General features: G+C 40.9%; 3 protein-coding genes across 7 annotated transcripts; 2 read left to right on the top strand and 1 right to left on the bottom strand.

Moving 5' to 3' along the window:
- Positions 1-36,312: 36,312 nt before the first annotated feature.
- LOC308499267 (uncharacterized protein) lies at positions 36,313-36,702 on the bottom strand (the record flags this gene model as incomplete). The annotated part of the gene is made up of 1 exon (XM_081052368.1): positions 36,313-36,702. The coding sequence occupies one exon, from the start codon at positions 36,700-36,702 to the stop codon at positions 36,313-36,315; it is 390 nt and encodes a 129-aa protein (XP_080908494.1).
- Positions 36,703-40,946: 4,244 nt separating this feature from the next.
- On the top strand, positions 40,947-41,300 carry LOC308499269 (small cysteine and glycine repeat-containing protein 8-like; the record flags this gene model as incomplete). The annotated part of the gene is made up of 1 exon (XM_081052369.1): positions 40,947-41,300. The coding sequence occupies one exon, from the start codon at positions 40,947-40,949 to the stop codon at positions 41,298-41,300; it is 354 nt and encodes a 117-aa protein (XP_080908495.1).
- Positions 41,301-45,672: 4,372 nt separating this feature from the next.
- SLC19A3 (solute carrier family 19 member 3) lies at positions 45,673-65,131 on the top strand. Of its 5 annotated transcripts, none has more exons than XM_081052367.1 (6): positions 45,673-45,808; positions 57,765-57,916; positions 59,112-59,940; positions 61,549-61,741; positions 63,041-63,182; positions 63,963-65,131. In XM_081052367.1, the coding sequence occupies exons 2-6, from the start codon at positions 57,767-57,769 to the stop codon at positions 64,086-64,088; spliced, it is 1,440 nt and encodes a 479-aa protein (XP_080908493.1). In that variant the 5' UTR covers positions 45,673-45,808; positions 57,765-57,766; the 3' UTR covers positions 64,089-65,131. The 5 variants fall into 5 exon arrangements, with proteins under 5 accessions (XP_080908493.1, XP_080908492.1, XP_080908490.1 ...); XM_081052366.1 differs by having other exon boundaries at positions 45,673-45,897; XM_081052364.1 differs by having other exon boundaries at positions 45,738-46,319.
- The last annotated feature ends 6,958 nt before the right edge of the window (positions 65,132-72,089 follow it).

The following is a 72,089-nucleotide window of genomic DNA, read 5'->3' as shown; positions in this document are numbered from 1 at the left end:
GACTTTAAGATACTTATCCAACCTCAGAAATTGTATATAAATATTGGTCCTAGCCAACACAACATTGGAAAAGAACCAAGTCGGAGAACTGATACCACTCAACTTCAAGGCCAACTGAAAAGCTACAGCAATCAAAACAGTATAGCATTGGTGAAAGAATAGACAAATAGATCAGTAGAACAGAACGACAGACTAGAAATAGACCCACACACATATAGTCCACTGATCTTTGACAAAGGACAAAGGCAATACAATGGAGCAGATAGTCTATTCAACAAACAGTGCTCCAAAAATTAGACGTCCATGTGCAAAAAAAAAACACCCACAAATCTAGGCTCAGAACTTAAACCCTCACAAAAGTTAACTCAAAATGGATTATGAACTTAAATGTAAAATGCAAACTGTAAAAGTCCTACAAGACAAAATAGGAGAAAATTTAAATGACCTTGGTTATGGTGATGACTTTTAGACACAACACCAAAGGCACAATCCATGAAATAAATCATTAATAAACTGGATTTTATTGAAATTAAAACTTCTGCTCTGTGAAAAAAAATTGGAATTTTCCTGATGACATATAATGTGGAGCAGCTTTTCATATGCTTATTTGCTGTCTGGGTATCTTTTTTAGTGACGTATCTGCTAAGGTCTTTGGCCCATTTTTAATTGGGTTGTTTGTTTTCTTATTGTTGAGTTTTAAGAGTTCTTTGTATTGTTTGGATAACAGTTATTTATCAGCTTTGTCTTTTGCAAACATTTTCTCCCAGCCTATGTCTTGTCTTCTCATTCTCTTGACGTTGTCTTTAGCAGAGCATTTTTAATTGTAATGCCAGAGACAATGTACGAGTAGAATACCAGGAACGCTCATCCATTGCTGCTGGGGCAAGACAGTACAGCCACTTTAAAAGACAACTTGGCAGTTTCTTACAAAACTAGACATACTTTTATCACAAGCTCCAGCAATTGCCCTCATTGGTATCTACCCAAAGGAGGTGAAAACTTATGTCCACACTAAAACATGCACGTAGATGTTTATAGCATCTTTTTCCTTAATTGTCAAAACGTGGAAGCAACCAAGATGTCCTTCAGTGGGTGATGGATAAATAAATTGTGGTCCATCCAGACAGTGGAATATTATTCCATGCTAAAACAAAATGAGCTATGAAGCCATGGAAAAGACATAGAAGAAACTTAAATGCCTGTTACTAAGTAAAAGAAACCATAATGAAAGGCCTATAGACTGTATGATTCCAAATACATGACATTCTGGAAAAGGCAAAATTGTGGACACAGGAAAATGATCAGTGGCTGCCAGGTGTTATAGGTGGTAAAGAGGGAGGAAGAGGTGGAGCACAGAGGATTTTAGGGCAGTGGAAATACTCTGTGTGATACTACAGTGGTGGAAACATGTCATTATACATTTGTCAAAACCCATAGAAGATACAACACCAACAGTGAATCCTGAAGGAAACTATGGGCTTTGGGTGATAACAATATGTCCATGTAGGTTCATCGACTGTAACAAATGTCACTTTCTGATGGGGATGTTTGTGGTGGGGGAGGCTATGCATAAGGGGGGCAGAGAGTATATGGGAAATCTCTGTATTTTCCTCTCAATTTTGCTGCGAACCTAAAATGGCTCTAAAATAAGTAAGTCTTTAAAAAAATATGTTGTGTCTATATGTGTAGGTGCATTTTTCTGAGAAGGCAGGTTACAGTTTTTATCAAAGTCTTTGAGGATTTTATAACTCCAAAAAGTTGAAGAATCACTGCCTTGGAGCGTTTCTGGAAATGCTTGGATTTACTCTGGGGAAAAAAAAAAAAAAATCCGTGCTTATTCCTTTCAATTCATTTTCCTGAGTCCATTATGCAAAGGACTTTCAACTGCCCAGAGTCATTTCTGTAAAGCAAAGTGGGTTCTGAATTACCCGCAGTTTTTTCCTTATGGGCAAAATTCCAGGATTCCTATTATTCAAAATGGTAATTTCCCAGCCTTGGCACTGCTCTCCTTTCCTTTATCCTCATTCAGATAATCAATCATGCTGTGCTGTTTGAGTGTTAATTGCCCCTCCTTAGAAAATCTAAGTGATACACAGTTCCCAGGCCCTTTACCTCCAGGCTTCTCCACTCTGCCTGGCTGAGCAGGTAGTTTTCTGGTACTGGGACCAGATCCAATCAACTCGGGTGGTTTTTGTTAATTCCCCAAAAGAAAAACCCAGGCCGATTGAGAAATGTGAAGAATGGGAACCATTTTATTCCCATCATCTATTTTTATCAATTCAGAACTCCAAGTTAAAAATGTAAAACGGGTCTGGAGGGAAGAGGGTTGTGTGTTTAAATCCACACTAAAATTTCCGTGTTGTGAGTGATTTTAAAATTCACTCCCCTGACTCAACAAGTAAGTCAACCAACCATACACAGAAGGGTTTTGTCAAAGTCTTAAAACTGGTTAGCTGCAGATCAAGATAATTTTTTCCCAAACCACTCTGTACCACCATCTCCAAGATACACACATGCTCTTTTCTTCCTTGAATCAGCTTTTTCTGAATCTATGTACCACAAAGCTTCTTAGCCATAAAACCAAGAACATGTGAATATATTGCATGGGAACGATTTTCCCGGCTAGATGCCAAGGCTAAATAATACAGATACAGATTAGATATGCAGACTCTATAGCACCCAGTCTGAAGGTTTTATGCTTATACAAAAAAGAAAAACAGTAAATAAACACCAAAGTTGTGGACACATCTAAACAGCACACAACAGAAGATTTGCCAACTGACTTCGTAGTTCCAGGTCTAGGAACTATTTCTTAAGCTCAGCAATAGGATCCCAGCTCGTCCCCAACCCCCGCTAAAATAGTACATCTGCAAAGAGAGTTCTATTTCAGAAGGCTGACTGTGTGGCCCAGCAGCCCTCCAAAGACAGGGTGGAAGCTCTTTATTCATTCAGCAACTCACTGCTGTCATTCTCTTTCCAATAGGAAATGATCCATCCCAAAAGTTCTATGGGCTCTACGGAATTTTCTGCCTCCCAGCTGCAGCTCCCCCAGGAGAGAGACGAAAAAGAAAAACTGCTGACTAGTTTTCACTTTACTCTTTAGAGGCCACCATGAAGGCCATGTTCAGGAAAACACGCTGTCCTTAGGTGATGGGGATTATCTCCCCTGGTGCCATGTGGATCTGGGGAACAGGAAATGGGGGACAGGAGGCAGGTTAAGAGGGAAAGGTTGTGATAATGGGTTTGAAGTTGAATGGATGAAAGAGGGCAAGAGGGATATTCTAGCCAGAAAGGCAGGGGTCTTGAAGGCAGTACTTGAGGTTGGTGCAGGGGCATTGCTACATGGTTTGAGGGTCAGAAGTATGCTTGATAATCTACTTAGTTTTTCTTTCCTTTGGACGAGAAGATTTCTTTAAAAGTATAATTAAATTTCACCTCTCAGCTAGCACAGTTCCTAGTTCTTCCGGACTGTTTGCAGTTCTGGTTATCATGGTGGAACCCAAACAACGTAGGGCATTGCCCCCAAGTCTCAGTGTGACTAGCAGCCCCATACAAGTGATTTTCTAATTTCCTCTCCGAGCTAGTGGGTCATAGATTCTTACTATCTAGAAGGAAGAAGAAAGAGAAATTTCTTCTTTTTTTTTTTTTTTAACTTACAAACCTTATGTACCAGGCTTTGGTCTAAGTGATTTTCAAATATTAACTCATATAAAAGTTCTTTACTAGGAAACTTCATATTTATTACTTACTCCAGTGTCTCTCAAAATGATATTTGAGAACTACTCATCCCAAAATCATGGGATTCTTATTAACAATGATGGTATCTAAACCAATCTTTACAACAACCATGTGAGGTAGGCTTATCAACCCCCATTTTACAAATGAGAAAACTGAAACTCAGAGAAATTTATATCTGGCCCAAGGTCACATCACTATTAAATGTCAGAGTCAAGTTCAAAACCTGAATCTGTCTGACTCATGAAGCATAGGGCCCTTCAGCAACAACACAGCACACACTTAAACCCTGGGGAGGATAGCACATGGATACGACCCTGTTATGATGTCAGCAGAAAATCTCAGGCCTCTATCTTGTGCGAGACACTCCAGAGAGGCACTGCCATGTCTCAAACATGGTACCTTGGGATTAATAAACTACTGTGGGACAAGGAAGCTTGGGTGGCTGGCACCAGGACCTAGGATGGAGTACATGGAAACTGCAGCAGGTGGGAGTTATGCAACTTGTAAGTCATCCAGGCAGAACAATGTGCTGTCAGGACACCAAGCATGAAAGAAACTGAGTGTCCAAGGGATGACAAGCAATCTATGAAGGAACCTTCCGAATAAAGTGGGGAAGGATGCAGAGAACAATGGGGAAATCTGAGAGGCGCTAACAGAGCCCCAGCCTTAGTCCCGCAGTGAACTGATAAAAGCAGAATGGCCTGGAGAATAAGACAGGGGCATTCTCCAGGTCTGTGAGCTAAGACATGGCCTGGGCCCCAGCAATCAGGGCAGAAGCCCCGTAATCACAGCTGCAGCACGTGGTCAGGCTGGGCCAGTGGCAAGGGGGCACTATCCTAGTGCGTTGCCTGAAAAAAGCATCTTCCATCCTTTGCTGTGGAGCACCTCTGACCCGGGAGATGGTGAAAGGTAACCTTGGGTGACCCTGGACCAGACAGAATTGACCAGATACTATACTGGATGCTTTTGTAGAGGCATTCATGTACTTGATTCATTTTAAATCTCCAGAAAGTGAACAAAAGGCATTTCCCAAATGTATTGGATCACAGAATTCCTGTTCTTGGTTTGCAACAATTGTCTATAGTTGTCTTCTGGAACATGAAAACACTATTTGGGAAACAGTGAGGTAATGTTTCTTAAATCCATTCTTCGCCCCCCAAGATTAAAAACAGGTCCTTAATACAGAACGATTCTGCACCAGCAGATGGGAGTCCAGGTGTCCCAGACGTGCAGAGGCGACTGGGGACCAGGCGGGGCCAGACAGACACAAGGCTCGTGAAGTGTAGAAACAATCATTTCTGCTTTCAGGAAGTTTCTACTCTACGGAAATCCATTCTTTTCAAAGAAGCAGCTTGACCTTTCCTCCTATTTTGCTGGCCACACCATCATCGATGTGAGAGCTTTGCCAACTTTCTCTTCCCCTTTTCGTGGAGTCAGTCATTACAAATAAAATACAGGATATCCAAATAATGGAAAATTTAGCAGCAACAATCTACAAGATGAATTACTGATATATGCCACAGTAAAGATGAACCTCAAAAACTTTATGCTAAGTGGAAGAAGCCAGACACAAAAGACCACTTAGTGTATGATTCCATTTATATAAAATGTTCAGAAGAGGCAAATCCATAAAGACCAATGTGGGTGAGGGGTTTCCAAGGGCTAGAGATGGGGGAAGAATGAGGAGTGACCAACAAGCCCAGGGGTTTCTTTGGGGGCAAGGGGATGGAAATGTTGTAAAATAAGGTTGTGAAGATGGTCGCACAACCCTATGAATATATCTGAAAACATTAAATTGTACATTTTCAATGGTGAATTAACAGTTAATGGTGAATTAACTGTCAATAAAGCTGTTTGGGGTTTGGTTTGGTTTTTGTTTTTTAAGATTTATGGGGAGCTTCACACATGCCCCACTTACCCTGAGAGCAAAGAGAACCCTTTCTTTCCTTCCAACCTGGCCAGGGTTTAATGGAATTGCCACTCCTTTGTTGGTCAAGCCACTAAAACTCTGACCTGGGGAGAAGTAGCCCCTTCCAGCTCCACCCCGGAACACTAACCTTGGTAAAATAAAGCGATTTGCTAAACGTTTTCCCTAGAAGCCAGCGATCTTCTCCTAGGCACGCCCCACTGTATTTATCTTGGTACATTGGCCCAATGGGGACTTTCACAGCAGGTAGCAGTGATGGATGCTGCCACTCACCAGGTATTCACGGGCCATCACTTATTAAAAAAAAAAAGAAAAAAACAAAAAAACCTTTTTATAAAACAAACTAATTAAATAACATGAGATAAACAATGTAAAAACTTTGACTCCTCAAAATTGTCAAGGTCATGAAAAACAGGAAAGATTGAGAATCTGTCACAGACCAGAAGGAGGTTAGGAGACATGTTGGTTTTACCAGAACTTCCCTAGAAGGGATCCTCAAAAGGACACGAGTGGAAAACCAGTGAAATCCAATGAAGTCTGGTGCTAATCCATAGGAATGTGCCAATGAGAATCTCAGGCTTGATAAAGGTGCCCCCGTGATATAAGGTGGCCACATTCGGTCAACCTGGGTGAAGGGAACACGGGGACTCTCTGTAACTTCTCTGTACATCTAAAATGATTCCAAAATGAAAGGACAAAATTTAAAAGAAATAAAACATCTAGGCACAAACGTAAGCCCAGTCAAAGCAGACTTCTTCATTATTATCTTCTAACTTAGGCTTGTCATTGCTGCTGCTTTTCAAGGAATAATTTCATTTTCAAAAGACCTTTCTCCACAGCCAGATGCAATGACCAGTTCCTCCTGCTGTTGGTTCCTAATGCCCCACCCAAACCTCTCTGGTCTTTTTCCCTCTTTTTCATTACAGAAGACTGCATTTCTTTTCCTTTTCTTTGCAGTCTTCATTGGGACACAAATTCAGAAACAATCAAGCCCCTGCAGGACTTTGGGCTTGGTTAGTTGGATGACATCTACTCACTTCTAACACACACACACACACACACACACACACACACACACACACACACACACCATCTCATCAAGAATTATATAATGCTGCAAACACTGTATGATCCCATCTGCTTTTTACCAGAGTCTTTTCAAAAGTCAAACCATCCCCTAGCAACTGAAACCCTTGGAGCAGAAGCCCTGAGTTTATACTGGCACATTCTTGTACTTTCGTGTTTTTTTTTTTCCTTTTTAAACAAATGGCTCATATGAAGTGATGCAAAGTAAAAACAACAGGTAGAAAATGAATCATGTGGATTGGGACTGCACTTGTCAGCACACAGGCAGAAAGAAAAAGCTGAACCCAAACATGGAAATGTCAACTATTGTTTTCATGACAAGAAAGAGCTTTATTGTTAGTAACACTTTTCACACCAGTTTTCAAGGTGTAGGAGAGAATTTTTTCATTTTCTATCAGAGCAGCTAAGATACTGCAACACCAAGGATAAAATTTTAACATCAATGTTTCTTGGAAGTCAGCGTTGACAGGGTTGATGCTCTTTTACCAAACCATCAAAAAAGTTCAGAACATAGAAAACTCCTGTAATTCCAGGTGAAATAGAAATGGAAGGCTATTAATCAATGACAGAGACAGACGAGAGGCCCAATACCCTTTTCATGAATCATGGAAATTCTGATCAATTTTACCAGAACTTTAATTTTAAAAATTAAGAAATGGAAAACAGTAGATTTGTCATTTCCTCTTCTGCATTCTTTGTCTCCCTTTTAAAACTGGCTTATCTAGATTTGAAAAGCCTTTCTAGGGTCGACTCAGATGTGGGAAAATCTATGAAAAGTGACCTACTTAGAGTTCAATAATATTTTCTTAGAAACTTCCGAGCTCATCTAGAACACTGACTCATGTTTCAGATAATGAAATGGGGGCCCAGATTGGTTGAGTAACTTTTCCATGGTGAGTTACCTCGGACTCCAATCTAGGTCTTGTAATGCTATAGTTGATGCTCTTCCATCTACTCTCAGTCTCCTTTCTGCTTATTTCACTTTGGGGAAGACAAAGAGAGAGAGAGAGATGGAGAAAGGCTGAAGTAATGCATTATTACATTTAAAGGAAGGATTCATAATCATAAGAAGAAGGCTAAGGGTGAAATTAGAGAAAATAGTTTTCTGTTATTGAAAAGCAACTATTCAATTATTATGTTATGAACTGTCTATTTATTTTGTACTATTTGGTTCAGAAAAAGAGTGATACTTTCAAAGCAAGATTGCATTCATGTGCCAGCCCAAGATCCTTTTACCCTAGGCAACACTCCACCCTCCCCTCCATGGATATTATGGGATAACTAAGTATGCAGAGAACAGTATGCCACGATTTTAACACCTGCTGCCACAATACTCTCAGCGAGAAACTGTTTACATAAGCAAAATGTCATAATAAGTGGTTAAACTCACCATAAGCAAAGGTCACAAAAGAGATAGCTAAAGTGCTTTGCATTAAAAATCAACAGAAACTAAAATACCAAACTATAAAACTCCTAGAAGATAACACTGGAGAAAATCTAGATGACCTTGGGTATGGCAATGCTTTTTTAAATATAACACCAAAAGCACAGTCCATAAGAGAAATAATTGATAAGCTAGACTTCATTAAAATTAAAAACTTCTGCTCTACAAAAGACCATGTCAAGAGAATGAGAAGACAAGCAAACCAAAATATTTTGCAATATTGACAAAAGAAACATGTAATAAAGGATTGTGATCCAAAATATAAAAGAACTCTTAAAACTCAACAATAAGGAAAAAACAATTAAAAAATAGGCCAAGACCTTAACAGATGCCTTACCCAAGAAGGTACACAGATGGCAAATCAGCATATGAAAAGATGCCCCGCATTATATGTCATCAGGAAAATTCCAAATTGAAACAACAAGATACCACTCCACACCTATTAGAATGGCCAAAATCCAAAACACTGACCATACCACGCTCTGGTGAGGACAGGAGCAACAGGAACTCTCATTCATTGCTGGTAGGGCAACACGGTACAGCCAATTTGGAAGGCAGTTTGACCGTTTCTTACAAAACTAAACGTACACCTACGATACCAGCCAGCAATTGTTCTAATTGATATTTATCCAAAGAAGTTAAAAATGAATGTCCTCACAAAAATGAATATTTATAGCAGCTTTATTCATAAATTCCAAACTCGAAAGCAACCAAAATGTCCTTCAATAGATGAATATATAAATAAACAGTAGTGCACCCAAACAATGGTATATTATTTAGCACTAAAAACAAACAAACAAAAAAAAAAAAAAACGAGCTATCGAGCCATGGAAAAGACAGGAAGAAACCTTAAATGCCTATTACTAAGTAAAAGAAGTCAATTTGAAAAGGCTACACAACGTGTGATTCCAACGATATGACATTGAAAAAGGCACGACCATGGAGCCAGTAAAAAAAAATCAGTGGTTGGCAGGAAATTGGGGAATGAGGGTGCGAGGAAGGATGAAGAGGCATAGCACAGAGGATTTTTAGGGCAGTGAAAATACTCCGTAAGATACCATAATGATGGATACATTTTATTATATATTTGTTCAAAACCACAGAATGTACAGCACCAAGAGTGAACCCTAGTGTAAACTATGGACTTTGGATGACAATGATGTGTCAATGTAGGTTCATCCATTGTAACAAATGTCTATACATGTGTAGGGGCAGAGGGTATATGGGAAATTTCTGCACCTTCCCCTCAACTTTGCTACGAACCTAAAGCCACGTTTTTTTAAAAAAGGGTCTTAATTTTAAAAACTCAACAGAAACTTGGGTATGATGAGAGAGTAGGGGAAGGAGAGTAGGGTGACCGTAAGAGTGCAGGCTAGTTGGAAACTTCTTTCATACTGTCAGAAACTCTGGGGACAACGGTAGACCTAGTAGAACCCCACTGAGCAGATTGAGTGAGAGCCTAAGGTACAAAGTAATCCATGGCTCTCTGCACATATACAGATATTATGGCATGTGGTTAGTGAAAGAGGGTCAGTGTTCAGGCAATGGGGTGGACTGTGTGGTTTACAGGGCTTGACCAGGCCACTGACAAGTATGAAGTTTATTCATACAATATAGCCTTCCCCCTTCATCATATGGGCCACGAAGCAAATAAACATCACTTCCAACTCCCCACTCCTGTTATTCGTTTTCTGGTTTTATTTGCTTCCTTTGTATTTTGAGCATTATTCATGCTACTCTGGGAATCTCCAGGACAAAAGTACTCAGAGGAGGGCCTCAGTAAGGACCCAGAAGGCCTCATATTGGCCTTGGCCAAAGACAAAATTTTTACGAGTGGAGTTAACTTAAAAGAACCCCAGCATGGGACTGACAGATAACCTAGAAAAATCCTTTGCCTTATAGTGAGGATCCAGTGGCTGAAAAAGGAGAGTAGCCAACCCCAAATTATTCAGGTTGTCTGAGTACAGCCAGATCTCCTGATATTCGGATCAATGCCGAAACAATTATATTTGTTCATTTTAAAACATGCCTCTATCTCCATCAAGCATTCTAGCACATTCTCTAGTACGTTCACTGTTTCTGACATGCAGGAAATTAAATACTGCTCCGAACTCCATCAGTGTTTTGTCTTGGCGGACGCATGTTCCCTGCACAGGCTCACGTGGGCAAAACAGAAGTCCGACACAGCTCAATGGACTCATGATGGGAAGAGAAAGGAACTTCCAGAAATGAGGAAACTCTAAGGAAAACACCTATCAGACAAGCCTGGGGGAATTTAGCGGAAGTCGTCACGACAAGGCCAACTGTAACAATACCTAAAATAAAGATAGGAGTTATAATAAATAGCTGCCATTCAAATAAAATGTATTTTCAGCAAATACATGTTCTGTTTGCTAGCAGGTCAGATGCTTAAAGAACTCTAAAGGAAGCATTTTCTCTGACCAAATTACACTTTGTAAAGCTAAAACGTTTGCGTTTAGGGTAGTTAATGTTTGGCCTTATATTTTGCAAATATTTTCAGATCTGGTGAGGTTTTCCCCCAGACTAAACATGAGCCTCTGAGTCATCTGGTTTGACTAAAGTTAAAGAAAAAGGTGCTGTGGTCGGCTGAACAGTGGCCCCCAAATATATCCAGGTCCCAATCTCTGGAACCCATAACTAAGACCTAAACAGGCAAATGGACTATGCAGACGTGACTAAGGATTTTGAGATGGGAAGTTTATCCTGGATTATCAGGGCAGGAGACCCCAAATGTAATCACAAGTGTCCTTATGAAAAGGACACAGGGAGATTCGACTACAGAGGAGGAAGAAAGTGATGTGACAATGAAAGGAAGACGTTGGAGTGATACGAGAAAGGGGTTATGAGTCAAGGAATGCCTGAGGCCTCCAGAATCTACCAAAGGCAAGGGAGCAGATTGTCCCCAGAAGGACCCAGTGGCCAACACCTTGACTTTTACTCTGTGAGGCTAATTTCCTGCTTCTGGACTTTAGAATAGATGTGTGCTATTGAAGCCACCAAGTCTGTGGTTATTTGATAAGTGACAATAGGAAACTCCTTACAGGCGCTACATGTGATTAACTTCCACAAAGTGACCCAAAGCATGCTATCATTTAAAGATATAGAAATGGAAAGAAACATTTATCATTATAGAGTAGGTACTGGGCACAGAGGGAGCCCCACATATCTGGTTTGGCCCCTGAAGCCTCACTCAGAAAACTGCACACCACGCCAGGACATTTTTCTCATACTTTTCTAGATGCCCTAAGAACAGTTCTGGGACCCAAAGAATTTCCACATTAATAGATGAGTATAATGTTACTGACCAACAACAAACTATATAGGAACCATTTCTAAGCAATTCCCTGTAGATACTATTTTAAATCATGAACGCATTAAAAACATCAACAGTGTTCAGCAAGAATGAATTTCAGCCTTACCTACTCTGCCTCTTGTGGTTCCAGACCTTCCTTTTCAAATTCGGGCATCAGCTAGACCACCCCTTGAAGTAAAAGGCACGGGAGAATGTTTACTAGATTCTCACCTCATGGCCCACTCTCTGGTCTCTGCCTTGGGACGCAGACCTCAAAGCGTGGCCATCCACACCAGCTGTGGGTAGAAGAAATACCACTCCTCTTATGCAAAATGTGGAGATGTGGGCCACTTGAGGCTTGGGCAATGGCAGGATAGTTCATTTCACCTCGTTATCTTATTACTTTTTATATAGAAACCACTGAGAAGTAAAAATGTAAAGAACGTTGACAACAGTTAAAGGCATTTGTTAGAGATTAATAAACCAATAGGACTCTATACCACCCCTTTCCATTTTTCCATTTCCTACAAAAGCACTTGCGAGGCTACCCTCATCGTATCTGGAGACAATAGAAACGAGTATTTTGTAGCTGGGGGGAGAAATACGAGAGGTGGAGAGTTTGGGTATTTGACATATAAGAACAATGTGTATCGACACTAACCCAATAATCTGCATTTTGTTCCGCTCACTTACCTTTTATCTTATTATTCAGAACATTTAAACAAGGCTCCTATGCCACCCCCGGCATCAGCAAATATTATCATGTCTCAGACCCAGTGGAGAAACTGAGTCAGGCAGCATTCTAAAAACCACAAAGCTTATTTGTAGCAAATGCGAGCTTGCTGTGCCCACTCTCTTGCTTTTGTGTTTTATTTCATAAATATCTTTAGGACCCAAAAGGTGTGTCTTTTGTTTAAAGAATCTCCATCTTACTGCATCAGCAGTCTAGATTTTAACCTGTGGTTTTCTGTCTAAAACTGTCACCCACAAGTTGCAAACTCTTTTCTTAAACGTTGGTTTTGCCCTAAGAAAAGAAAATAATGTGTTAGAGTCCATGCAAACTTTCAATGCACGAAGAGTCTATGGATTCCTATTGGGTAGTTTCCTCTCTGTCCGTCAGATCTTCTTGCGTATACATATAATTTTTTTTAAAAATGGTTCTTGAGAAAATTTTTCTCAACAGTTGGTCCTGTGTTATCAATTAGAGGAAACAGGTTACTTTCATCCCAACAATACCATGATGTTTTAGGAGTCAGAAGGGGATCTGTTTCTGCCTGGGCTAAGCCTGTGGCCAAAAGCTACTGGGCAGAGGGGGAATGTCCGCAGGCATCCCCCACCCCCTGTCCACTTACCCACTCACTCAGCACTGTGGATTTGCAGTATTATTCTTGGAACTGCAGCCTGTTTTCTGGAAGGTCACTGGACCAACAGTGGAGAAAAATTTATCTCATGTCAAGAATCAATTCCAAAAGGCAGGTGTAAAAATGGATTTTTCTCCTCCTAGATCAGTTCAATAAGTGATCTTCTAGGCCACGTTGGCCTGGAAGAGTGATATTTAATGCACAATCGTGGCTTCCCATCACTGTTTGGAGAAAGACAAAATTCTTAACAAGGCCCCAAGCCCTGGGTGGCCCGGCCCCTGATAATCCTTCCAGCCTCATCTTGCTCAAAGCCCCACTTCTGCCTCTGTCCTAGAGCCCAGTGATCTGTGGAAGAAAACAACCTTCCCAGAAAGTTGTCTTTTAGTCATTGGCTTATGTTGCCCAGCTGTCACTTTCCTGTCTCGGTCAAGAACTCTTGCCAAGGCTGCTGACCCGCGTATCCAAACTTGGTGCCCTACAATAAGCTCATTGGATGCTCAGGATGGCAGCACGTAGACTTTCAATGTGAGGCCATCACCCTGGTGGCTCTGATTCAGCCCACCACGCTTCACATTCCTCCTTCTCAGTAGGAGACATGGAACAATGGTGTCGTGAGGCTGCAACACATCTGTGATAAAGGGCAGAGGCTGCAGGACTGGGGGAGGAGGACAGACTCCCTCCCTTCACGTCCCTGGGTTTCCATTTGGCAAAACCATACGTGCCAGAATGGGTTTGTTCTCCTCGTAGGCATTCTCGTGTTTTCCAGTATGTCCTTGTGTGTCCAAAGACTGTTAGGCAGTTTTGAGACCCCGGTGCAAAGACCAATTTCATTCTCAGGCCTAGAAATATATGAGGAGCCTCTTCAAAAAAAAAGGAAAGGAAAAGAAAAAGATGGCAAACTGTAAGAGAAGGCCCACAAAGTGACAGCAGCACTTGAAAAGGTTAAACCTGGGGGCAAATTGTCAGTAGGTGAGATCGTCATGCATGTGAACTGGTCATGCATGGAACCAGGAAACAGGAAGTTCCTGGTTATTTCTAAGGATAGTAGGATGAAAGTGAATTTTCTTCTGTGTAATTTTTCTGTGTTTTCCCATTTTTCTACACTAAACGTGTTACCTTCGAAATAAATATAACCAACAGAATTTTTTAAAATGATTTACTGTTAGGATACCTGGTAGTTTGTTCTCAGTAGATTTAGATTCATGCTTGTCCCTTTGGTGGGTTTTTTGGGGGGGATGGGGATGGCAGGATTGTTCCTATACATGTACACAAACAAGTACACATACATTTTATAGAGTTGAGATAGTACTTCGTATTGAAATTCAGATCCCACTTGGCTTTACTTTACATTCCTCATGTGAATAATTGGAGGAAACCATCTTGGTGTTTCCTTCTGAACAGTTCACAGAGGGGAAGGCAAAGAGAGGCCGCAGGTCTCTCCGCTCTGGTTGGTCCAAGTTCATGCCATGGTGATTAACCTTTGCCCTTCTGTCTTTGTCCACCTCTCAGAACTGTGACCATGAAACCCAACCCCTATGGAGCCAGTCAGAGGAGACCAGTCGCTTGCTTTCTGGCTTCCTCGTAGAGCCAGTGGAGGCCCAGTGCACGACCAGCTGACGGTAAGAGAGGGGACGATGGCTGGAGGCTAGGACTCTCCATTGAGCTAGCAGTGGGCCAAGCGAATCTGGGCTGACACTTGCCCTGGGTCCCATCACCTACCTTCTACACTGCACACCCTGAATCTGCACTAATGAGAAATCCTTTCTCCCCCCAAATGTGAAATTATTTCTTATTCTCAGGTATTTTTTTAATTGAAAATAACTTTGCTTAAAAAAAAAACCTTGTGGTCAGCCTCATATTTAACCTGTCTCCTGACCTACTGTCACAGTCCTCTGCCACCAGGCCACCATGCTGGGCGGTAGCCTAATGGTCCCACTCTAGGGGACAACTCTTGGGGACCTTTTCAATGTTCCTGAAAAGCAGGCCCTGGATAAAGGAAAGCAGGAAAGCCTTGAACTTCCCCTCAGAACAAACTAATACCTGCTTGAGTGAGAATCTTACTCCCTTTCATTGCCAACTTTTTCCAGTGCCTTCCTGTGCAGACCTCCCAACTTATCGCCTAACATGTCCTACTGTCTTCTTGAGTCACCAAAATCATCATGTCCCCTACACATGGTTTCATGACTGCAGCCTTCAGGTCCTGGCACACGCTGCTCCCTCTGCCTGGAATGTCTTCCGGCTCAACCTTCCTCATTTCTGCTTCAAATTCACATCTTCCAGGTAGCTTTCTCAGACCTCCTGCCCAGCTGACAGGGCACACCTCTATTGTTGCACTTCCCACTTGGAACCAGCAGGTGGCCGCACAGGGCTGTGATAAAGAGCTCTAGGTTAGAGGCCTGGCGGCCTAGACTCAAACGCCAGCTCTGCCAACTACCACCAGTTAAATGAGCCTGGTTAAGTCAGTCACCTAATGCCACTCTGTGCCTCATTTTCTTCATCTGTAACATGGAGGCAAAACGGAATCTACTTCATAGAATTGTGTGGATTATATGAGCTAATAAATGAAAAATGCCTGGAAATTTCCAATAAGAACTGTTGTTTATTGTAATTTTCTGTTGAATGCCTGTGATTAGTATTTCATGTTTAAACATTAGTAGCAGAGAGTCCACTTCACAGGAATCTCTCAGTTCTATCCTTAGTGTTTACATTTTCTAAACTATTTGCAAAGTTTCCTGGCTCTTTGTAATAACACCGCCCAGCTGTGGATTGTTTGTTCAAACCCTTTATTACCTCATCAGAGGGGCTTTTCAAGAGCAGTTCTGATCATGCCACTCCCTTGCTTCAAAGTCCTGTCTGGTTCCCTGCTTCCTGGAGGATAAAGTCCGAATGCCTTAGCCCAGCTTAAGGTCCACCAGGAGTTACTTCAGAATTAACGCGAGGTCATCTCTACCACCTGTCATAACCAGTCGCACACACCTCCCCATGCTACATGCCTTTCTCACACTCATGGCTGTATTTACAGGGCTGTTTCTGCCTGAACACACTCTCTCTTCATGGGGCTTTTCCTCCTCATGATATCTCCGCCAGCATTCGAAAACTATCTCTTCCCTTCTCTGTGTTTCCTTTGCAAGTCATATATTTACATATATATATATACATATATATGTAAATATATATATATATTTGGTGTGTATATATATGTATGTATGTATGTATATATATATATATATATATATATATATATACCATGCTAATAGAAGTTGTCTCATAATTATTGGTGTTGGTATTTGACTTTTATGAATGGATTTTCATAGTTAGTACAAGTTCACAAATTTTCCAATAAAAGTAACCTTTGGTTTTATGTAAATACATCATTTTTCTCCATTAAAGTGATGATGTTGGGAGCCAGGAATAAACAGAATTTGACCTTAAAAGCTCAGGAAATTATGCTGAGCCACAAAGAAAGTATCTAAGCATAGGCCAGTATGGTGGATTAAAGATGGCCCTTGAGTTCCTTTTCACTCCCTTTTCAAGAAAGGAGGAGGTCACATGAAGAGGAGAGGCCTCAGAGCAGTTGGAAGAAGAGAGTGGCCAGCCCTTCATGCCCCACACAGAAGCAAGAGGACGCCAGCCCCACTCACCATCTTAGTGTGACCAAATGAGACGGACAAGAGAACTGTCAAGCTGAGCCCTGTCAGCCACAGAACTGCAAGGGACAAAGACATACCTGCTGTCTTAAGCCACTAAATTTGAGGGTGCTTTGTAACTCAACAGTAGATAATGGAAAAAGTCATTCTCAGTTACTAATGGGTTTTCTGGAGAATAAGAATCGTACCTTTGCCTCACATTGATTATTCTGACTTTTGACTAAATGAGGCTGCCCTGTACTGATGTAAGTTCAGTGCAGGGGGTAATGCAGACATTTCTGCAGACCCAATGCCATGAGTGGGAAATGGCTATCAAAGTAGCAGTCACACACACATTTGTGTCTCTGCACAATGTCAGACTTTATTAGAATAAAGTCATGGATCTACCTACTGACTCAGTTTACCACAGGCATTAATCCAGGCTCTGGCCTAAAGATAGCCTCCAAGGTCTAAATGGGTTTCACTGGAAGGAGGTCAAGGTATGCAGGACCTCACTCTCTCCCGAGGCTCTAAGAGAAAATCTGTTTCCTTGCCTTTTCTGGCTTGTAGAGGCTGCCTGCATGCCTTGTCTCATGGACCAGCTCCAGCAACTGCACCTCTGTGACCTCTGCTTCGCTTGTCACATTTCTCTGACTCTCACCCACCACCCCTCTCTTCTAAGGACCTTTGTGATTACATTGGGCCAAATCAAATATTCCTAGATAATCTTCCCATCTCAAAATCCTTAACTTAATCACATCTGCAAAGTCCCTTTTGCCATATAAGGTAACATATTCAAGGGTTTGGGGTATTAAGAAGTACAGGTAACCCCCCTATAACATGGTTGTTAAGTTCCTAAAAATGCCGCGTTATGTGAATCCATGTTATACGAAACAAAGAACTAGTACAAAAAAGGGGGTTAGGTTCCAAAAATTAAAAAAAACAAACACATACTATTATATTTTTATAATTAAGAGAAATATATTTATTAAAGCAATTTTCACCAAAGGTATAAGATATTAATATGTATTAAATGTTTTCTTCATCATCACTACTAAGCACCATTAACTGAGGGCTTTTTCTTTATGACAAGATAGCTTCATCCTCTGAACTTAATACTCCATGAACAAAATGGATTTAAAGTTCTAATAAATTTTAAAATTTTGCAGTCAAATCTGATACGACATCCACACTCGAATGAAAAATTTCAAATGAGATATCTTTTGCTCTTAAAAGCTTTTATTACGTTCTGTGTTGTTCGGGGATTTCCCTAATTTCGAATGAGCTATGCTTTTGCTCTTAAAAGCTCTTATTACGTTCCGTGTTGTTCAGGGATTTCTTTAATTCTCAAACCGTTTTAGAGTGAAACCATGTTCTAGGATGCCGTGTTGTACGAGGGTTTCCCCCAATTCTCGAACCGTTTATAGAAGTGCTGTGTTATACGGGGGTTCCCTGTAGATATATTTGGGGCAAGAGCTTTATTCTGCCTATTACACCCATCCAACATACAACATAAACCAGGAACAGTAAAAATGCCAAAAACATTTATGGATGAGTCCATGACCTGTGGGAAAGTTGGGCAGTGTAATGCAGGGACTCAGCTCCCGCTCTCCGCATAAGAACGCAGGATATGGGGAGGCTAAAAAGGAACACCAACAGAGCCGGGGATAGGGGTTCATACCACTATATTCTCGATGGCAGCTGGTGGAGACACAGGAAGTAGGATCAACACAATCCGCAATCCACAATCCGCTTGCTAACCATACTTGCTAGCCGCAATGTCAGCCGCTTCTCTGCCAACCAACCCCTTGCAAGCCACAATATGCCATCTGCTTCTCTGCCAACCCCCTCTCTCTTGCCAGCGTAGCCATAGCACTTATATCAGTGGCCAAAGGCTAACTGGTTACAGCTGATGGCCAATTAGTCACAGCTGACGGCCATTTACTACCCGAGCCAGCACCTTTCCACTTGAGGCTGAGAGCCTGGAAACTGCTCTCTGGGGCTCTGTCTCCACAGGCAGGATGAGAAATGTCTTCATCTCCATTGAAGATGCAGATCTCTAGGAACGTTGTTCCAGGAATTGTGACCACTTAAGCCTAGAACAGAGCCCATGAACCTGCATTTTAACTAGACTCTAAAGGGATTTCAAGACAAAGGGCCACTGGGCCACACCTGAGAAACACTGTTCTAGATAGTAACGAATATATAAAATAGTCCATATAATTGAATCTAGTTGATTGATTGACTAGATTTAAATCTCTAAGGAGCTTTTTCTTGTAGAAACTGATATTATTGCTTCTTAATATAAACAAAAGCCATCTCATCAATCTATTCTGAATGTAATATTAATTTACCTTTAAGGGCATAAACTAATTCACTTATGGCTGAAAATGAGTTTGTTTAAAGTATAAAGAGATCCACAAACACAAGGTGTTACCTGGCTGCATTACCAGCAATTGTAGATAGAGCATGACACACCTTCTTGAAATCAAACTAGTAGGGTTGAAAGTAAACCCTTTGTAGCAGTTCTGAATTGAGGCACAAGAAAGAAGTTCAGTAAGCAATTGGGATGATAAAAACAACAAATACGTTTTCCGGGACCACTGCTCTTTCTCACGTTTTATGCGTTAAGGGAAGCCTATTGTCCCATTACTTGAAGCAGATAAACCAGCAGCTATGTCCTTTTCCTAGCTCATAGGAGAAATATGGGAGACAAACCATAGAGTAGGGAATGGTACCATCATTTCGTGTATAGTATAGTTTAATTCTCATTTCGTGTATAGTATAGTTTAATTCTCTCCGCGCAAATTCTGGTAATAATAGAAGAGGGAATTCCTAAGATAACAGAGCCATCTGAGGCAGGGTTGGGAGGATTCTCAATGACAGGATCTCTAGGGTCACAACTGGTGTCATGTTTTGCAGGCCACCATTCCGTAGAAAAAGAGACAGAGAGGGTCTTTTTTTTTTTTAAATTGTAATTTCGGGTAGAATCCATATGTGCATATGTTCAAGAAGGCTCATTGCAGCACTGTTTATAACATCAGAAAGCTGGACATAAAACCTAAATGCCTATGAATGATGAACAAGTTTTTTAAAAAATGACAGTAAATCTGCAAGACGGAAAACTTTGTAAGAATTTCTAAAAGTTTTGTGTAGACCAAAGAGATGGCATGTGGTACCCATAAGTGAAAAAAGCAAGTTTCACAAAAGTATATAGAATGTAGGCTCATTTTGCTAATATGAACAATACATTAGTATACGCATAGAAGAAAAACCTGTGAGTATAGCTACCAAATGGAAAAGTGTTTATATATTCAGGTGATGAGATTCTCAGTGAACTTTTGCTTTTTATTTTGTCAATTCAGGACAGATTAAATTTCTCCATTACCATGATATACTCTTGCAATATGAAATTAACATAAGCTTAGAGAGAGTGGTAGGTAGGCAGATGTGTGCGTTCTTTGGAAAGCTGTGTTGCCTTGTGATTCATTTCAATACAGAATCCCAAGCATCCAGGAAAAATAATAACAATGTGAATCGTCACGGCAACATTTTAGCAAAGTTAAAATGGGAAGCAAGTTATAGAAGCCAGAGAAAAACATTGAATATCCTCATCCTACCATCCACACCAGAGCCTGGCACCACTCCTCATCTCCCCCACTCTTTCAAAACCACCCCAAACTTCCAAAGAACTCAGTCATGGCTTTCTTCCCTCCGGGTTCCAACTGTTTTTTTTTTTCCCTCATCTAATCCTTCCTTGTCCTCCAAATATAAATCAATTTTGACTTTCTGGATTTCATTCAGTTTTCGACTCTCAGAACAGGCAGTCAAACTCAAAAGCTGTGGGGTACAGGGGAGAACAGCCTATTTATCCATGCCTAACACTTTTTGATGTAACACATGCCACATCTTATAGAAGGGACTGTGCACACACATCTACGTACCTGATGGTCCCACCTCAGTAGTGAGATGTAAGAAGTGATATGTAAGAGGCTAAGTACTAGAAAAGATCACAAGGGATCTTCCATCATTTGTTAATATTTGATTTTAAAACGCACACACAAACACACATTCGCACATATTCAACAAAGTGTCTCATGCTCTCTTGAAGACAAACAACGGTAGCTATCAACTGTGTTAATCATTCAGGAAGCTCTTTTCCTCACTGCAAAAACAGAGCCTGGGGAAATGGCTTTAAAGATGTGTTAGAGTCAGTTAATCTTTGCCCTTTCCTGGATCTGGTGCACTTTACCCTCTTGTGCTTTGTGCCAAAGAGTCAGCACAGAAATGTTGGGTGATTAACTAGTATAATAATTAATTATTATTCAAGCAAATTAACATTCTCTGTGCTGTCTACTCAGCCAGCTTTCCTCTCCAGACTAGAACTGGTGCAACACGTCACAGAAGTGCTCCAGCCCCAACTCATAACCAGGGCTCACATTCATTCCCTCAAAGGCAAACACTTCCCAGTTATCAGTAACATGTGATGTGAACCTTTGTCTGGGACATGACTCCTTCAATGAATCCATACAGCTTTTAATAACTGACTTGTGCTATCAAACAGTTCCTGGGAGTAGGGCTTGAAAAAGAAATGGAACACAAATCACTGAACCCAGGTGAAGGCACAGAATGGGAACAGGAGTTAGGACACCAAGACCAACCTTTATCTTCTTTACCAATTGCTCCAACGTCCCTACCAACCCTGCAACGTCCCTTTCTTGGACTGCAACCAACTGCCCCTCATAAAATTGCATCATTGGAATGTACAGCAGCTGTGGGCACACCCGTGCAGATGGAGACATCTGCAACTTATGCTGGAGAGAGCTGACTGTCTACAGGATTTGCTCAGTATCTTCACCTAAAAGTTTAGGATCTGGAGAAGAGGCCCAGTGCTCACAGAATCCCAAACATGTCAAGAAATGTTGCTGTAATTGGAGTCTTAGCCAAAAAAAATCCAATGAAAAGAAAGTTGTATAGAGAATACATATTCACAATGTGGCTGTGAAAATATACAAGTATTCATGAGCTAGTTTTAAAAAGTAATAAAGTTTATTGGTTTGTTAACACACAAAAAAGCCACCAGAAAAGTTATTTCTGTCTAGTATGAAATTACAGAAGAAAAAATATTTTTCTTATGCTGTGTTTTTATTTATTATGTATGTACCACTTTATTCCACATACATATGTACGAGATTTTCTTTCAAGTGCAGAAATAAAAATGAAGGAATAATGAGGAAAGAAAAGACAGAATGAAGTCAGGAGTGAGTTTCATACACAAAAAGGAAGCTATGAGGTCTGAGTAGGGATCTCAGATTTGGGTTAAAGATCTCCAAAAGAAGTATTTGCACAAACAAGTACGAGAAAACAATATGGAGTTGTAATTTGGACTTTGGGGACAGGTCATAGCATAGGAAGACAAAGAGGCAGATAGTTAAACCTCTGATAAGATCTCAGAACAAGAAGTTCTCGTACCTGGGGGAATTCAGCCAAAACATTTTTCTCCCCTATTTGAATGGACCATACTCAAAGTCCTTGCTAGCAGATATGGCCTTGAAGGGTGGCATTGAAAAATAAATCAATTTTCTGAAAAGTAAACACATCGTGATTCCATTGCTATAAACAAGATATGTTTCTGAATGTGTACATATCTATATTTAATGACAAAAATGACAAAGGCAGCCATCTTTGGGCAGGAATGGGATTGGGGGAGATGAAGAGACCTCTTACTCCATACCCCGTATACTTCTAGATTTGAATTATTCCATGCATGTGTTCATGTATCACCTACGCCATTTTTTAAAAGGTGTGGCTAAAGTGACAACAGCTCATTTTAACTAGTTCTCCAAAGATAGCCTCAATATTAAGTTCTTTAGCTGTAAGCTGTTCCCAGTCATGCTTCCCTGCCGTTACACCCACACCAACTTGTGCAGCTTTGGGTGTTCCTGAAACTCCTTAGTCATAATTCCCCAGGGAGTTTCTTTAATTGATTATTTCTGCATAGACTAATTTCATCATGACTTTTTTTCTGTCAGAAAAAATATGGTACAAAATTTTCTATGTACAAAAAAGGCCAACAGTAAATAGTAAATTTCTTTTCCCCTCCTATCCTTCAACCACCCAATTCTTCTCCGCTGTCATTATCTTGAGTAACTTTCTAATGACATTCTATGCATATATGGGCACAAATGATATCATAGTATATATATATTATTCCACTCCTCACTTTCATTTCCTCATCAAAATTATGATAATAATACATAAACAGCTGCCTCATTCTTGTCCATTGCTACATTTTATTCTTTTTCACGTATGTACTCTAAATTAGAACTAAGTCTTCCCCTAATGGATCTTTAGATTGTTTCCAATGTCTTCCTATCACAAATAATAATGCAACAAATATAAAAGAGAAATCACTTGGGTCAATTAAAAATGGAGGATTTAGGGCACCATACTATTCAATTTCTTGCCAAGGTTTAAAGACACACATACATTGAGAACTTGAATCACAGACTACGACAGAAAGTCAGTAAGGCTCTGTTTTAACTTTGAGCATCTTTAATGAAACTGGTCATTTTACCTCTAACAGCAAAGAGAGCCAGGAGTCAGGTCAAAAGAAAAATCAAGATAAACCAAATCTCACCTTTCCAACATCTAAGGGCAATCCAACCATCATTGTCCATTTTTTGGTTCTTCCCACACCACACTCCCACCCTTCTCACTGATACCTGCCTTCCTCCTCCCCAGACAGCCAAGACAAACACAACCGTTCAAGGATATCCCATATACAAGTATATACAGGAGATCCCAACATCTTTGCTTTGGCTGCTTTGAAGTAAGTCGAGGTCTTTTGGATGTTAGCACTCTAGCCTGTGATAACCTGGATCATAGAAGCCACAGAGTGTCAAGTAAGCACACTGGTCAAGTCCCAGGAATCAGGGTTGACCCAAAGATTAGGAAGGAATAGACAGAAGGTGAGATGGAGGGAAGCCTTATCCACAACCACCATGCTTGAGAACTTATACTCCACAAATTACTAGATTTTACAAATAAACAGAAGAAAAAAATTCATGTGTTGAGGCATAAGATTCAGGCTCTGAGAATATATATCTACATACACATATACACATATGTGTACATGTATACACATATGGCTGTGCAAATATTGTATAAAACATATAACACACATATAACCTGGTATGTATATATGTATGTATATATAAATAACATAGTGTAACCTATATATGGATAACATGTATAACATAAATAAACTATGATGATTATGAATAATGTATAAACATATATAATATATATATGTATATATATGTATATATATACATAGTATTTACTCATTCTAACAATATTTATTAGCATACTATAATGTGTGCCAAGCCCTGTGGTCCGTACAAAGCATGTTTTCAGTCTACAATCTGAATCCAAATATTCCTCTTGGAAATGAATGCAAAATATCAAGATTAGATAAACAGACCAAAAACGCCATTTTTTTCAAGCCGAGATCTTTTTAGGTTAGCCAATCTAGCAAATCAAGCAGGCCTGCTTCTTCTCAAAATGTCCGTGCCAATGGACTAGAATAAATCTACCATGGATAGGAACAGAGTGATTTATGAGAGACTTTACCATGTCCATTCATTGTACTGCTTTTTCAGGTTATCAACTCCCTTCCCCTCCACACCTTACAGAGTGAAACAAACACCCTTAAAGGAAATGGTCAGTTCCTCTCGTAGGCATTGACCATATTCACGTAAATTTTAAAATGGGTCACCTTGTACAGTGTCCCAAATCTCTCAGGAAAGAATATAAGTCACTATTGTTACATCCCTGTATTAGCTCAGGCTGCCACAAAAGACCCCAGACTGGGGGAGCTTAAACAACCAAGATTTATTTTCTCACAGTTCTGGAAGCGGGAAGTCCGAGATCCAGGTGCCAGCCAGGTCAAGGTTTGTGAGAGTTCTCTCCTTGGCTGGCAGATGGTACCTTCTATGGTGCCTCCACATGACAGAGAGAAAGCTCCCGTGTCTCTTCCTCTTCTTCCTCTTCCCTTCACGAGGCCCACAACCTGGGAAACCTCACTTAAACCTCACTGCTTCCCAAAGTCCCACCTCCAAGTACCATCACATTGGGGGTTAGGGCTTCAACAAACGAATGGTGGAGGCAAGGGGGATAAAATTCAGTCCGTAGCAATCACCAGTTATCTAGCCTATTTAGTAACTGCAGACACTGCCCTCACTTATTGGGTTTTGTATTATGCTTTCCAGGCCCACAGATATACTTGCCCTTCCCACTGTCGTCATTTCAGGCCTTCATTGCTTTTCCCTGGCTTATTGACATACCTCCCCATGAACCAAATAATGCTGCATGTTGCTGTACAGTTAAACGTTCCCTCTCAAAAACCTTCACTGGCCTAGGCATGGCTGCATGTCAGAGCTCCAGCAGCAGCAGCTGTGTGCTTTGAGCAAGTTACTTAACCTCTCTGTGCCATTTCCCTCTCTGTGCAATGGGCATAATAATAATGCTTCTATCAAAACATTCTAAGTTCTTATAAGAATGCTTCTAAGGGCAATATGAATGCTAGCTGTTGCTGTTGTAAATTATAGGCCTAGCACCCTTTTCATTGCTTGTTTCTGTTGACACTGATATGCTCTATATCTAGCTCTACTCATGACTTGCTTGCTAGCTCCCACATATGTCTTAAACCTTCCCAGCCCTCTTTTTTCTTTTCTTTTCTTTTTTTTTTTTTTTTCCTTCTTGGAATATCTGCCTCCAATTATCTCCACTTGTCAAAACTTTACTAAGTCTTCAAAAACACACCCCTAGTTCTCTTCTCTTTCTTGAAGCTATTCAAACCTTTACACCCATTCCCCAAAGAACCCTGTGGAGACCCTCCTGCCATGACACATCATGACATGGCCTTTTGACGTGTTTATTATTATTCTGACCTGTGTTCATGATTACTTGTGTATGACTGGACTGTAAATCACACCAGGGCATAATTATCTGTATATCCTTAACAGCCCCAGCCCATGGAAGACCATAATCAACACTAGTTTAGTGAAAATAACTCTAAGGATAAAACAAGGGAAACTGTTCTAAGTTTATTTTGGCATTAAGAGATTTTTAGGAGAACATCTAGAAAGACTCTATGGCCACAGATAGGACAGAATGTTTATGCTAAACACAAAAAGTCTTAGTGCATAGATAGACAAGAATTTAAAGAACAAAACAGTAGAAGTCATTGTCTCATTTTGCTGAGCTCAATAATCAATATGTTGTCCATCTTTTTCCTTGGGTGACATTGTATACAATGTCCATGTGACTGTCTTAAAAATGGAAAAAGTTACTTAAAATCAGAGCATGAGAACTAAGAAGGGAAGTGCCCTAAAGCCCAAGTGACAGGGAGTTAGTGGAGAGCACAGATGGGCAAAGAGAAGCTTTAACAAGAGAGCAAGCAGACGCCCCAGCAGCACCTGCCCAGAGGCGGGCAGACTGCCTAGCAGCAACACGGCTGCTGACAGCAGCCCTTCCCACAGCCACGACCACTGCAGCCACCACAGCCACAGCACCCCATGGTGTCAGTAAAGAGGACTCGGGAGAGGTCACGATCAAATTCAGATTAAACATATTTGCAGGAATATTACACAGGTGATATATTTTTCTCAGAGCATGACATTGAGAAGTGTATGATTTCAGTTTATCCCATTACTGGTGATGGTAAATTTCATCAGCTAATTAATGTGCTGTCCACCAGATTTCTCCACTGTTAATCTACTCTTTTCCTTTTAATAAATGTGGTGCTATTTCCTGTGTATTTATATGACAAAGTTAAATGTACTGATTTTTAACTTAACATTTAATCACGTATAATTGCCCTTATTATTAAATATTTGCCTTTTAGGAACTGTTTTCAATGACCATATAATAGCAAATTATGTGTATAATTTCTATAATTACCTCATATCCACCACTAAGATACCTAAGCAATTGGATATTTAGCTAGCCATTTGGAAGTACAAATTTAGATACCAACCACAACAACAAAAAGGAAAAAATATTTTCTTTCTTGTTTTGAAATTTTCATAGACTTATGCTTGTAAAAATATTGTAAAGAGGTCCCATGTACTCCTAACCCACCTTCCCTCAAAAGTAACATCATAAGTCGGTCCAGCCAAGATGACGCAGTAGGTAAACACTATGTTTACCTTCTCTCACGACCACATCAAAATTACAACTAAACAACAAAACAACCATCATTGAGAATTGCCTAAAATCTTGCTGAACCAAAGCCATACAACAAAGGACATGCAGGAGAAGCAACCTCGAGACTGGTAGGAGGGGCAGAGATGCGGAACTGGCTGATCCCACACCCGCATGTGGCCATTAAAGACTGGGAGGGTTATTTCAGCTGTGGGGGTCCCCCCATCCCACAGAGGAGCGAGAAGTTTCAGCCCCACCCCAGCCCAGGGTTCCAGTGCTGGGGAGAGAAGTCCCCATAATTTCTGATTATAAAAACCAGCAGAGATTGTGACTGAGTGAGACTAAGTGCAGCTGCACTCACAGGTGCTCCTCCTAAAGGGATTGCATGCAGACTTACCCACCAAAGGAATCACTCGCTCTGAGCTCCAGCATTGGGGTAGTAGCTGGAAAGGCAGCAGGGATAAATGACGGGAAACTGAGTTGGCTTGGGACAGGGGCTGAAGAGGCAGCTTTCTCCTGGATAGGGTAACTGGTGGAGGCCTTTGTTTCTTTGTTGAGCTCTCCCCCTTCCCAGCATGCAAACACCCGAAAGCCATCTAATCCGAGTCTCCGCAGTTAATTTGCCCCACCCTGGCGATTCGAACCCTGTCCCGCCCAACTTTTAGGCCCACCCAGGGTGCTTTCGGTGGTTTTTTCATACAAACCACCTGCCTTAGCTCATGTTGCAGAACTTCCTAGGGTTTTTCAAAGGTTCATGGAGCCCAGACAAAAAGCATCTGGCTTGAACATGTCCCATACCTCTGGCTGAGCAGCTCTCAGTCCGGCACTAGAGGCAGCCAGCCTTGGTTTGCACCTTGGCCTCTCAAGGCACATCCAAGCATGGCATGGGTGGCAGCCATCTGCAGATTTCTTTGTGGCTGTAACTGAACTTGATGTACAACATATCCCCTCCAAGGTGGTCCTGGGGCTGATGTCCCCAAGGTAGGCTAGCTTTGAAATGAGCTGGAGCATCACCCAGCTGCCTCCAAGAAGGACACACCCAAGGGGCAGACTGGGCAGGCCACAGAGGCCTGCTGAGGCAGATCCTGCTCTGTAGGGTCAGCCCCTGAACAACAACTCCTCCACTGTAGTCATGGCCAGTCCTCACAACCAATCAGCCTGAGGGTCAATCCCTCCCATTGATGTGCAAATATCAACCAAGGCTCAACTACAAGAAGAGGGCACACACAAGCCACACAAGGGACACACCTGGAGTGTACAGCTCAGGTAATCAGAAAGACTGTGCCACTGTGCCCCACAGCACACCTACTACATAAGGCCACTCTACAAAGACTGGAAGACATAGCAGCCTTACCTAATATATAGAACAAATGCGGGGAGTCAGTCAAAATGGGAAGATAAAGAAACATGTCTCAAATAAAAGAACAGAACAAAGTTCCAGAGAAATAACTAAACAAAATGGAGACAAGCAATCTACCAGACTCAGAATTCCAAACACTGGTTATAAGGATGCTCAGTGATCTCAGGGGGAATGTCAACAAAGAGATAGGAAACATACAAATGGAGATAGAAAACATGAAAAAGAATCAGTCAGAAACAAAGAATACAATAATGGAAATGAAGAATACCTTAGAGGGAATAAACAGTAGGTTAGATGAAGCAGAGGATTGAACCAGTGATGTAGAAGATAATGTAGCAGAAAATACCCAATAGAATAACAAAAAGAAAAAAGGTCCCAAAAAATTTAGGAGAGTTTAAGAGGCCTCTGAGACAACATCAAGTATACCAACATTTGCATTATAGGGGTACCAAAAGGAGAAGAGAGCAAGGAATTGAAAACCTATTTGAAGAAATAATGACAGAAAACTTCCATACTCTGGTGAAGGAAATAGATATATAAGCCCAGAAAATGCAGAGTCCCAAACAAGATGAACCCAAAGAAGCCCACACCAAAACACATCATAATTAAAATGCCAGTAGTTAAAGACAAAGAGAGAATCTTTAAAGCAGCAAGAGAAAAGTAGTTAGTTACCTACAAGGAAGCCCCCATAAAACTGTCAGCTGATTTCTCAACAGAAACTTTGCAGGCCAGAAGAAATTGGCAGGAAATATTTAAAGTGATGAAAAGAAAGGACCTACAACCAAGATTACTCTATCCAGCAAAGCTATCATATAGAATGGAAGGAAAGATAAAAGAGCTTTCCAAACAAGAAAAAGCTAAAGTAGTTCATCACCACAAAACCAGTATTACAAAGAATCTTAGAGGGAATTCTTTAAGATGGGAGAGGTTTAGGGGTGGGTGAAAAGGGGAAGGGATTAAAAAGTACAAATTTGTTGTTACACAGTAGTCATGGCATATAGGGTATAGCATAAGGAATATAATCAATAATATTGTAATAACTATGTATGGTGCCAGATAGGTATCTATCAGGGTGATAGATAGGAGTGGGGTTGGGGGCAGGGTGGAAAAGGTAAAGGATTTAAGAAATAAAAATTAGCAGTTACAAAACAGTCATGGGGATGTAAAGTATAGGGAATATAATCAATAATATGGTAATAACTATGTATAGTGCCAGGTGGTACTAGTCAGGGAGATCACTCCCTAAATTATATAAATGCCTAACCACTATGCTATACACTTGAAACTAATATAAAATAATGTTGAATGTCAACTCTAATTGAAAAATGTTAAAAGTGAGGAAAAGATCAATAATATTGTGATAGCATGGTACAGTGTCAGATGGTTGCTGGACTTAGCATGGTGATCATTTCTTTAGGATAAGGAATATAACTAATAATGTGGTAATAGTGCTATATAGAGCTAGGTGGGTACTTTTTTTATTATTAGTTTCTAAGTGGGTAATTTTGAATAACTGTGATGCACATCTGAAACTAATATAATACTGTATGTTAGCTGTATTTTAATAAAAAGAATCTTAAAATAAAAAAGTGGGGAAAAAGTAACATCATATATAACTACAGTATAATAATATAAAATGATTTTTCTTTTAAGTGAAAACCTTACATCACACCAAATCCCCCTAAATTCTGGATGGATTAAATATTGAAATATAAAAAGTAAAACCATAATAGTAGTATAAAAAATATGGAAGAATAGTTTTATGTTCCTAGGATGTGGAAGGTCTTGCTTAATATAGCACCAAAACGAAAAATCATAAAGGAAAAAATGGATGCATATGATAGAAAATACTTAAACTTTCACCAAAAATTCAACATAAATAAAGTTTCAAAATTTTTAAAACTGAAATTCCACTCCTAGGCATCTACCCGGAGAAATCCAAAACTCCAATTCAAAAATCTGTATGCACTCCTATGTTTATTGCAGCACTTTACACAATAGCCAAGATATGGAAACAACCAAAATGCCCATCGGTAGATGACTGGATTAAGAAGCTGTGGTACATTTATACAATGGAGTATTACGCAGCCATAAAGAAGAAAGAAATCTTATCATTTGCAGCAACATGGATGGATCTAGAGAACATTATGTTAAGTGAAATAAGTCAGAAAGAGAAAGACAAGTACCATATGATCTCACTTATATATGGAATCTAAAGAAAAGACTATGTGAATGAACTAATCAGAGTCAGTTTTGGGGACGCAGAGAAAAAACCGAGAGTGGTTAGATGGGTGTGTGGGAGGGGGTTGGGGATAAGGGGAAAGGTGAAGGGATTTGGAAGCAGCTGGTAACCACAAGATGGCCTCAGGGTTTTTCTTTTGAAAATTAATTTGGGGAAGGTATTCTATAATGTTGTAAAGATTTTGTTGGGTATCCGATGGACATGCGTCCTATTTGGGAGACCACCTCAGGGATACTGTGGATACCTGATCATGGCATTGTACATCAGAAGCTAAACATTAATGAATGCCAACTATAATTTTATATATATAATGTGATGGTTCAGTGTGAGGTCGGAGGGATAGTGGATGGGGGGAGGGGGGTTCACAGTATGAGGGATATAAATGATGAACGTCTAAGTATTACCTTGTTTTGTACACCTAAAACTAATAAATAAATTAATTAATAAAAAAAAAGAAAAAAAAATTTTTAAAACTGAGAAAACTATATATAACAGACAAAAGATTAATATCTTCATAGGTAAAGAGGTTTTACAAATCCATATGGGAAAAATGTACAAAGGACAGAATCAAGCATTTTAAAAAGAAACATAAACCAGTGCTCCTTGAAAAATGAATGATTTACAGTTTGGGTCATAAAATGAACAAGATGAGCCCTGAACATTTTATCACACAAGAAAACAAGAAAATTTCAAAGAGTAACGGGATTATGGCGAGAGGACAATTTGAGCGTCAAAAATAATAATAATAACAATAATAATAATAATAATAGCTGCACTAAACTAAAACACATAAAATATTTTTAAATTTATGATTCATAATAATGCGAAAATATAAAGAAGAGACCTCATTTGTTATCTTTGGAAGATGCCAGGAAATGTGTTAATTTCCTGGCATCTTCCAAAGATAACAAATTGTTTTGTTTTTTTTTTAAATAATGAAGAAAGAATCAAGCATGTATCCTACCTTTCCTAAATGAACTGCACCTCAGAGTAATCTAAGATTAAGGAGGGGACATTTCTCTCTGTAGAAGTAGTCCGGGTAATAAAGAGGAAGGAAAATGAGTATCACCATTTTGCAGCCCTGATGATTTAGTGGATGTAGGCTGTGACTAACAATGGATGTCAGTATCACAAAGAGAGACAAATAGAATGATGTGCCTCCTGATGGAAGAACTCAACGCCATCTGTGAAATAGTATCTTGTCCAGAAATAGAAACAGAATGGTAGTAAGGCCTCTAGAGCTAATTACTGATTCACTACAAATATCAGCTGTTAAGTGGCTCCATGGGGATGCAATCATCAAACTCTAACATTCAGCCATAGAAAACTCTACAGGAAAAACAAATTTCAAGGAGAAAGAGAGATGGAAGGGCACCTGCAGATTAGAAGTGATTGTAAGAGATACTTCAAGCAATTGCAGTGATATATGGACCTTATTACATAGAACCCTAACTCAAGCCAGATAACTTTTTAAAAATGGGGAAATTTGAGCATGACTAATTATTAAACTGTATTAAAAATTATTCTTAATTTTTAGGCAAGACAGTGGTATTGTGGCTATACTTTAATTGCAGTCCTTACCTTGGGGATACACATAATAAAATATGTATGCATAAAATAGTATCTTAGAAATTGGCTTCAAAATAATTGGCCATGCATTAATCATTGTTGAAGCTAGATAGCTGGGAGTTCATTATATTATATTTCAAGTTGTTTTTTGTTTTTTGTTTTTTACAGTAAACAGTTTAAAAATATAATTTACAGCATATAATTAGATAAAGATGCTCAACTTTACTAATAATCATTAGAAATACTGATTATTTTCATCAGCTCTATTAAAAAATATTATATTAATCATGTTTAGTGTTGGTTGCAGAGTATAAAGCAAGTACCATGCGCTGTGGGTGGGAATAAATGATACACAATTTATTGAGGGCAATTTTGCAACTTTTATCACTATGCAAAGCATGGATAACCTTCGGTCTAGTAATTTCACTTCTAGGAATTTGTCCCAGGGAAATAATCAGAAGAAAAAAATGCAATGTGTAGCTAACACTTATTGATTTCTAAATTTGTGCCAGGCCTTGCTTTATTTAATCTGCGTAATAACCCTTTAGATTAAGTATTATTATTATTATCATTATTATTATTATTTCCATTTTAGTAATGAGGAGACCAGAGAGGTGAAGTCATTGCACAAACTAGTATTAGAGCTGGGATTTAAACCCTGGGAAGCTGACGCTGTGCCTGGGTATATAATGTTGGGACATTCGTGACAGCATTATTTATAATAGCAAAATATTAGAAACCACCTAAAAGTCCATGTATAGGGGTTTAGCCAAATAAACTGCAACATACAATTGATACTTATTATATATCAAATGTATTTTACTCTCAGACCTACAGTACATGCATCTGTACGTGCATGTGTATAATGCAAATCTTCCCCATAAAATATCGTGCAGTATATTCCAGACAAGGGCAAACTGTAACGACATGCTTTTTACCACCCAAAGTCCAGACCTCTAATGAGACTAAGGTCACATTTCCATGAAATGCCCCTGTGGTAAGGGCTGGACCCACCCCCAATTTTTTTTTTATTTTTTATTTTTGGAATTTAGTCCTTCCAGTAGTCACTCTGTGCTGCCCCATGCATGCTGTCACCTCAGCTTGTCCAGAGAGGTCCCCAGGATACATACTCAGGCACAGCTGCCCTATCTCACCACATCCCCAGCCGCATTCCTCCACTTCTGGCTTCCACCTCCTCACCCAGGAAAGCCCTCTGCTGCCACCGTGACTTTCAGGGGCCCTGCTCTACTGTGCTGAGCTGGCTCTGCTCATATCCTCTGCTCTTACACCACTCAAGCCTCCCTCCCTTTTTCCTTCCTCCATCCCATGGATGGACCAGGGTCTTTCTTTAATCCCATATACTTTCAGATCCCAGATTCTAAATATTGGCAAGTCTCTACTAAAGGTTCAAAGACAAGAGAGTGATTTAAAAATCATGACCAAATACACCATGTTTCCCACCCCAGGTGCCTCTGTCTCCCTTCCCTTCCACCCTGCTGCTTGTCCAGTGGCACCAGCCAGCTCCCTTCCCCCGACAGGAGTGCCCTCAAGCGTCTTTGCTCCCCTTGGAGTCCAGACACAAAGCACAATTCCAGTCCAATGAAAGGAGAAGGATTCACCCAACCTGGGCAGTGCCTCACCCCACATCTTATTTTTAAATTTGTTTCAACTCAAGATGGTGGACCATAGGAATATCTGCTCCCTTCAGAATAACTCCCACCCACATGGGTGTGGTCTCACCCCCAAACCTTAGGTTCACAGCAGGACTCAATAAACCTCAGAACTCAATAAACCAACTGCCATGCCTCCTGACGCTTGGAATATTTCATGTTAAGTGTTGCATGTATGGGACATGAATATTACACTCTGCTAAAAAGTGCCTAACTGTCCTATTCATGCTCACATTCCCTCCTTCTGCTGGGGATTAAAATTGAACTGGGTCATATAATCCAGGGACTTGAGGTCAGTGCCCCAGACCATCTGTGAGCATAGGCTAGAACAAGAGCACACACTCTGCCCCCCACCCCTTTCCCCAGGGAAGGAGGTGCCTTAATTCACATGAAGAAAAGAAACATGTCTACCCAAACAGCTCCATGTTGGCACAGAGAAGTAGCTACCAAATTACCATGTCCCAATGGAACCACTGTGTCTGTCTCTGCAAGAAAGAAGTGAATGCTTCTCTATCTTTTGCCGCCAAATCAAAGTAGTATTGACTTGAAGGAAACTTGAAGTCCCCACATCTTAAGACAGACACTGCTTTCAACTTTTATATGGAAATGTTCCTGCTCTCACAAGGTTTTACAGGGGAACGATTACAGGAGGGGAAGACAGGTGACCACTTAAGCTTTACATGTTCGAAATTGAACTCTTGATCTTCCCACCAGGAAACGCCCCCACACACTCACACAAAAGTGCTTTTCCCAGACACACCCATCCAGTCAAGCTTAGTGAAGAGCAAATCACTCTTTCAGTTGCACAGACCGGAAAGACAGTGTCACCACTTTGACTCCTCTTCTCATGCCCTGCAGTGGATTTATCAGCTAATCTGGTTGATATTCCCAGGACCCAACCTGCTCATCACAGGCACACCTGCTCCACAGATCCAGGTCCCATTACCCCACCCAGCAAGAGCTTCCTCAAATAGTGCAGCAACCATCCCAGACCCTCCCATAGTCAACTCTCAAAGTGCTGTTTAGAGCAATCCTTTTATAATGGAAAGCAGGTGACCTTGTTTCTAAACTCAAACCCTCGCCATGTTGCCCATGCCACTCACAGTCAAAGCTGAAGTTTACAATGACTTAAAATGACACCATGAAATGCAGTCCCCCCAAGACCTTGCTGAATTTCCTACTCCCAGCTCCCTCACTGACCTGCCTTCTCACTGTTCCATTCCCACTGTCCAGAATGCGCTCATCCCAAATAACTGGACCGTTCACTCCCTCATCACTTTTTACTTTTGTATATTCTGTCATGCCCAGCACAGGGTGTGACAGAGTTGGTGATCTCCAGTTATATACCAGAGTGAACTCATCTATTTTATATTATTGCCTGGCTCCTTTGATGCACATATAATTGGATGGCTGGCATTTAGCAACAAGTAATAATGCTCCCACAAGCACTACTGCCTGTCATCTTCCAGGGACATCTGAAAAGACGTGGGCCAGGCAGAAGTGGCCACTGTTCCTCGAGTCTTCTGAAGCCCTAGCTTGCACAGCCTCACTCTGGAGGCCTCCTTGCCGTTGTTCTTTCCTATGTGCTTTTACCTTGCCTCCTGCACCAGCCTCCCCTTCAGTTCCTTTCCAAGCAACATTTCTGAAGCATCTACTCTCTGTGAGTGGGAGGGAGTGGAAGAGAGAGAGGGGGCAAGACCTCTGTTGTCCTGGGCACAGGGCAGCCACAGGGCAGCTGACTGAGCCCACAGAGGTGCTCTTCTGCCCCTTTCTCCAGCTCTCACTTTCAACAGGGAACAGATTTAGGTAGAAAATTCTAAGGGATTGTACATGAAAAAGGGCACTGCATTGAGAAGGTGGGTTTACCAACATTGTATTCTGAAGGTGGTTCCACCCTCAGGGGACTGAGAGATACAGTGTGATATCTTTATATTATGTTCTTGTATGCTTACTTATGGTAGAAAACAACTAAAGTGGATAGTGTTTTAGTAACTCACAACACTTACTAATAGATTTAGTCACTTATAATCACACTAGTATTTTGTAACCATAATTTGCCAAAGAGACAGTTACCTAGCACTGGTGATAGAATAAAAACATCTCGTTAAACTATAACTGGATTTTAGACTGAAATAACCAAGACCATGTTGAATGTTGAGTCCATTGATACAATGTTCCCAGAATCCTTTTTATGATTTACCTAAAAAAGATAGTTGAAGCCATAAATCTTTGCCATGTGTGAAAATCTATTAGAGGCAGATTATCCACCAAATTCTCTCTAAACTCATCTCAAACATGAGGGTCTTACTCACTTTATGGATGAGACACATTCTAATAAGAAAAAAGACGAGACGTTGATGAGTTTTTTATGCCAATTAGATGTGGTTTATTGCGAAAAGAATTGCCTTATGTTTACAGAAATAGACAATAGTAGCAGAGATGCAGAATGTAGAAGCTACAGCAAGAGGAGGAAAGGAATGAAAACAAACATTTCAACAGTAAAGTTTCAAGAATGCATAGCATTAAATCATCACTCTGTGTTGTTGAACTCATACTTGGATTGGTGATGATGGAGAAGGTTTGTATTGGTGTTTTTTCCTTTGGAGTCAGGGTCTCAGGGACCAGGGGACATGAAAAAACTCCTCAGCCTGAGAACCAGTCTCTTGTCACCCTGTGACTTTCAAATCAGGGAGGACTCTCAGGAAGAGAGAGGATCTTACCAACAGGACAGTCTCTTACAAACTTGCCCAGAGGCCAGGCTGGCCGCCTAGCAGCAGCATTGCTTCTGGCAGCAGCACTTCCGCTGACAACAGCATTTCTGCTGACAGCAGCCCTTCCCGCAGCCGCAGCCATACGAGCCACAGCCACATGAGCCACAGCCACACGAGCCGCAGCCATAGGAGCGGCGGCAGCAGCAGACCACGGGGACACTGCAGCAGCCCCCACAGCAGCCACAGCAGCAGGGACAGCAGCTGGAGCAGCAGCCAACCCGGTAGCTTCTGCAGGTGCCACAGCCACCGCCACAGCCACCACCGCAGCCACCACCGCAGCCACCACCGCAGCCACCACCGCAGCCACCACTGCAGCCACCACCACAGCCACCACCACAGCCACCACCGCAGCCACCGCAGCGACCACCACAGCCACAGCACCCCATGGTGTCAGTAGAGAGGACTTGAGTGAAGTGAGGAGAGATATTCAGGAGGTGAGGGAGGTGTGATGCCCTTTGCTTACAGGGCCCTTATATACACTCTTTGGGACACAACACAGGCATGTGGCCACTTCCTTGTTGTAGTTTCACCAGCTCCCCTGGGAGAATTTCACAAGACCCTGAGTGTATTTCCTCACTGCATACCTCTGGCCTCATAGACTTACTTATTTTAGCATTTACTTCTTCCTCAAGTTGCATTCCTAGTAGTAAAACAACATGTTTCCCAAATGTTTAATCTTGTCTTAATCTAGCAGTCTTCAAGTGCAAGTGTGACCTGCCCATGGGTCTTATATGATGGAAGCTCCTCTGTTTTCCCAGCTGCAGGATTCCCTCAGCACCCAGTAAGGGTCCTTCCCATATATCAGAGAAACCCTTCTCTGTTTGCTGATATTCTTTGCTGAATGCCATAGAAGGTGGGATCCCACAAGGGAAGCAAAGCACCCAAATTTGCCTCTTCTTACACGTCATAAGTTTCCGAGGCTAAAAAGTCGAAAGAGTCTTCTCAATGATTTTCAGATTCACTTTTGTCCTTGACTTATGGGTTAAACTATGGGAAAGGTGCATGGAAAGCGATCACTCTGGATGGGAGGTCTTATGATGATATATTTCAAAATGAGCTTCCCACCCGGCTTGATCTCCTGGCTTCTCCTTCACTCCTGGGGTAGTGGATGAAAGAGCCACAAGCAGCCACAAGCTGGCTTCACATCCCACGCCATGGTCCCTTGGTAATATGATTTCCTTAGTCTGGGGTCAATCACATCGATTCTGTAAAGAAGATTATCATTTTTAGAGAAGTTATAGATTCACAGCAAAATTGTGCTGAAAGTACAGAGATTTCTCATATTCCCCTTGCCTCCCCCCCTACTCACAGCTGGCACCAGAGTGGTACAATCGATGGACTCGACATGTTAACATGTCATTATCACCCGAAGTCCATAGTTTTCATTAGGTTTCACCTTTGGTGTTACACATTCCATGAGTTTTGATAAATGTTTAATGACCAGTAGCCCCCATTCTGGTATCATGTAGAGCAATTTCAGTGCTCTAAAAATTCTATGTTCTACCTATTCACCCCTCCTTCCCCACTAATCCCTGTCTTTAGTTTTACCTTTTCCAGAATGTCATATAGTTAGAATAATTCTTGTCTATTTAAATATATACATTTATAATATATAATAAATATATATACTTACTACATACATATGTGTATATATATATATATATATATACATATATATATATATATATATATATATATATATATATATATATATATATATATATCCAGGACTGCCAAAAAATGTGTACACATGACTTGTATTCATCTTTTGTTATTGGTATATATTGAGTATTATACTTTTAGTACAGTTCTTTCCTTTCTTAAAATGTGTGTACATTTTATGGCAACATATCTAGACCTAGATCTAGATATCAAATCTGTGTCCTGCCTAGATTTCTGGTTGCTGGGCCTGAAATAATCACACATTTATCTTGACTATTATTTAACGAGATTCACAATAAACATAAGAAGCTTTAGACACGACATAGCTTCTATTTATAGCTTTCATAGAAGACAGGGGCTAAGCACATGTATATCGCTCTACTCCAGGTAATTTATCATATTTATTCTCAGCACAGTCCTACCAGGTAGATTCACTAACAATTCTGTTCAAGGAAGTCAAGGGATTTGCTGAGGGTCATGTCTGGGGTCTGAGTAGGATTCTGCCTCATTTGGGCTGAGCACAATTAAGGGATGATCACATCCTTTTGATTTTAAGTTCTGCTCTGTTTCCTCAGGCCCTACTGCTGTGGCTTCCAGGCTAGCTTTTTCCTTTCTATTATATACTGATATCCAATATCAGTAGCAGTGATTATAATTATTTCCTCTCATATTTAATACATTTTGGGTAGAACAATGGTTAGTGGAGGCTATATTCCTCTGCAGAAACATATGCAAGGAATCATGTATTCTCAGTCACCCATCGTTTCTAAAGGAGCATTTGTGTCTCATTATCACTCAGTTACCCTTTACAAATGTCACCATAGATTGCAAAGCCTCGAGAAATGGTGAATGACCTTTGCTTTCATGACCAAGTTTAATCTCTTGGTCACATTTTTATAGTGGGAAAGATACCATTGTGGGCGTAAAAAGAGGTTCTACGAAAGTAACCTGACAGGATGATCTTATCATAAAGTCCTAACTAAGCCAGTTATGGTAGGTACTCACACCTCAGGCCTCTAACTTCTGTACTAAAATGCTTATCTGCCACAAGCAAGTACTGTCCATTGTTTCTGTGTGTCTAGGTTAACACACCTTTGAAATGCTCCTTCACCAGCCACCTCAGGTACTTAGCCCCTTTAGAATCATATGCCCGAGGGATTCACTCCAAAAATTTCGGAAAGAATTTCATACAAAATCCAATTTCCAGGTGCTATTTCTAAACTTGCACCCTTTTCCAGAGCACTGTGATATGGGATATCCCCCTTTATATTTCTGTAGAGCACTGGATCTCACTATTCCCCACACATACACCAGGACATTTGGTAATGTCTGGAGACATTTGGGTTGTCAAAATTAGGAAAGATTGTCATAACTGAAGGGTAGAGGCCAGAGATATTGTTCAACATCCTACAGTACACAGGACATCCCCCCACACAAGGAACTGTCTGTCTCAAAGTGTCATTTGTGCCAAGGTTGAAAAATCCTGCTATGGTGCTTTATATTTCCAAAGCATTTTCCCATCTATTGTTTCAAAACAATATAGTTGACTGAGGCTGGCCTAAAGAAAAATTGTTCAATTAGTAAATAAAAATGCATGGAGCCCCTGGCGTGTATGAAGTTCTGAGCTGGGAAGTCCTGTAATCGACCATTTTGTTTCTTTATTTGGTCTGTGATTTAGAGCAGAAACTCAGGCTGGGTGTAAGGCCACGTGTATCAGACCACGTGAGACTGTGCAATGTAGGTCATATCTATAGATTTCCATCATTTGAATATTAATTAACAAAATATGTCTACATGGTTAAAATAATACCATGGTCTCCACTCCCATTCCACCTCACCACCTAGGCCACTCTGCAGAGGCAGCGCTGTCATCTTGATAGCTGTTTCTGCTGGGAATCGACCCCATGCTTCTTATTGATTCCTTCGTATGGCTATTTTTTGATTGCCAGTGTTCACTTTGGGTACAATAGATGGAGATTTACCTCTTTTATTCCACTCCCAAAGTATTTAATCACTATTTTTAGTAAAATGCATCACCAATGGTAACAATTATTACAATACAAATGTTGCTCATTATAGTCAAAATAGTCTACTGTGATTACATTGTTTTCACATACAAACTTTGTTTCTAGAGTATCTGTCTTTTTTTTTTTTAATTTTGTTTTATTTCTCTTTATCTGCCATTGTGGGCCATATTATTTTGCATATACATTTTCCTCTTAGATGTCAATTGATAAAGACTCTTCAAGCACCTGAATTCGTTTTTCATTCTATTTGGGAAATGCCTTTCTTATTTTAAATGCAGTAAGAACTATACCAGAAAAAGATGAGCCATTGCAAAGATTTACTTATGCTTTCTAAGCAATCATACAGTGTGAATTATACGAAATAATGCAACACAGTGACCTGCTTTACAACTATGTGATAGGGAGTAAAATCTCCATTCCCCCGGAAACAAGCTTTGGTGACGGAATCAAGGCTGCTTCTGCCCCTGGCGATGACGTTTGAGCCCGAGACCCCTTTCATTTCTCCAGTCTTTGGTAAGAGGACTTCTGGGATGCACATGGGACTAGCCTCCTGATAGTGGTTATTTGTTGTTTAGATGTCAGACCATCAGTTCAAGCGTAGGATGTGCTACATGGGCCTTCCGAGTGTACGCACGACTGTTGACAACCCCTCCTTTTCCATGTCTCTCAGGAGCCTTCCTAGAATTTTTAGGGCATCTGACTTAGAAAAATAAACAACTAATCTAATCAACCTAGCTGACATTCCACAAAAGGAAGTAATTAATATATTATGTGGTTCTCCCATGACAACTGAGCCAAATAGCAACAAGGAAGTGGTCACGTGTTTTCCTCTCCCATCCCCAGGGTTGGTATATAAGGGGCCCCCAGCAGAAGGGGCATCAGACCTCCCTCACCTCCTGAATATCTCTCCTCAGTTCACTCAAGTCCTCTCTACTGACACCATGGGGTGCTGTGGCTGTGGTGGTCGCTGTGGTGGCTGCGGTGGTGGCTGCGGTGGTGGCTGTGGCGGTGGCTGCGGTGGTGGCTGCGGTGGTGGCTGCGGCGGTGGCTGTGGCACCTGCAGAAGCTACCGGGTCGGCTGCTGCTCCAGCTGCTGTCCCTGCTGCTGTGGCTGCTGTGGGGGCTGCTGCAGTGTCCCCGTGGTCTGCTGCTGCCGCCGCTCCTATGGCTGCGGCTCGTGTGGCTGTGGCTCGTGTGGCTGTGGCTCGTATGGCTGCGGCTGCGGGAAGGGCTGCTGTCAGCAGAAATGCTGTTGTCAGCGGAAGTGCTGCTGCCAGAAGCAATGCTGCTGCTAGGTGGCCGGCCTCTGTCTCTAGGGAGAGATGCCTGAGGCCTTCCTCCCTACTTTTGGTAAAACTCTCCTACATCGCCCTGCCTGCTTCCTCCTGTCCTGCATACCTCATGCCTCAGAATTGCTCATTTCATCCTGTTACTGAAGGTACCTGGCTGGTTTCTTCCCTTCAGTCTGGTATCATGATGACATCAATTTCTTCTCCTTGTATCTTCCAGAACTTAGCATCAAGGAGCATCAATTCTCTGTCATCCTGGTAATCCTGCCTCCATTTGGAAACAAGATAAAAGACCACCATATATTATCAACATCAGGAGGTAGGAACACAGGCACCCACACCAAAAAATCTATATTATGGTTTTAACAAAATTAAGTCATGAATGCTAATATTTCATTTTCTTGGAAAAATTGCTTATGATGAACTTTTTACTTTTGTATTGGACATTAACTTCTTCCCATTTTTATGTCTGCTTTGTTTAAAAGCAACTTTTTCTTAATAAAAAAATAATCTTTCCTATTTTAATGTGTCTCTGTTCGATAAGATGTGTAACCTCCCATGGGTGAGGCAAACAGAACACAAGACAAGATGATATTTAAAGACTTGGGATAGGTTTCAGTTTATGAGTGCTTTCTCCCACCTCCATGTACATTCCTTCCTTAATTTCAAATACATAAAATAAGCTGCAAAGCTGTCATTATCCAGAGCATTTGAGATCTTGCTCCCCGGCACATGTCATCAGTTTGGCTCAAATTAACTCTTACAAAAATTCTCTAGGTTTGGATGTTTCTTATGTCAACAGATTCAAATAGATTTGTGTGTACATTATTGCAGTCACATTGTTTGGTCACAACATAAGAGGCTCTCATTTTCTGGGTAAGTTGATCAAGTGAGTGGTTTACACTTCCCATGGGCTTTTTATTTGCCTCCCAGCAGCATTTGACACAGCTGACCACTCCCTTCTCCCTAATACCCCCACCCCAGCCCATTTCCTTCCTCCTTCCTAATAACTCCTTTCCCTCTCTCCTTACCTCCCTCACTGCTTTTCCCCTCCTGCCTCTTGTCATTTTTTCCCCAACATTGACATCCCACGGCTCCGACCCCAACCCTATTCTCCATCATTCTGCATCTTCATCTGATCTCTACTCCTTTTTCCCCCCATAATACTTAACACTTTCTAATAACCTACCATAAAATACATGAATTTATCATGCTTACTCTATGGTGTTTCTTCTATGTCATCCCATGTCCAATTGGACAAAACAAATATTTCTAACTCTCCTGTTCACTGATGTATCTCAAGCACCTAGAACAGTGTCTTCAAGCACCCATACTCAATAAATAGCTTTGTAATGAATGCGTTATTTTAAACAATCTTTTACTTATGGAAAATGCTACACATCCACAAAAGTGAAGAATAGAACAAAAAATTCCTAAAAGCCATCACCCACGTCAACAATTAACAATACATCGTTTATCTCTGGTCATCTCTAGCCTCATCCACAGCCCTCCCACTGTGACCGGAGAGGGGGGCCCTTCTCGTTAAGTCCAGGCTTGGCTCTCACACCGGGGTTCACACCTGGTAGAATACAGCTAGCTTCCACACCGGGGGCTGAACCCAGGTGTAGTGCGGGGTGTCCGGCGGGGCGGCCTGCGGGGTCTCTGCTCCCGCTCCCCACATAAGAACGCAGGACATGGTGAGGCCAAAAAGGAACACCCACGGAGCCATAGGTAGGGAAGTCATACCACTATGGTCTCACTGGAGGCTGGGTTTACACGACGTGCAACCTGCTGTCCGCTTTGCTGCCAACCGACCAACTCTCCTCGACTCTCCTCGACTCTCTTTCAGTCTCCTCCTTCACTCTCCTCGGCTCCCCTCTGTAGCCGTGGCAGTTATATCAGTGGCCAATGGCTTAATGGCTACAGCTGATGGCCAACCAGCCACAGCTGACGGCCATCCACTATCCGAGCCAGCATCTCTCCACATGAGGCCGAGAGCCTGGAAACTGCTTTCTGGGGCTCTGTCCCCACACCAGGCCTCAGGGAGGAGAATTGGGCATCCCAGCTGCTATGTTGCCAGGGGTTTGGCCCTCCTCGGCGCGGTGTACAGGTTCTGGGCATCTCGAGCAAAGAACTGAACAAGACACAGAGGTAAAGTGGTGAAAAAGTTTATTAGAAGAGATAGTACACTCCAAAGAATTAGAAACGGACCTGAGCACAAAGAAAAGCGGCTCAGGGCTCAAGGTGGCATTATTAGGAGAGAAAGTACACTCCAAAGGGTTTGGACCGCCCTGAGCAAAGGCAAGGTTCAAGAGGAGCAGCACTTCCTGGAGCCTGGGGGGTTTTATCTTCTTTCCTCTGGGAGGGGCTGTCCCTCTCCAGGCGGGCCCTCTTGATTGACACGTGTGATAGATAAGAGGCTATCACCTCTTCCTCTTAGACTGCTCATGTCCCTTCCCAAACTTCAGTCTGTTATAATGTCATTAATGAACGACTGGGCATATGTACGATATAATGATGGTGTCATGAGGCTAGGGTGAGATGGAGGTCGTGATGGCCTTCGACCATGCAGGTGTGAGCAACCGCTCCAATTTAGCTAGGTCCTCACAGAGGTTAACGGCTAGGGCAGATATGGAAAAATTCGGGAGGTGTCCAGGTGGTGCTCCCCACAGATTGTGTTCCACAGGCAGGAATGCAGAGACACAATTACCTGTTTCTAAATGCCTGTCTTGTTTTTCCTGAGAGATGTAATCCCCATAAATCTTTGTGGGGAGTTGAGGGATGGGAGGTCTCTTTCTTCTGTATCTGCTTCAAGCTGAGAAGGGAGGGTAGAGCTTTCTTTACCTAATGAGGATTCACAAAACTCTCACCCTATCTGATCTTAAATAATAAGGGGTCTCATATCTCCTTTGGTCAGGATGCACTAGAAGCCTCACTGGGTCATCATTCATATCCTGACGGCCCCTAGATGAGGAGAAACAGACGTTAGTTAATAAATTTAAAGCGCTGGCTCCAGGAGTAGGACTTGAAGCCTGATTATCTTAATCTCGCTCAGGGGTTAGGTATGGACTGGCCCAGAGGAGTGCTAAAACCCATTTGGTCTCTGGGATGGCATTTGTTTATCCAGGAGTGAGGTCTGGAATGGCTTGGGGGAATGTTGGGCTACAAGGATTATAATTCACAGGCTTTTAAGTAGTTATTAGGCAGGGGTGAGAGACATTCTGTGATTTAGGCTAGGAGCAATCTTTAGGATTTAGAAACTGATTAGAAGAGTGATTAAAATCAGCTAAGGAGCTAAGAAACTAGGGAAAAGGCGACTTAAAATTTCTATATTGAGGAGACTTAAAATTTTTATAGGGAGGGGGATCTTCCATATCACTCCCACTGGATCATATGGAACCAAATTTAGGCCTCATGTCAACTCATCAGCAAATATCTTTACATTTCTATGAATGAATGAATTCCTCATCATCTCTTTCTCTCTCTAGTTTAGACTACGTCTATGAAATATCAGAGAAACACAGAAGTAAACTTCTAAAGGTCTAAATTGAGGTTGTCTCTTGGCGAGAGGTATAGAGAAAATCATGACACCCTCAAACTTTTAAGAAAATTTCTTAAGTACAAGGGTACTCCCACTCCCCAGGTGCATCTTGGTTATTTATAGGCAGACTTTCCTCAAATCATAGGTAGGTGAGAATAGAAAATCCACACCATTAAGACAGTGACCCAAGACACCTGGGGTTATTTTAATCAATTTAATTCCCATTAGCAACCCTCTGTCACCAAGCAGTATTTTATCTTTGGGGAGGGATTTCCATTTCCACCAACAGATTAACAGAAAAAGGGTTTTGTTTTGGTTTTTTTAATTCCATTTCAAACAATGAGAATTTTAGAATGCTTTTTTTTAACTTCTGCTTAATAAAAAGTACTTAATATATGACCTATTTGTATCAAAATTCTGAAAGCCAGGAAAACACTCCATCCCTCCACCTTAAAAAAAAAAAAAAAGCAAAAAAGGGTAATTATAAACATTGACACTGGCGCCAGAATGCCACAACAACAAATCCAGGCTTCTCTATTTATTAGCCTTATTTCCCTCTGTCTCACTTTCTTCATATGCAGAATGGGGATCATAGCTGTTCCTCTCTCACAAGTCTTTGGGAGAAATAAATGGATTTATAAGAAAGGACTTATTGACATATTTATTACTAGAGCGACACTGCATTCAGTCCACCCTGCTTTATTACGTTGCTATTGGGTACCAGTGATATTACTTCAAGTTGTTCCTTTCGGGCCTGGAGTTGGTGTTTGCGCAGACTGCGGATTGCCGCCTCCAGTTTAAAGGTTCTGGACTCCGGTCACTGGCTCCACAAGACCTGGGGCGGGGCGTCCGGGCTCCGTCCCGCCGCCACCCCTACCTTCAGCGCTGGGCTTCGCGTGAGGGGATGAGCGAAGGGCCCAGGGCTTGTGATCCCGAGATAAGCGGTTTGGAGAGCAGAAAACCCCTCCTATCGGTAAGAGTAGCTCCGAAGGTGAATGAATTGAAGAAATCGCATCACCTCTGGGCCGCAGCACTCCCCCTTGCCCCGTTTCCGGAGCGCAGGTAGGGCGGGTACCTGCGTTGCCGTGGGCGGGTTGGGACCAGCCTGGATTTTGCGTCCAGGAGGGGACCGCGAGGGCGAGCTTCCTCGTGAGGCTGCGCTGGGGCTCTCCTACCTCCCACCGTACTCAGACTCGCCCAAGTCGGTGTGCCTGGACTTCTCACTTTCATCCTGCTGGAAAAGCTGGTGAATTACGTGTAAGATTCTGGTAAAGGGCCAGCATCCCCCATGGTTCCATTCATGTTCACTGAAAAGAAACCTTAGCACAGAATTCTAAATCCCCACCCAAGACTCGCCAACTAGTCCCAGTGCGAAGATAGAAAGGGGCCTTTGAAGGAGAACTACTGGAAACTAAAAGAAAGCACAGCCGTACTGGGAAGGATACCTAATTCGTCAGACGACATGCGCAACAATTATTGGTCAGGTCAGTGTTGCTGTCGTAAATTGGCAAAAGGTTTGAGCTTGTTGCAGTGCTTACAGTTTGGAAAGGGTGAAAGAAACCATGTCTTCTAAAACTCCTCCTACCCCTCTCTGAGCACATTAGTGTCTCCTAAGGCAAAAGGTGTGTTTTAATTAAGGTATAGAGTTTAGACCAAAACATAACTAAATTCCACATGTCTTTCTCTTCAAACTGCCTTAGTAGTAGCTGAAATGGACAAAAACACTAATTTTGTCCAGTCGTTAATTTAGTTATAAACCAACAGTGGTTACTCAAGGTCGGGGAATGGTAAATGCAATTCAAGCATAAATATTCTATGATGAATTTATTTGGCTTGTTGCCCCGTAACAGTTTAGGTGAAATTATTTACTGTGAATGATTTACCTTTCTGAAATTACTCCCAACTCTGAGTGCCCAGCTGTGTTCATTTTGGTTGGAATTGCAATGTGTGCTTACTGGAGGGAGATGGGAAGGAAGCTCTATTGAGCACCTAATATGTGCAGAGAACCAAACTGAGCTTTGCGTGAGACAGCCTTGTGAGGTGGGTGTAATAATAATAAAATTATCCACATTCCAGGCTTGGAGAGATTAGGTACATGCCACAAACAGGAGTGAGGGAGGAGCAACATGCACATCAAACTCCAAAGTCATGCTCTTTCCACTGGACCACACTGGCCACAGAAAACCCAAACCTGGAGAAAAAAAAAAAAAAAACAGACAAGCCTAAGTCTGGTAAGGTCTGCAGTGAGATGTCAAAATATTAAAACTGATTTGGTAATTTAACAATTATAGGCAAATCATTTAGATTCAGAGGAATAAATTGGAGGTCATTTGGACAGGCTGGAGGCATGGTGAATGGTTACAAGTGTTAAGATAATTTTGGGAAAAGGATAAGGTCATGATTCTCAGATATAAAAATATATATCTTTTTTATATACAGATATAAACTTATTAAAGGTTTTACTAACTCATTAATAAGGAAACTGGTAAGGATGTTACAACCAATCAAAGGAGAATCCAAAGAATGAGGACATTTATAAGTCAGGAATGTTGAAATGCAGGCAAAACTGGTTTTCCATATGGGCAAGAAGAGGGTGGTTGCTTCATTGGATCGAACTCATTTGCATGGCTATAGACCATGCAAATTATTATTATTAAAATATTATTAGAATTATTTCACATTGTTATCAGTTAACTACAATTCACAAAGTTGTAAAATAGCTCAAAGAATGCATAGTTTTCCTTGAAGGACCACTTTGTCTCTACCTTCCACACCCACCACATGTGTTTGAGCAGATACCCACACTGCATCTCAGTGGCTAGATGTGGTGGGGTGACTTCTGCCTAGGTTATCCACCAGTTTTATGGTTCTCATAGATATATTTCTCCAGATGCAACTGAGACTAGGTTGATCTAATCATAGACATACAGAGAATAAACAGTTTGGGAGGGATGACTAATTCATCAGCAAATGTTTCACGCAAGTAAAAAAAAAATGATGGTATATGTGATAAAATGGAATTCGAAGTGTTACATATTTTGAAGATGATTTGTATCTACTCTTGCAATGGTTTTGACCAAAAGCAGAACTATTCGGGTGTGCAGACTGAATATCTGGCCCTAATGCACACCTTTTGAAGTTGTGTGGAGTGCTTCATTTCAGTGAAGAGTCCACGGTTTTCTATTGTGTTTTGTTTTTTGGGGGGATACACAAAGGATTATGAGTGGGTGGTAGGAGATGGGGCTACTCTGTGGTTTTCTGAGATCTAAGTCACTAATACAAAATTCTAGAGAAAACTAAATTAGATTATTTTAGTGAGAACACTCAGGGGGAAGTGTTTTTGACATTTTTACCTCCCTAATCATCTGTGTTTCAGAAAGATTTGAGTCTGGTTGTCTATTTTGTTTAAAGGGGTGCCAAAGAAAGTGACTGCGGAAGAGGGTGGGTTCCAGTGAATAATAAAACCATCAAAAGTGGTTGGGCTTTGGTGAATCAAGCCGTTGCTCTTGACAGCTGAGTTCTGAAAAGGAGGCCTCCAGAGTCCAATGAGAAGAAGGGACATTGTGACTGGGACTCTAAGAGGCAGTCAGCAGGGAGGAACAGAAGTGAAGGCAGGAAACTGGACTTGGTTCTAAAAAGAAATAATCTCAGAGCACGGAAGGAACAGGTAACTCTGATTCTGCCTGTATTATTTTAAAGAACGTTATGTGTGGCCAGAGTTAAAGTTTTTTGGCCTGTCCTCACTTTGATTTATGGGCACTGTTTCCATTCCAAAGTCTCCAAAACAGACCCAATTTCAAAGATGCTATTCTGTTTTCAGATTAAATTGAAGCTTTGTCCTGACGTGGAGTTTGAAAAGACTTTAGTCGTTGCAGCAACAGAAACAATCCAGGGCAGTGGAGAGTCCTACACAGTAAAATGCTTTGAAGGGGAAAGGGGGGAGATGTGTTTTTTAATTGAGGTATAATTGAAATTCATCATAAAGTATAGATTTTAAGCTTGAGTGTTTATAATTCTTTACACCTATGTAACTATATCCCATCAAGATATAGTATATTTCGTCACCCCAGAAATTTCCCTCATGCCCCTTTTCAGTCAGTTCCCACCGACCGCCACCTCCGAGATGACCACTGTCCTGATTTCTATCAGCAGTGGAATCATACAGGATTTCCTTTTTGTGTCTGGATTCTCTTTATACAGCATAATGTTTGAGAGTCTTGTTTTGTTTCATGTACCAATGATTCGTTCCTTTTTTTTTTCAAATCATCTTTATTAAGGTATAGTTTACATATAATAAAATGCACATTATAAGTGTATAGTAAATTAGTTTTGACAAATTGCAAGCTTGTAACCACCGCCACAATTGAGATACAGAATGTTTTCATCACCCCAAAAAGTTTCCTTGTGCTTTATTGCACACTATGCCTCCCGTCTCCCACCCCAGGCCAGCACTGATCCAATTTTTATCCCTAGAGGTTAGTTCTGCTTGTTTTAGGACTTTATATGTATTAATGGACTCATACAGTTTGTGTCTGGATTCTTTGGCACAGCATAATCTTTTCGATGGTCACCCCAATTTTTGCAATAGTTCATTCCTTTTTATTACTATTTAAATCAGTATTAGTTGCTTAAATATGCAATATTATTTACTCGTTCACCATTTCACCTACTTTTCAGTCGCTTCCCATTGTTTCACTTTTATGAAGACATGAACCTTCTTGTGTAGATAGCCAAATTTTCCAGAGTTGGTACCATTTTACACAAGCAGTGTATGCAAATTTAGTTGCTTTAATCCTTTGCCAACCTTTGCAGTGCTAGTCTTTTTATATTTGGGTATTCTAGTGGAGTGTTCTTGTGAAGAGTTCTCTGTGACCCTCTTTTCCAGCTTCTTAATGGTATCTTTTCATGAGCAGATACAATGTTTTGATTAAATCCAGTTATCATGGTTTTTCTTTTAAGTGTAGTCCTTTTTGGCATTTCAATAAAATATTTGCTGATCTCTTGGTCAGAAAGTTCTGCGTTCTTCTAGATGGGGGACTCTATGTTACTATAGTTTGTTTCATCAAATTAGTTTTTGTGTATCGAGCAAGGTAGAGATCAGTAAAATGAACTTTAAGAAAGATGAAGTCACAGCTAAAATACAATAGCTCACCAGAAATTGGGGGACCCCCTTACAGTCCTGATTGTGCAACAGAGCACAAGTGATAAAGCAGGTCTCTGAAAGCCTTCCCAGCCTTCCTCCAGCACCAGCCTGCCTTGACTCAGACAGACTGCAGCTCTCTGCTTTCTTTGGATATTTTCCTCAAAGTTACAGTCTCTTCTATTTCAGTAATGAGCAGATTAGAAGGCGTAACTAGTTGTTGTACTCTGAGATCAGCAAAAAGGAAATATTTCCGTTTTCAGTAATCCAGTTTTGGATTGCTTATGTCCAGTGAGGGGCTTGGCTCTGGCAGTGTTGAAAACTCCAAATGTGAGCACTTTTTTTGGAGGGGGGGATGGGAGTGGAGGATGTAACAAATATTGACCCCTAACTCTACTTTTAAAAAGGCATTGAGCTTTGGGGAGTACACAGCTGCCCAAGTCCTTTAGAATTTAGAGTCTGTGCGATTCATGATTATTTTAAACTGTAAGTCTATTTTTCTGCTATTTGAGATAGGTGTTTTGACTGCAGTAAAGGTTCTGGGGGATAATGTGAAAATTAGGCCAGCACACTTCTCAGAGACAGCCGCCTTGCCCAGCACCCTCTCTGAAATGACTGGAATGATTAGTAGGGTGGGGTGGACGTGAATTGGATGGAGACTGGGGCTTCTAGATAGTTTCTTCTAAATTATTAGCATGTTGGTTAATTCTGGCAGTATCTGCTAACCAAGCATGGAAGAGGCTTTGATAAAATGATTCCTTTCCGCTGACCTAATCCCTTATAATCCAGGCTTTCTGTTGTGAGGACCTCTTGCAAAACCAGGTTTGCTTTGACCAGGATGTCTTGTTCCCTGCCTCAGGGAGCCCCACAGCTCTGAATGCTTTGGCTCTGGGAGCAGAATCCTATCTTCTGGGAGTGGGTGGAGGAACCTGATCAACTATAATCCTCTTTAGCTAGGAAGGCCCCAAGTATGTGTGCCAGTTTCTACAGCACTTGCTGTTTAACAGTTGCTAATCTTGTGCAAATGGAAATACATATTTAGACATATCTGTGGCCATAGAGTTTTTATATGGGTACACTTACTCGAGTACACACAAATAGCCAATGGATTAGGAAATAGGACACTGTCTGTATCGAAATTTAAATAAGATCTAAATTGTCTTAAGCCCATTATGGTTCCCCAGAGCGTACATGAACAATCTGTGAAAAATTTTATGTAGACAAGGAAAAGGCTTAGTTCACGATAACTCTGCAAGTTAATACTTAGCTAAAGGAAATACAGCAAAGTGAAGGGCTTTATGCTTCAGGAACCGGAAATGTGAGTTCCAAGTTTACCTTGCAACTCACTGCGATTGGGATCCTGGCAACAAAGACATGTTTTTGTCTCCCATTTAAAGAAAAATTACCTTTTTCCTATACCACAGAATTATGATGTCAAATGAACTTACCTTGCAGTCAATATAAGAAAAGTGAGCATTTCAGAGATGATATTATAAATTAGGGAAACACTTATGTTTATTATTAAAGCTATGCATATTCATGTAGAAAAGAACATTGGCCTGAAGCCAGTTGGAAAGAATGAAGGATGTGGTTAAAGAACAATAAACGTGGAAAAAGTCAGTCCAATAACTTGGTAACACATAATTGGAATAAAAGAGAAAGGAGAAATTGAACTCTGATACCAAGAGACTAAAAACCTGTAAAAAGTCGCATAAAAGGAAATTTTTCCAAGGCATTGGAAAACAAAAATAGTGAGGAAGCCACCTCAGCCCAACTTGATCATAGTTGAAAGACAAGTAAATCTTAAATTGTGTGGGAGGTGAAAAAAAAATCTGTAAGCACCTTAAAGTGAAATCAGGTTTAATAGGCTAACAAGGGGATTATTTTGAAGAAGGCCGTCAGCACCTCCACATGTACTGAAGAAAGGGAAGCAGCAGTAAAAATATGTGGACTTCTAGAACTGGACCCACATTAGAGATTGAGAGAAGCTGGAGACTTAACAGTAAAATATTGAAGGGTCCCTGGTGGAATAGCTGTGATTATAATGAAAAATAATCATTATCCACTACCAGCAAAAAAGAGAAAGGAACACATCATTTCCAAAGTCATTTAGATGGGTCACTTCCTATGCAAAGGTGTGGGTGGCCCGGGGCTCATTCAAAGTCACGCAGGCTGACTGGCCATCCCAACAGTGTATGGGGCCATTTATCCCCAAGGCCTACGTGATGTGCTGTACATGTGTGCAGAAGGTACAGCGGGGTCAGAGGTGGGGGCTCTGGCTTGCTGGGTGGGTGGACCAGGGAGGCTGCCACCTGCCGGGGCCACCATGGCTCAGGAGCAAAACAGACCTAATGCTCAGTGCTGGTTTCCTCCATCAGCTGTTGCCAGCTAGAGCTCTCCTGTCCATTCCCACCAAGGTGTGCTCTGGAGTAGATTTAGCGACTCTAAGTCTCTGCTAGAAGGAGTAGCTGATTTGTTCAGGTTCTCCTGTGACTTCTGGCACCTTCCCTGTAGGTGCCAAGTCATGATAGCCTGACAGGCTGACTTTGTTTGGAGAATGTTCTTTCTTTTTTCTTTTCACCTACCACCCACATAATGTTCTTGCACCTTTGTAAAAATGTTTGATGGAGCATATGAATAATACGTGAGAATTACTGCCACAGGCCCAACTGTTAAAAGGATTTATCTCATTTGGAAAGCAAGAAAGGGGAAAGATGAAACACCTTGCTTTCAGAAATGTCAACTCAAAATATCAGTCCAATTCATGCCTTCCAGTTAAATTCACTAAAGTGAAGGCAAGCTTAGAGTTGTCTTCCGGAGGAGGAAAATATTATGAGGCCAAAGTGGAAAGATAAATGGAAAATGTACAACAGAGCAGTCTGTTTCAGAAGGGTGCTTTGCCTTGAAAGCTGTGGTCCTTTCAAACAAGCTTGTGTTCTTCGAGGATGGTAACAGGTGTGCTTCTGATGGACATAAATAGATATTTAGTCCTATCTTGCCTCTGCAACTTCTAACCCAGTGATTGTGTCCCCCAGTGAGAAATAATGGACAGTGCGATCATCTATGTATATTTATATATTGATAACCCAAACAAAAGTTTCAGGGGGAAAAAAGCTTAATTATGCAATGTGCTCTGATATTTAATATTTTTCTCTGCAATATTCTAAAATCCTGTTTGCAATGCACTAATTTTTTTGACATCACAGTCTGAAAAACACTACTCTAAAATAAACTGGCATTTGTAAGAGGAAAGATTACTGAACTTCGAATTTTAAAAAACTGAGTCCTAGTTCAGGCTCTGATATTGGTTCAATGTGAAAACTGGCACAAATCTTATTTCCTCTGGCCTTCAGATTCCCCATCAATTAAAGAAGAACCATACCGCCTCCTCTGTTAGGCCACAAAATAGTCACAGAAAATTTGAAATAATTTTCCAAGTGGAAAAATTATGGAAAAAGATTGCATAAGTAATTTGATGATCGTCGTTATAGTCAGGATGACAGAAAAGAGCAGCATCTCCTCAGTGATAAGAGAAAAACAAAAGATGGCGACCAGTACTTGCAAGCATCATGAGACTATTAACCATAGGTGTCTCCACGAGGCGAGAGTGATTTGGGCAGGACCCAGGTTGTTCGGTTAGAATCCCAGGCCCCACACTGACAGTGCCTTTGGGGGTAGCTGGCAGGAAAATGTTGATGCCGTGGTAGGAGGCATCTACCTATCAGAGTAGAAGGAAGATGGCAACTTAACACCAACAGACCTGACCCCAAACCCAGATTTAACCTTTCTTAGCTGAGTGGCCATGAGGCTCAGTTCCCATGTCTGAAAAATTGAGGACATTGTATATATAATATAATTATATAATATTAACTACAACAAACATATACTATAATTTATATAAATAGAATTATATATTATATACCATAAAATATATAATTATATAGAAATATATAATATATACATGCGCGTTTAATTAGGATTGCTCTAAGGATTAGAGGCAAGTATATAAAGCAATTAGCACAATGCTTGGTGTAAAGCAGGAGCTAAGTAAATAATAGCTGGGAGGTTGTTATCATTTTACCTACGTAAGTTGCAGGCTTTATGTAAGGGAAAAGGTCAGTACCTTCAGAGGGTGGGTGCAAGATCGTGCTGGGCTGGAGGATTTCAGATACCTGTGTGCTGTGGTGACTGAAAGAGCCAGACCAGGGATTTTATTCAGTACTAACACGCACTCTAGGGATGCCATTGGACATGCAGTTTAGGTTGGATGGGACAGAATGGGTCACAAACAGGGCCTGATGTGTGCCTGTGAAGGACAGTGTGAAGGCAGGGTGGTGTGAGAGGCATATTTGAAACATCAGAATCACCTGAGGGTTTTTCCACCTATCCTGGACTGTCTAGATCCTGGGGGGCCAGACAGGAATTGCACAGTTGCAGGTGTACATGGAGCTTGGAAAAAGCTCCCTACATGATTACTATCTACTTCCCCCACCACCCTGTTAAATCCAAGGCTGTGGCATGGAGCCAAAGGGTCATCTGGGGCCAACCAGCTCAGTGGATGGATAAGAGACAGTGGTCCTTGAGTTTCCTGTGTCGGAATCACTCTGTGTATATAAATGCAGATTCCTGGGCCTCCTGTACCTACTGAATCCCACTTTAAGGGTGGAGCCCAGGAATCCATATTTTTACCACGCTTGCAGGTGATTCTGATGTGCAAGCCAACTTCACACAGGTCTATGTTGATGGGCCAGGGCTGGAAAGGGTTATGCAGTGAGGCAAGAGCTGAGCAAGGTACCTTAGGGTGGGGGAGGTGAAAGAACCCAGACTTTAGCATCTGAGCGTCTCAGAAGTCTCCCAGCAGGCAGTGACAGGGGCTGTGGCGCTGAAGGCCAAAGAATAGCCACCAGGAGAGGCATGGTCTCTGAAAGGGCCTGCTACTAACAAACCCGGAAACTCCAGCTGCTCTGCCCAGTCCTTCCAGGTTAAAGGACTCCTGCTAAGGTTTGGTTAAATGCCTTCTGTCATTTCCTCTGGCAGAAAAACTAGCTTGTGTCTGTTTCTGTGAGGAGGGAGCTGAAAAAAAGGAGTGAGGAAATGAGGCCCAGTATCCTAAGGTACAGGATGAGCCCCCCAGATGTTTCTCAGTTGTTTTCAGCTAAGGTCAGACACCCTCCCTCATTCTCTCTCCTTGATAAGCTAAAATCACTTAACAAGGTCCTCCAACATGAAGAGAGTAAAGGGAAGAGAATGACATGTGTCTGAGCAGCAATTCTATGTGCCACATGGTACAGCATGCTTTCCAAGTGTCAAGGCACTCTGTTCACAAAAAGGCCACACGTGCAGTTAGCATTGTCATCCCATTTTACAGAACTGCAAGACATTTGTAGAATTGAGGACTGCCTGGCCTTTACCTGATGCAGCCAAAAAGTTCACTCAGGAAACCCAGACAGAGCTTTACTGGCCCTCAGTGGTGAGGTTTGACTTTTGTCCCCTTCCTTTCACAAGACCTACTGTGTGCTCTTCAAGGCACTAGGAATCCAGCAGTGGTCCAAATAGACAAAAAGCCATGCCCTCCTGCTTACACTCAAGTGGGGCATATACTGTCTTTTTCTGCCTGACCTTCCCATCTGAATTCCACTGGGCAACAGTATTAGAACAGCAAAGAGATGAACAGATTGATAATCTAGGGGACCGTTACAAAAGTCCGGGGAGCATGGGCATAGTGCTAGGTGTCTGAGATGCATGGAGAACGTGATGACCTGGAGTTAGTAAATAATCAGCATAGATGGAGAGAACATTCTAGATGTAGAGTCCCAGATGCCACCCAATTAAGACTACCCTTTGAAAGATGGCCACGCTTCAGTTTGCCTACCCAGGACAGCTTTTCCTATACGAATATCTCTCACAAAGAAAGAAGGCCCCAGGAGACCCCAGCAACGACTCAGGCAGATACACCCCTTGTATCCGGCTGAGGGAGGAGATAGAGAGCAGTCAACTCCAAGAGGCCCTTGACAAAATTTTCACATCGTCAGCACCCCTCACAATTGCTGTCATCTAGTTCCAAATTCAGTTTCCATTGTATTGCTTTATCAAGGATTTTGTTGACAGAAACAGAAACAATGTTTACCTGTTCAACTTAAAGGAGGAACTCGGCGGTTCTCAGTGGCCACCTTGTGAAAGAGTAGTGTGGGTGGCAGCCCTGGTGTGTGACCCAGGAGGCCCTGTCATCTCCCTAGCCCCTAGCAAAGTTCCTCCCCCTGGATACCTGGAATTCCACCCAGATGACTTGCTCTCCTGGAGTGAATATCATCCTTCTCTCTGGCCTACTTTTAAACTAAAATTGCTCCTGGAAGCTCTGTGTATTAGGATGACTATGTTTGTAAAAACACTTTCTTCCCTCACTGTGGGGAGAAGTTGTCATGAGGTTAATACCAGCAGCCAGGAAGAAGGGCCACCAGGATGAGGCCAAGGGTAACAGTTGAAAGGATGCTGAGGGGAATGAAGGAAAGCTGAATTCAAATTGGCCCTGTGGTTTGAAGCCAGTTGTTGGACATCTTGGATTGCCCATATACTCACCTGGGAATTTGGGGAAATAATATATATTTTACAGTTGTTAAGAGGATTTAATGACATAATATACAGAAAAGCATCATACTCAGAGCAGGTTACTTTCTTTCCTATAAATTGGCTCAGAGAACTTAACTACATCCAAAAGCTCCAAAAATGTGTAAGCTTCATCAAGTAAAGCTTGGTCTAAAATATGGAGGAATGAGTGAATTTCCCTGTACATATTGTAGCCCACATGAAAAAGCAAGGTGTTCTCAGATAGAGCCACCATAAAATGAGGGTTTTTGTTTTGTTTTGCTTTGTTTTGTTTTGCTTTTGTTTTGTTTTGTTTTTCTGTGCGGTGACAAATGAGGTCCTCCATTGAATTTTTTGTCTGAAGTTTGAATTTCAAGCAATTTTGTTTCTGGGTTCGGAAATAAGTATGAACTATTAAGTAGCTACCTGCCCCACTTTAGTGTGAAACTGTAGACTTACATAAGAAATGGCTCAGTCATAAAGAAAAATGGAATCAATATCTAAGAAAAGATGCCTTCCATTCCCAATGTAGCACCAGTATGGAAAAGGGGAGGAGATGTGGAAGAGATGGCAAGTCTGATCTTTATTGGTTTAATTTTTTTTTAACTGAAGTATTATAAATTCTAAGAAGATTGAAGAATTTCGGTCTAACAAAAATATCTTGGATGTCTATTATGTGTCAAGCATAATACTGGGTAAGGGACAATCTAAGAAAAAGATATATGTTACATGCCCTCAGTGTGTTAAAGATTTTGGAGTCACTATGCAAACTAGAATGGGCAAGTAATAATAGGCCTAATCAACTCAATCCATGTTCTTTTGGGTTTGACCTTACCTACCACATGTATGCCAGTAATAATAATTCACCAGCTGTTTTACTTACTCTCAAGCATTCATTGGCCCATTGTTTACCATTTATTAGTAGCTACTCATTATCAGTTTGTGATGGAGAACACTAAAATGTGACTCTACCCCTAGCCATAATGAATAAGAGGTTCATTGACTGGGGGGGCGAGGGGGGGTATTGACTGGCTCACCTATGGAATATTCAAGAGCAGTTATTCATCATTCACCTTTCCATTTCAACTGCAATGCATATGGATGAAACTTTCATAAAACATTTAGAAAAAAATCAGTTTTTCATTACATCCAAGATGCCCGAAAGAGTAAACATCAGTTAACTTTGGATTTGTTTCTATTTGATCAGCCATGGATTGTGTCCAGACTTCGCCGAGCCATTCCTGGCTCTATCCCACTGTCATCCTCTGCTTATTTGGATTTTTTTCTATGATGAGACCCTCAGAACCCTTCCTTATCCCATATTTATCTGGACCAGATAAAAACCTGACCAGTACAGAGGTAAGTTAATATTCATATATGTCTTAATGTGATTCAATTTTTACAGGACTCCAACAAGGTCATGAATAGGGCTTCGTTCAACTTGAAATAAGATTAACAGACTGACCTCATTGAACCTCATTTGCATGGTATTTGCTATTTAATAGAACTGTTCAAACTACTCCATCACCCTTGCAAAAATGGGAAACCAAAACACATTGCAGGTGTACTAAACATTTTATAGAGTTCTAACATTAGTCTTACCTTCCAGGAACCTTTCAGGTCCCCATTGATTGTATTATACTAATCCCAAAATAAAATTGCTGCCAGGCACTGGATCTAATTCTAGTCAACTTTCAAGCTGATAACATATAAGCAGATTCTGATAAAGAATTGTTGCATTTCTTTAAAATAGTTACTCAATTCTGAAAAACTGTCTACCAGCATATGAGACATTGACGGCTTTATCTCCTAGCTTTATCTTCCTCAGAAGGTCAAATTCTCTTAATTAAAAGATCTACCTCTCTTTTTATAACAAGTGCAGCAAGAAAATGGACTAACCTGCACTGGAGAATTACCCTGGGCTGGTACTACAGTCTCCAGCCAGAGCTATGAAAACACTCCAGAGGGCATGGCTTCAGGGAGAAAGGCTAATTGACGCTGGTTTATTTGGTGATGAGATGGCAAGGACAGACAGAAAGGCAAGCTTTTGCTGTGATGTAAAATCATTTATGAACAACTCTGTTTCAAAGTTTCCCAGATAGAAGTATGTCACGATTACGGCAAAACAATAGATACAGGACCAGAATCAGCCAGTGAGTCCACTTGGCTCTACTTCTGGGACCACTATGAATGAGTTAATGGACCAACCTTAAAAAAAAAAATATATATATATATATATATATATATATATATATATATATATATATATATACACACACACACACACACACACACACATATGTATATACACATATGTATATACACATATATATATATATATATACTGGCAGTGGAGCTCTCTTTTCCTAGTGGCTTTCTTGAAAATCAGTTTCTCTTGTACTTTTTCATAATATGAAGAATATTCGACCCGATTGGATACACAATTTGATATTGGGCAGGCTACACGTACCTTAGTAATTCACATGTCTGAAAAAGGCACCCTTTTCATTTCCTGGGGCTTCCAGGTCACACAATCCATTTTTCAACTCCACAGATGACCAATGAGATCTTTCCCGTGTGGACATACTCTTACCTGGTGCTGCTGCTCCCCGTGTTTGTCCTCACCGATTACGTCCGCTACAAACCAGTCATCATCATACAAGGGATTAGCTTCATCATCACCTGGCTGCTGCTCTTGTTTGGCCAAGGAGTGCAAGCCATGCAGGCTGTGGAGTTCTTCTATGGGATGGTCACAGCCACCGAGGTGGCCTACTACGCGTACATATACAGCGTGGTCAGCCCAGAGCACTATCAGAAAGTGAGCGGTTACTGCAGGAGTATCACGCTGGTGGCCTACACGGCGGCCGCGGTGCTGGCCCAGCTCTTGGTGTCCCTGGCCCAATTATCGTACTTTTACCTCAATGTCATATCCTTGGCTTCTGTCTCCGTGGCCTTCCTTTTCTCACTTTTTCTACCAATGCCCAAGAAAAGCATGTTTTTTCATGCAAAACCCAGCAAAGACATACAGAAGCCATCGAGCACAAATGCAGTGTTAGAGGAACGTCAGTTGGACGAAACACCAGGCTGCGATGAGGAGAAACCCACCTCAGAAATACCCACCCCTTCGGGGAACCTGGATGATAGCCATTGGAGCGGCCCAAAGCCAAAAAATGTAGCTTTAAGAGTTTTTGTGCAGTGGTTCCAAGATTTGAAAGAGTGCTATTCTTCAAAGCGTCTTTTTTACTGGTCCCTGTGGTGGGCTCTTTCCACAGCAGGTTTTAACCAGGTTTTGAACTATGTACAAATCCTGTGGGATTACAAGGCACCCTCCCAAAATTCTTTCATCTATAATGGGGCAGTAGAAGCTATCGCAACCTTTGGAGGCAAGTAAACATTGATTGATCTTCCTTTGATGGGCTACCCCCAGTAATTTCATTTCTCCAGTTGTTATACTCCTCCAGGGTGATAAATTAGCTCTGTTCAGAGGGCATATTAATCTTTTTTAGGAATGGAAGGCACTGGGAAAGGAAAAGAGGAACATGACCCTTGTATTTAATGTGTTACAGCTACAGGTCACTTAAGAGCTCAGGACTGACTGAACATTAGACAATTAAATTCTCGCCAAATTCCTAAGATTCCATTTCATCATCAGGAAGTGTTAATAATGGCCCCTGTTCTTCCAAAATTGTTTTTACTGTCAAAAGGCAAATACACATCTTGAATATAAGTAGGAGTTTCTATTATTTTAGAAAATAAAGTGAACTAGTAAGCCTTCTAAATTATCACTAGAAGAGCTTCGGTTAATAAAGAATTTGATTTAGCTAGCGCCCACCTTTAGCAAGTCTAGGCTATACGCCAAAAATGTTCAAAAGTCGATTTCTTATGTGATTTAAATGAGGAGTGGAAAATATGTGAGAGTCAGGATTCTAATACCAGAGGGAAATCTGCCTTTGAAGTTTACTCTACAATAAATATTTATATTCTGGTAAATGGAAACTTAAATGTCAAATGAGACTTTGAAGATATTTTCTAGGAAGCAGGAGATTTCCACACTCTCATTTACAAAAACTTTCAGAAAACTCATGTGGTGTCTGTTTATTATTGTCTCCCTTTTGGGAGACTTCAGTTTAAATCCTGGAAACCACGACTATGCTGGAATGGGTTCACTGAAATTATTTCTCCTACATTCCAAATTCTAGGGAGAAAAATCATTTTATTTCCTTTGCAGTCATAGTTCTTTCCTAGATCTCATGGAGTAATTTGAAACATAAATACTTTTCATTTTGTTAAAGAGAACCATAATTACTAACCCTAATTACTGTCAATTATTCAATCTTTTAAATTCTATAAATCAGCATTGATCTGTCCACCCAAAACCTCAGGTAAATTAGGCCAGATTCTTGAAGATATTAAGATAGAGACTAGAGTTGAAATGAAGAGTAATCAAGATTAATAATGAAGACTAAATCTTACTACCTAGGACAACACATCTGTTACCCATCACTGAAAAACACTTACTGTGAAAAACAATCAAGAAAGACAAATATGGACAGGCCAGGTGTACTCCCAGAGCACTTGTTTCATACTTTTCTGACCCCGCTCTTAGCGTGTTGTATTAAATGACTGGGTTTATGTCTCATTTCTCCCCCCTCTGCTGGTTAGGAATCTTTGTGGCCCCTCTGCCTCGTACATTGCTTGGCATGTAGTTGATACTAATTAAAATAGTACATTGCTTGGCATGTAGTTGATACTAATTAAAATAGTGACAACTAAATGATTGAAAGAGTAGGAAGTAAAGAGAGAAGCCAAAGGAAAACATGGTTGAGAAAAGAATAAATTCACATTTCGGTGGGTCACACTATTTTCACAAATTGTGAAAGCAATATATTCATCTATTAGAATTCCCTGAGACCTGAGTTTTTAAGAGAGCGTGTTGGTATTTCCTACGTGCAAAGTCACCATGTTGATCTTCCTCAATGTTTCTTTGTCAGGGGCCGTGGCTGCCTTTGCAGTGGGTTATGTGAAGGTCAACTGGGAACTTCTGGGAGAGATGGCTCTGGCCATCTTCTCAGTGGTCAATGCAGGTGCCCTATTTCTCATGCACTACACGACCGACATTTGGGCATGTTACGCTGGCTATTTGATATTCAAGGCTGGCTATATGCTTCTCATAACCATAGCAGTGTAAGTATTACCAACCATTTCTTTCCACTCCTGAAATGAAACTATATTCTCTTTTCCATAGTCTTATAGTACCTTTGAGAACTTCAGAAGGATTTTAGTCAATTGCAGTATTAAATGTTGACTACAGTGGTACCTCGGTTTTTTAACGTAATCCATTCCAGAAAACTGCTCTGAGTTCTGAAACGCTCGAAAACAGCCGACAGCTAGGCCTCAGGATCTTGCACTCCGCAGAAGCCACGTGACATGTTCTACTTCCAAGGCATGTTCGAAAACAAAAGCATTTAACTCTGGGTTTACGGCGTTTAGAAACCAAAATGTTCGCCAACGGAGACGTTCGAAAACCGAGGTACTTTACATTAAATTAGATACAATTAAGACATGTTTTCACTTAACTATTTGCCCTCTGAATATTACTAAGCGCAAACATCAAGGGAAGAAAGTTCTGTAAACCAAGAACAGTGAAACATTGCTAGGTCGTGACTTTTCATTTCAAACAATTTACCATAACAGAGTGTGGTACAATCTGATTTTGAAGGATTAGGTTTAGATTTCATCCCTGATTTCATTTGGCTGCTTGAGTAATTCCAGGCATATACTTGACGAGTGAAACAAAATATTCTCAGCAAGTTATAAAAAGTTGGATACTGAAAAAAGTAGATGCAAAAATTGTAAGAACTGAATTCCAGAGATTTAAAAAAAAACATTTGGTTCCATATCTAAGTGCAAAGAAAGCTGGCTATAAGAAATGTGCTTTAGTATTAACCAAAAATGAAAGGAAACATTTGAATTTAAAATCACATAAAAAAGATAGAGACCAAAGCTTTGTCAAGTTTTCTTTTCTAATTAGTGAAAAATATTTTATAAGCGTTTGGCAAAACAGAAATATAAACACTCTGGGAAAAGATTATGAAAGGAAAGAGATGAAACTTGTTAGCAAGTTTATTTTTTTCACTGAAATGTGTCAGTGTAATGAATCAAACTCATTTCTTGAGTTTCTTTTTTTAATGTGAGCATCTTGTTAAGGTAGGATTACATTCTTTCTTTTCATTGTAAGGGTATTCAGAACCCAAAAGCCTTTTACCTGCATTTCAAGGAAGAGTTCTAAATAATATTTGCCAGTCTTTAAGTGCTTTTTGATATTTCAAACTATATAATTATTAAAAATTAATCACAGGTTCACCGACACCTCCCAATACCCTGTTTCCATCTGGCAGACTGCTTTCTCTTTTGTTTCCGTCTTTTAAAGATAAGAATCTCACGAATGTTCTTGTTAAAAACGTACTCAATGTTTAATGATAGATTTCAGATCGCCATTAATCTGAGCGTGGAACGTTATGCCCTGGTGTTTGGAATCAACACCTTCGTTGCCCTGGTGATTCAGACCATTATAACTGTCATCGTAGTAGATCAGAGAGGGCTTAACCTGCCAGTCAGCATTCAGGTAAGCTGCAATACTTCTGTTTATAGGTGGCGGGAATATAGAATAACTAGGTAATCGGAAAGGTTTTTTCAACCTCACCACTGCCAATATTTAAATTTGTTGAATTCCTTGGCTAGGCAAATTTTAAAATAAGCAACTCTTTAATTATCATATTATCACACACCAAGTAGGTTCAAGCATTAATCACAATAGGTCAGCATTTACCTTTGGCTCCTAAAACATCAGGCAAGACATGTCATTGTGGCCCCATGTCGCCTCCCCCTCCCACCATCCATTTCCAAGGTTTACTGAGATTTCAATTAGGGAGGGGTACGTGGCTGCAGAGCTCTGGTCCTACTCCACTGAGGCACTTAAAATTAGCCCAATCCCATATTTTACAATGGATCTGGGGGAAAGGGGGGGGGGATATAAGGCAGATAAGTGACCTCAATGACTAAAATTTATTCTTGGAGACAACACATTGTGCTATCCTTCACACATAAATCAGTGGGATTTAGTATTTTTTCACTATTGGTGGTGTTAGCTAGGATTTGAACCGAAGCAACCCTGGCTCCAGAGCCCACACTCTTAGCAACAACATTGTTTATACTTTCATAGCTGGTTCTTCTAAAATGAGAGAAGAAAGTATTGTGTGAATTTAAATGTCTCATATTAAGAGACATTTGGGATCTCAGTTACCCCAAAATCCAAGCAAATCAACAGCATCACTAGGTATTATCAATGACAGAGAGGGTGAGATTTTGTGTATGTGTGTAATTAATTCTATTTGTTTTTCTACAGTTTTTAGTTTACGGAAGTTATTTTACTGTCATTGCTGGAATTTTCCTTATGAGAAGCACATACATCATCTACTCAGCCAAATGCCAAAAGAAAGTGCCAAGCTCTGCTATAAGTCAGAATCCATAAGGGCCACACCCAGAGGGACCAAGGAGTATCATCACAGGAACCAAGCTCTAATCTTACGTCAGCCACCTCAGCCTCTGAGTGAGGACTGTGCTGGTCACAGTCAGTGAGTGCCATAAATTGACACTTTTCACAAGCCTGGATTCCAACGAACCTTTTCAAAACCACAACGAAATCTGAGCTTTAAATGATAATGCCCAGCTGAACTGAATACGGTCGACAGGGCCCATTATCTCAACTGAACAACCCATGCTGGTGAGCCCAGTGAAAATTCTGATTTTGATCACTTGCAGTGACACACAAATGGCATGGCAACAAACCAGCCATCCTGGAGTTCATGTTCCCCATCTGTGAGCAGAAATACTAACTGGACTGACCCTTTTGCTTGGCTTTGATATGTTTTATCAGGCAATCCATTGGGCATTTTTTGTCACATGAGCCATTGTCCTTCTTCTTCCATTAAGCATATTTCTGTATAACTTATGGTTCTCTGAGAGAATTGCAAAGTTTGGTCCCATTTCTAAGGACTCCTCTTCAATCCTGATAACATAGTATTATTCACTAGCTTTTATTTCGTATCACCATTTAATTTTTTCATGGTTATTTTTCATTTTTGTGGTCTGCTGAGCTTTGTTGTTGAAATTCTACCTCAGGAATAGCTCCAGACACGCCTGTGTGTCCACAGAATGACATTTATATCCATTCCCAGTGGCCCTAGGAAAGGCAATGAGCTTTCTCCTGCTCACACAGGTGTTTTAGTGCTGTGTCAGTGTGATATCTGTCTAAAACAAAAAACTTAAGTAGAAATTTCCAGGGGTTTCTACAAGTATTCGTAAATAAAAAAACACAGATGGGGAAAAAAAATAACACTTAATTTTTAAATGGCAGAGATTGTGCTAAATAAAGTAATGTGTGCAAAAATATTAAAGAGCCTTTCTAATTTTTTGATGAAGTGTGCTGAAAATTTTCAGAGCTTGTCTGTCCTTTGAAACTTCAATAGAGGTCTCATTGAGCAGCCTACCACTGGGAATAAAGAATGCTGATTCAAGATTTGTGTTTCAAACATACTTTTATCCAAATCCCAAAATTCAATTACTGGACTGAAAAACAAAAAACAAAAAACCCCAAAACCAGCCTTACTTAGTGGTGACTACTAATGGCATTCCTACTTACATCAAAGCAAGGAAAGGATGACCACTGTTATCCTTTTCATTTAACTTACTGTACTAGAGGTAGTAGCCAACACAATTAGACAAGCCAAAAAATGAGAAGTCAAAAATTGAAAAGGAGGCAAAACTATCACTACCCCAGAGGCTACAAGTATACACCGAAGAGACTAAAAATGGAGAGACTAGTGTCAAAAGTATACAGAAAGCAACAGGTTTCATGATACAACCATTTAGTAAAATATCCAAATAGGACAAAAATAAGCATAATTACATTTAATAATTTAATAAATGTGTAAGACATATATGAATATGCCTGAAAATATCTTTGAAGATTACAAAATAACACCTAAACATGTAAAAGCTTACCTTGTTCATGGTTAGGAAGAAAAAATATATAAAGACATCAGGCTTTCTAAATAAATTTATAAGTTAAATCTTATCCCAGAGAAAAAATACAATATGCTTTTTTTTTTCAGATCTAGTAAGGGTTGTTCCAAATTTTATTTGGAAAATTAACAAGAAGCAAGAAAATGCATCACCTGGGAGGATGTTATTCAGGTGATATCTACCTTGGGTAGCAGGCTCTATGGGAGTCTTTTCCAGCCACTCAGCAAAAAATTATTTTAAAATTCTGAATTAGGTTCCTTTGATCATATAAGTCTGGGGAAGATGCTGGCTTACAATTTTTCTCCAGGTACCTATATTACCAGAAAAAACTGAATCCAAGATCACGTATTTGTGTGGCTTTCCAAAAAAGGTTGGCTTCAACAGGGTGCATGCTTTCATGCCTAGACTCTGCCCTAACAGTTGGGCAGTGGACGGAGGTGGCTCAAAAGGACTCAGAAGCTGGTAGCAGGAGAAGCAGAAGTCAGAATTTCCTCCAGAAAGGAATAAAACAGGCAGAACTCAGAAAAGGTAGCTCGTTCAATTGGCCTGCCTCCTGTCTTCCTCAGTGACAGAAGAGGGAATAGGATGGTTTGCTATGGTGTTTTGATGGAGCTTCGGAGGAAAGGGGTTGTTTTGTTTGTGCAACTTTTCTAGAAGGCACTGACAAGTAAGATATCAGATTTTCCAATCAATCTTCCCAGCTTCCAGTACCTGCACATTGTATGACTTGGGGAAAGTTCCTTAATGTTTTTGTGCCACCATTTTCTCCCCTATAAAATGGGGACAAGAATGGTCTTGTTGCGTTGGATTGTTGTGAGGATTAAATGGCTTAAAATGTGTGTCAAGTACCCAAGAGTGCCCAGTACATAGTAAGGGCTTGGTAAAGCTTGGCTAATATTACTACTAATAATTATTTCTCTAAATATGAGGTGTCCAGGCTTATAGGTTTTCTTGAGCTGCCCAAGTTTTGATTCAGAAACCACATTATTAGCATTTTCTCAGGACAGTCACAATTTCAAATACCTCGTGGTACTGCCTGATGACACAGCAGGGCACATGTTTGAGTTTTGGAAACCACGCACGAATGGCAAAATTAGAGATTTTGAGAAGACAATCTGCATAAGGTTGAAAATATTGAATTGCCCTCAAGGAGTTTCTATCTAAAGTAAAACCTTTTATTGATAATTAATTGAAGTGCTTGATAAGAAGCATTGTTCTGGGTTCTGCAATTGCCTTATATTTAATCAGAAGGCTTAGGAAAAAACACCCTCCATTTTTTCCTCTTTGCAGCAGAGAAATAGAAATTAAACAACTCTCTTTACTTCCCATTGCATCAGCTTCTGTTCCATCTGATCCTGGCCCAGATTAAAACAGCACATGCTGGCTTTATCTAAATTTACAGGGTTGTTTCTTCCTGCTTTAACATTAAAGAATAAATTATAAATGTATTGTGCTCGCTTTAGCAGCACATATACTAAATTTATTTGTAAGCATATGAAAGTCAACTAAACACTTAAATTTCCATTTTCATTATCCAATTTTCATGGACCCTATCCTCAACCCCCAATCTGTAATTTTATAGTCAAACTTTATTCTGGGGACACTGGGAAATGGTGGGTTATGAAGAAAGGTGTAAAACATCATCACCAAAATCACGTGGGAAGTTTTGACAATTTACGAATTTCTTATCACTAGTGTAACTGCACATGAACTTCATTTCTTTAGCAAGCATTCTGCTTTAATCCAAGCCAGCTTTGTTTATCCTGATAGAACTATAACTCACTAGTGTCCTTTCCCCAGATCCTCCTGCCTGTTCACATACTGTATGTTCACTCCTTTTAATCATTAAGACCTCAGGTCATCAAGATCTGGTCAACATCAAACTCACTTAAGAATAAAGCTTCAGGCCCATCAACCATGAGCAAGATACAGTAACCAAGCCTCAAGCTAGAATTAGGTTTCAGTCAAACAACGATAACACGTTGGCCTCAGTTATGTTTCAGCTCCAGACTCCTGACAGCAGAACGACCCCACGGACGCATTCCCTGGACACCAGAACAAACCAGGCCATGACTGACACCAGGAGCTGAAGCCATGATCAGTTGCTCCCTGCCTTAGCCCCCACCAATCAGCAGAGCCCGTGACCCCAGCTCCTATAGTAACCATGATTAATGATTGTTCCCTTATATAGCCTGGCCAGTAGAGGCCATTGGGGAGCCAGGTTTTGGAGAGCAATAGCTCACCTGTGTCTCTGGGCTTGGCGCCAACTCCTAAAATAAACATTCACTGTCTTTGCTGCAAACTCCTGCTCATGACTTTTTTTTTTTTGGCTTGGATGCGCACAGGTAAGAGGACCCTTTGAGTCAACGGTAACACTAGCTTAGCTCTTTTAGATGTTTGGAATTTAAAAGGGGAGGGAAGAGGGGGGAAAATATTGGGGAATTTGTCTCTGTCCACAATTATTTGAGATATTGCATTTGAGTTTCTCTACCAAAGGCAGGAACACTCAGAAAGATAAGGGATGAATCTTGAGGGGTAAAAGGAGACTAAAATTACCTAAAGCAAATGTTTAGGGTATTTGAGGAGCAGGTCTCCATTGTGTTCCCTCCACTACGCACAAAATGAGAATCTTGGGCCACACTGTCTTCTTTGTTTCCTTTATGGATGTCATTTCCCTTTTGCATCTTTCAAAAACAATTGTGAGGATACCTGACCTAATCTAAGAAGATATGTGGGCTTCGGGGTCATTATATGGAATCCACAGTGCTGACTGGCCAATGTCTAGCCCTGTGAGTTACACCTGCTTATGGAGAGAAGAATGCTGGCCTGCAGCCAGCTACAGACATCTGGAAGGAGGTGGCTCAAGAACAGGTTGGAAGTGATGTAACGAAAGGAATCGGAACATCAATCATTGCAGTCAAAGGAGGCAGATGTCTGAACCTTAATCCCAAGAGACTAAATTAGAGATCTTAGAGAGACTTTATTTAAAAAAAAAAAAATGACAGGGCGTGGGAGAAATGCAACCAACTTTGGAATTAAAGAAATGTCATTAGAATTAAAGTAAAATGTCATAGAGGAAAAAGGCAAGTGTGTGGACTTTTAAAACTGTAACCCAATTAGATGGTCCAGGAAGAAAATAGTGGCTTTGGGAAAGACCCACGGCGCAAGATTAAAATATGAAGCTAGTGAAATAGTTGGCATGTGACTGGTCTTGTGGTCACTAACAAAATTAGGTACTGATAAAGTCCCAAAACTGAGCTTCTCCAAGAAGTTGCTGATAGAACAGCGGTGATGTATTTTGAATGCAAGGACAAATCCATTTTCTCCCTGCAAAGGTAGAAGTTTCATTAATCAGTGGTAATGGAACCCTGGCTTTCTCCTTTCTGATTGCTGAGGATGGTGGCATGAAGAGGCTTGCTTCATTGCCCAGTCATGATTTGTGGCACATGGTAGCCTCTCTGTCCTATAGACAGGCTTTGAGACTGTGGCTGACTGTAGCTGCCCCACGGAAGCAGAGTACAGAGTTCCACATTTGCCTTGTTAGTCCCCTTGTTTGCTGGCCAACATTCTCCCTTCTCTCACTTTCAAGACCCCAAAGGGAAGCCCAGACCAGCTTTACTTAACTGCTGGAAGAAGCAGGCAGTGAAAGACATCTTTCTAGTTTTTCCTTCAAACATTGGTTTCACCAAATAATGAAACCCCTCTTGCTTGATCTTAATAGGGTAAAGTATGGAAAACCATTTACTCCAGATGAAAGAAAAAAAAATTTTTTTTATCAGAACAGAGAGAGTAATAGCAAAATAGTAACTTGTATAGAATTCTTATTTCTACTCCTCATGGGGTCTGTTATGGAGTAGGTCCTTTACATGAGTCAAATAATAATTAGTATGTCATTGACTTTTAGAATTTGCCCCTGATGAGGAAGAGCAGCAACATTTGCTAAAAATGATATCCTATTAGGTGTAAGAATAAAGGCAAAGCATTTTTGAAACAACTTCCAGAACTTTGTTGGAGACAGCAGCAGGCTGGAAGGAGGGGGCCTGGAGGATGGGAAAAGGAGGGTTCCCCCCATTGCCTCTTTCCCGGGTCTCACAGATAGAGCTGGCGCTCAACACAGTTACTTCTCCCCTTCCATTTGAACTGTCAGTCAAGGAAACTTTACAGACAGCTATTAAGTGTCTATCACTAAAATCCTGACAATTGGTCGGTGTCATTAGCAGTAAACAGTACAGGACTATGTTTGTGGGGAAGATGATGAGCTAGGTTTGAATGTATGGCATTTGAAATCCCCTTGAGTCATTCAACTGTAGATATCAAGTAGGTATTAGATATATCAGATTCAGAAGAGATGTCTGCTAAATATATAAATGTGTTGGTACCATAGAGCTGGTAAGCAAAGCCATGAACGTAGGTAAAACTGCCTAGGAAAAAGTAAAAAGTGAAAAGAGAAGAGAATGGAGGATAAGTCAAGGAGGAGCATTGAAGAACCCCAAATATGGGTCATTTAAAGAAAAATGAGCATGCACAGTGGTCTAAGGAGAGGTCGGGTGGAAAGGAGGAAAACCTAGAGGGTTTGGCTGCTGCAGTTATTGACAGAAGAGAATGTTTGAAAGTAGGAAAGTGAGCAATAGTGTCAAATGATAATAGTAGGAGATTGAAATATTCCATTGGGTTTGCAGACAAGGTCATTTTTGACCTTAGCAACAGACAGTCCCATTTAGGCAAGAAGATACTTTCAGATGAGTCAAAAGATGAAAGGGCGGGGAAGAGATGGAGATAGTCAATAGAGATAACTTGTTCAAAAAGCTTGTCTGTGATGGAGGGGAGAAAGCTCAATTATAAGTGAAGAAGGCTATAGAGTCGAGAGAGGGTTTTCTAAAACAGAAAATGTTGAATAATTTTTTTAATGAGGGCCAATTTAAGTACAAGAAGTGAAATATAAAAGAAAGAACTGTAGAGTAAATGTTCCCAGAAGGTGGGAGGAATAGAACTACCAAGTCATAATGGAGAGACTGGCTCTACGGAGAAGGAACGGCCTTCTCATACCACAGAGCTGGACAGGGGAGGGTGAGGCAGATGTAGAATGGTTTACATTTTTGGGGGAGTATAAGAGAGATGGCATTTGGTCTCTTCCCTTTTCTCTGTGAAGTAGGTCCTAGATTCTAAGGATGAAAGACAGATGAAGGAATCAGCGTACTAAAAAGTAGAAATAAGGTGTGAAATGGCCATCAAGGAAAGTGGAAGAACTGGACAACCAAACAGATCTGCAGGACTGCCTCTAAGATCAGTGACTGTGACCTCAGAGTGGAAGCATTCTGCTTTGTTGTGTGACTTTCTGTAGCAAGCAGAAAAAAAGCAGACAAAGGTTGTCTTTCCCCAGAACTGGAGTTTTTCTACACAGGTGTGATCAAAACATGGATAGGCAATGGAGTTTAGAGCTTTCATGTGATTATTGTAGAAATAATAAGGGAAGGAAAGAAAAGAGAAGGCTGGCAGCTTGGAAGGAGAATACAGGCATACTGATGGCAGGTATGGCGGAAGTAGATGACCAAGTAAGCAAGAAGAGGTCGTTGTAGACAGAGCCAGACGACTGAGATTCTTGTATGAGTGAAGATAGGGTATAACTTGGAGAATAGGTAGCTGAGATAAAGAGGGGAAAAGAGTCTTTGAAATGAAAAGACTGAGAAACTAGAAAGATGCTTTCCCTATGGATCTTTAAAAACTACAAGATAATAGCAGGATTTGGGATGAAGAATTGACACGAAAGAGTTTAACGACAGAGAAACAGAGATCCGAACGTCAGTAGATATCAGCAACTAGACCACTAGCAAGTGGCCTAATTAAATGAGTTTCAAAGAAATTAATGTTTTAATTTTCTCCCAAGGGGTCAAGAATAATTGTCTGGAGTAGCAATGAGAAGCAGGGACAATAACAACGACCACATGTAAATGCCCAAGATCATGGCTAGAAAGTGATGAAGCTGGTTTTTGAACTTAAGAACCTGAAAAAATCCCAACAGCATTATTGTTCCCCTTATGAGCTGGGGGGATTAACGTCCATCTCCCTTGTCCCTCAAAATCATCTTCCTCCATTTCTATATTGTTGCCTGATCCTGATACCTTTTCCTATCCATCTCCTCCTCTCTCCAAGGAGGCTGTAGTCCTCTCCTAATCCCATCAAGTGGGAGATTATTTTTCTTCCATTGGGTTTTCTGATTTTCTTAAGCCAAATCAGAGCACAGAGTGCTAAAGCAGGCAAAAAGATGAGAAAAGGCAGAGGAATTTCAGCATCTCCAAGACAGCAGAAATAGTGGTGGGTCCATGAAAGACATGGAGAAGAAAAGACGAGAAGTTCAGCTCAAAATTCTCTCTTAGAGTTGTGCAAAATTCCATGGTCAGACTACACAGAAATATAATGGATAAAAGAAGAAAGTGGGCTTCCAGGAACA

Source organism: Rhinolophus hipposideros (genome assembly GCF_964194185.1).
Source record: "Rhinolophus hipposideros genome assembly, chromosome: 6".
NCBI lineage: Eukaryota > Metazoa > Chordata > Mammalia > Chiroptera > Rhinolophidae > Rhinolophus > Rhinolophus hipposideros.
Note: the sequence above shows the minus strand (reverse complement) of the source record. Positions and strands in the feature narration are given on the sequence as shown.

What these genes read in the sequence shown, in the direction of transcription:
- SLC19A3 (XM_081052363.1), top strand. Translation starts at nt 46,931, where the DNA reads ATGCCACAAACAGGAGTGAGGGAGGAGCAACATGCACATCAAACTCCA. An exon ending in AAAACCTGACCAGTACAGAG is followed by an intron (nt 57,917 to 59,111) that starts GTAAGTTAATAT and finishes TCAACTCCACAG; the next exon opens with ATGACCAATGAGATCTTTCC. An exon ending in AGCTATCGCAACCTTTGGAG is followed by an intron (nt 59,941 to 61,548) that starts GCAAGTAAACAT and finishes TTTCTTTGTCAG; the next exon opens with GGGCCGTGGCTGCCTTTGCA.